We start from the raw sequence: 72089 nt of genomic DNA on the forward strand, positions 1-72089 counted from the left end.
GGCCATGGCTGCAGCTGCAATTCAACCCCTAGCCTGAGAACTTGCATATGCTGCTGGTGTGGCTATAAAAATGAAAAAAAGAGACTGAGGCAAATGAAAATGAGCATAAATTTTCTTTAAAAAAATTACTGGATTACAGTTGACTTAGAAAGTAGTGTTAGCTTTAGGTGTATAGCAAAGTAAATTAGTTACACATATACATGTATCTGTTCCTTTTCAGATTCTTTTCCCATATAGGTTATTAGACAGTATTAAGTAGATGACCCTGTGCTATACAGTAGGTCCTTGTTACCTGTCACTTTAATACACAGCAGTATGTATATGAACATAAAGGATTTTAGAAGCACAAGAATTCTTAAAAAAGTTTGATCATAATGTATATATCTTTATGCAGTTCCCTTTTTATATTCAGCATATCATGGCCATTTTTCAAGAAAGATCAGCTCATTCCTTAATGCATGCTCAGTATTCTATATTATGAATGAACCATCACTTGATCTTCTCCTTGATAGACAACTAGCTCAGAAGTTCTTAACGTTATCACCTTCTGACCAATAGCTTTGCACAACAAAATTCGTGAAGCCTGGGCAACCATCATCATGGCTCAGGTTTAAGATTGACATTAAGATGGTGAAAGGGGAGAGAGAGGAGGGTAGAGAATGACAAATGACCCCTAGACTCCTCAGAGCTATCTTGAGTCTCAGAATCAACACACATAGCAGCTTCTAAGTCAGAGAATTGAATTTGGGAGGACTACACTGTCTCAGGGGAGGCCCCTGTGACTGGTTTTGGGGACCAGAGTTCCCCGACAGTGCTGGTGATTTTAATAGCCCTCATTTCAGTGTACTAGTTCACTACCCTAAACTAAGAGATTCAACTAAAATTCTGTCCAGTAGGAAGGACATGAAAATAGATGCCATAAAAGGAATATACTATTAAAGTCAAATAAGTGGCTGAACCTTTCAAATGTATACTATGCACCATGTACATGATCACAACGAATCTCCATGTCTACCCAATAAAGTCAAAGCTATCATCTCCCCATTCAGAAAAGATAATCAGCACCCTTTCTAGGAAGCTTCTCAATGCTGACCTTGCCCTCCTTGGTACCTATGTCCACCTCTGAGCACAGATGGCCTCTGCAATCTGCCAAATTGTCTGCCAATGGTTAATAGAATTCCGAGAGGGGGGAAGATGGGAATTTAAATCTTAGAGTTCAATTGAAAAGTCGGTTGTCAGATAAAATACAGGATGCCCTGATAAAAACTGATATACCAGAAAAAATCTGAATTTCAGATTAACTGGGCCAGGTGTTTTGTTTGTCTTTTTAGGGCCGCACCTGCAGCATATGGAGGTTCCCAGGCTAGGAGTCGAATCAGAGCTGCAGCTGCTGGCCTACACCACAGCCACAGCAGTGCCAGATCCAAGCCACGTCTGTGACCTACACCACAGCTCACAGCAACACCGGATCCTTAACCCACTGAGCAAGACCAGGGTTCAAACCTGCGTCTTCATGGATCCTAGTCAGATTCGTTTTCCTCTGTCTCATGACAGGAACTCCAAGAGTTTTTGTTTTTAAACCTTCAACTCGGCAATCCTGTTGGGAGGGTCTTTTATCCAGAGGTGTGGAAGGCTGTATTTCAGTTAATTCCCTTGAGACAGAAAGTTTGTGTGTTTGTCCAAAGTGGAAGTGTGGCTTTGGAGAGGGGAAGGTGTATCTTACAACAAACTCCACAGGAGGAGTCTCTGGGATGAGGATATCCAAGTGATTAAGAGAGTGCTCCCAGGAGAAACTTGCGAATGAGCAGAAGAAGCTGGAAAAAGAAAGGGAAAATGGCAAGTAAGGGAATGATTTTGGAAAGAGCCCTGCTTAAGGTGGTTGGTTTGATCCCACAGAGGAATTCTGGTGAGTATAATTACAGTAGAGTTGCTCTTTTTCCTGTGGGCCTGTGCTGAACAGCAAGCCCTGGGTAAGGGCCCACATAGGAGATGCAAACTCTCACTTCTGGGTCCCAAGTCCAGTGAGAGGCTTCAGAGAGAGACACAAATGTGGGCTTCTGGAAGCCAACGCCTACTGAAGTTGCAGAGAGACAGACAGAAATGGTAAAAAGATCCAACTGAATCTGGGGGTGGGGGGGTTCCCCAATAGGGCCTGCTGGAGTCCAACTGCCATCTTGAACCTGGGAAAGGTGGGAACAAATTTAAAGTGATGCTCTAATAAGTATGAGATGTGCACAAGGTGTCACAATTTCTGGGGGAAGCCTATACAAGGGTGAGTAGAAGAGCTCTAGCCTTTATTGCTGCACTTGGTCCTGAGGCCACGAATCATTTTCCTTAGTTTTCTCCCTTTACCCATTCTAGATTACCTGCACTGTTGGCTAGCATTTTTGCTGGACTAGAGCACTTGCCTAGTGGTCCAGACCTTTATCCAAGAGAAGCCTGAGCATCTGATTACCACAGGGGCCATTGCCCTTATGGATCTATATGATCATAGCTCTGTCACTACTTCTTGGACCATCAAAGTCACATATTGCAGGAAAAGGAACTTCTCAGTGCTGGTGTCCCATTTATCCATGCTTTCCTGATGGCCTTGGGGACACAGTATTTACTGAGAAGTGCTAAGAGAGTGGACCACTTCTGTAAACATGGAAGGCTCAGGAGGTCTGCAGAGCCAACAACCCCAGGAGACCCTGTCCAGATGTTCCACCCAGAGTTTCCCCAAACAGGGCCCTGACTTTGAGCACAGCAGACCTGCCTTAGCTGGGCATTAAAACGTCTTTCACTGTTGGGAGTTCCCGTTGTGGCTAAGCGCAGTAACGAACCTGATTAGTATTCATGAGGATGTGGATTTGATCCCTGGCCTTGCACAGTGGGTTAAGGAGCTAGTATTGCTGCCGTTTGTGGTGTAGCTTGCAGATGCAGCTCAGATCCCTCATTGCTGTGGTTGTGGTGTAGTCCAGAGGCTATAGCTCTGATTCGACCCCTAGCCTGGGGACCTCCATCTGCAGCAAGTGTGGCCCTAAAGAGCAAAATAGTCTTTCACTGTTGAGATTAGCTATAGATTTTGTCATACATGGCCTTTATTGTGTTTTGCTATATTCCTTCTGTACCCAATTTAAGTGCTTTTATTTTGAGAGAATGTTATATTTTATAAATGTTTTCTCAATCTGCTGAGCATATGATTCTTATTTCTCATTTATATACTGTATCACATTTATTACTTTCTATACGTTGAAGCATCCTTGCATCCCAGGGATTAAATCCCACTTAGTCATGGTGAATGATCCTCTTAGGGTACTCTTGAATTTGGTTTGCAAAAGTTTTGTTGAGAATTCTTGCATCTATATTCATCAGAGATATTGGTCAGTGCTTTTCTTGTAATGTCCTTCTCTGGCTTTGGTATCAGGGTAATGCTAGCCTCTTAAAATGAATTTGGGAATATTCCCTCCTCTTCATTTTTTCCAAAGAGTTTGAAAAGGATTAGCATTAATTCTTTAGATGTTGGGAATAAATCACCTGTGAAGCCATTTGGTCCTAGGGTTGTGTTGGGGGTTTTTGATTAATGATTCAATCTCCTTATAATTGGTCTGTTTATATTTTCTGTTTCTTCCTTATTTAGGTAGATGGTAAGTTTTAAGAATTCATCCAGTTTTTCTAGATTATCCAGGTTTCCTTTTTGGCATATTGTTCAAAATTGTCTCTCATGATCCTGTGTTGTTTCTGTAGTATTGGTAGTAATATCTCATTTTCCATTTCTGACCTTAGTTATTTGAATCTTCTTTTTATTCATTTATTTATTTACTTATATTTGCTTTTTAAGGCCACACATGTGGCATATGGAAGTCCCCAGGCTAGGGGTCAAGTCAGAGCTACAGTCACCAGCCTACACCACAGCCAGAGCAATACGGGATCTGAGTTGTGTCTGTGACCTACACCACAGCTCACAGCAACGCTAAATCCTTAACTCACTGAATTAAGGCCAGAGATCACACCCACATGTTCATGGCTTGTAGTCTATTCATTTCTGCTGTGCCACAAAGGAAACTCCTTAATTTTTTTTTATTATTCTAGACAAAGGTCGTCAGTTTTGCTTATTTTTGAAATGCCAGTTCTTGATTTCACTGATAATATCTATTATTTGGTCTCTATTTCATTTATTTTTCTCTCATCTTTATTTCCTTCTCAATTTGGGCTTTGTTTGTTCTTATTTTTCTAGTTCCTTGAGGTATAAAGTTCTTTGAGATTTTTTTTCCTTTTTTATTTTTATTGGAGTGTAGTTGATTTACAATGTTGTGTTCATTTCATGTGTACCAAAGTAATTCGGTTATACATGCACTTATATCCATTCTCTTTCAGATTCTTTTTCCCATATAGGTTACTGAATGGAGAGTATCCTGTGCTAATAGTATGTCCTTGTTGATTATCTATTTTAGATGTAACAGTGTGTATATGTTAACCCCAAACTCCTATTTTTTTTATTTTGGCCGCACTTGTAGCATGCAGAAGTTCCCAGGCCAGAGACTGAACCCAAACCATAGTAGTGACAATGCCAATCCTTAATTGCTATGCCATCAGGGAACACCTCAAACTCATTTATCCCTCCTTCCACTTTTCCCCTTTGGTAACCTTGAGTTTGTTTTTGAAGTCTGTGAATATGTTTCTGTTTTGTAAATAAGTTGATTTGTATCATTTTTTAGATTCTACATGTAAGGGTTATCATATGGTAATTGTCTTTCTATGTCTGACTTAACTTCCTATAATATGATAATCTCTAGGTTCATTCATGTTGCTGCAAATGGAATTATTTCATTCTTTCTTATGACTAATATTCCAATGTATATGTGTACGACATATTTAACCTTTCCTCTGTCAATAGACATTTAGATTGCTTCTATATCTTGGCTATTGTAATAGTACTGCAATAACTACTGGGGTGCAGGCATCTTTTTGAATTAGTTTTCTCCAGATATATGCCTAGGAGTGGGATTACTAGATCAAATGACAGTTCTATTTTTAGTTTAAGAAACCTCCATACTGTTTTCCATAGTAGCTGCATCAGTTTACATTCTTATCAGCACTATAGAAAGTTTTCCTTTTTCTCAACAAGTCTCCAGAGAATAAATGCTGGTGACTTGTTGATGAGGGCCATTCTGACTAAAAAACTCACTATAGTTTTGTTTTACATTTCTCTAATATTGGCAATGTGGAGCATCTTTTCACGTGCTTTATTGGCCATATGTTTCTTTGGAGAAGTATCTATTTAGATCTTCTGCCCAGTTTTTGATGAGGTTGTTTGTTTTTTAATATCAAGCTGCATGAGTTGTTTGTAGATTTTGGAGATTAATCCCTTGTCAGTTGCTTCATTTGCAATTATTTTCTCCCATTCTGTGGGTTATTTTTTTATTTTGTTTATGGTTTCTTTTGCTGTGCAAAGGCTTTTAAGTTTAATTAGGTCACATTGTATATTTTGTTTTTATTTTCATTACTTTAGGAGGTGGATCTGAGGATATATTGCTGTGATTTACGTCAAAAAGTATTCTGCTTATGTTTTCCTCTAAACATTTTATAGCATCCCATCTTACATTTAGGTCTTTAGTCCATTTTGACTTTAGAATATTCTCTTATACTATATACAAAAACAATCTCATTCTTTTACATGTAGCCATCCAGTTTTCCCAGAACTGCTTAATGAAGAGACTGTATATTCTTGCCTCCTTTGTCACAGATTGACCATGGGTGCATGGGTTTAATTCTGAGCTTTCTATCCTGTTCCACTGACCTATATTTCTGTTTTCATGCCAGCATATACTGTTTTGATTACTATAACTTTGTTGTATAGTCTAAAGTTGAGGAGTCTGATTTCTATAGCTCCATGTTTCTTTCTCAGGATTGCTTCGGTTATTTTGGGTCTTTAGTGTTTCCATACAAATTTTAAAAAGTTTTCGTTCTAGTTCTATGAAAAATCCCATTGGTAATTTGATAGGGATTGCACTGAATCTGTAGATTGTCTTGGGCAATATAGTCATTTTGACAATATTGATTCTTCCAATCCAAGATCATGGTATATCTTTTCATCTGTTTGTGTCATCTTTGATTTGCATCAGTGTCAAATAGTTTTCAGAGAACAGGTCTTTTGTCTCTTTAGGTAGGTTTACTCCTAGGTATTTTATTCTTTTTGATGTGATGGTAAATGGGATTATTTCCCTAATTTCTTTCTGATCTTTCATTGTTAGTATATACAAATGCAGTCAATTTCTGTGCATTAATTTTGTATTCTGCAACTTTACCAAATTCATTGATGACAGTTTCCTGGTAGCATCTTTAGGATTTTTTTAGGTATACCATGATGTCATCTGTAAACAGTGACAGTTTTATTTCTTCCTTTCCAATTTGGATTTTTTATTTCTTTTTCTTCTGTGATTGCCATGGCTAGGACTTCCAAAACTATGTTTAATAGTAGTGGCGAGAGTGGACATACTTGTCTTGTTCCTGATCTTAGAGGAAATTCTTACTGATTTTCATCATTGAGTATGATGTTAGCCATGAGTTTGTCATATACGGTGTTTATTATGTCAAAGTAGTTTCCCTCCAACCAACTTTCTGGAGAGTTTTAATCATAAATGGGTGTTTAATTTTGTCAAAAGCTTCTTCTGCATCTATTGAGATGATCATATGGTTTTTATTAATTAAAAAAAATTTTTTTGTCTTTTTGTCTTTTCTAGGGTTGCACCTGCAGCATATGGAGGTTCCCAGGCTAGGGGTCTAATCAGAGCTGCAGCTGCCAGCCTATGCCACAGCCACAGCAACGTAGGATCCAAACAGTGTCTGCAACCTACATCACAGTTAACCCACTGAGCAAGGCCAGGGATCAAACCTGCAACCTCATGGTTCCTAGTTGGATTCATTAACCACCACACCACAATGGGAACTCCTATTTTTTAATGTGGTGTATCACACAGATTGATTTGCAGATATTGAAAAATCCTTGCATCCCTGGGATAAATCCCACTTGATCATGGTGTATGATCCTTTTGATGTAATTTGACTTTCTTAATTTAAGCATTCATCAGTGTAAAATTCCCTACATGGAACTACACATTTCCATTTTCATTTGTTTTAAGATTTTCTTAATTTTGCATTTGATTTCTTCTTTGGCCTACGGGTTGTTCAGGAGTATGTTGTTTAATTTTACCATATTTTAATTTTTCAGTTTTCCTCCTGTTGTTGATTTCTAGTCATACCATTTTGGTCAGAAAAGACACCTGGTATAATTGTAACATTTTACTCTTGTAAAATTTCCTGCAACTTATTTCTTTACCTATCACATGATCTGCTTTGGAGAAGGTTTCATATGTGCTAGAGAAGAATGTATATTTTGCTGCCATTTGATGCAATGTTCTATAAATGTCTGTTAGGTCCATTTGGTCTAAAGCATACTTCAGATCCAATGTTTCCTTACTGATTTTCTGCTTAGATGATCTATGCATTGTTTTTTTTTTAATTTTTTAAATTTTTATTTATTTTTTGTCTTTTCTAGGGCTGCACCTGCAGCACATAGAGGTTCCCAGGCTAGACGTCTAATCAGAGCTGCAGCCACTGGCCTACACCACAGCAACATGGGATCTGAGCCACATCTGCAACCTACACCACATCTCACAGCAACACCAGATCCTTAACCCACTGAGTGAGGCCAGAGATCGAACCCACAACCTCATGGTTCCTAGTTGGATTCGTTAACCACTGAGCCATGATGGGAACTCCTATTTATGCATTGTTGAAAGTGGGATATTGAAATCCCTTAATAATTATTGTGTTTCCTCTTTCTTCCTTCATATCTGTTGGCATTTGCTTAATGTATTTAGGTTCTCTGTGTTGGATGCATATATATTTATGACTATTACAGCCTTTTGATGTGTTGGCCCTTTTGTCATTATACAATGACCTTCTTTGTGTCTTAAAATAGTTTGGATTTAAAGTCTCTTTTGTCTGATATAAGTATAGCTACCCCTGCTCTTTTGGTTTCTACTTGCATGGAATACTTTTATCCATCCTTTCACTTTGAGCCTACATATGTCCTTGAAGCTGAAGCGAGTCTCTTTTAGGCAGCGTATATTTGGGTCTTTTTTTCTTTAATCCACCCAGTCACTTTTTGCCTTTTGGTTGGGGAATAATCCATTACATTGAATGTATTTATTGATCGGTAAGGATTTTGTATTGCCATCTTGTTAACTGTTTTCTTCATTTTATTATTTCCTTTGTTCCTTTCTTCCTCTCTTGCTGTCTTCCTTTAGAATTGCTAATTTGCCATAGTCATAATTTGATTCACTTCTCTTTATCTTGTGTATATCTACTACAGATTTTTGTTTTCTGGTTATTCTATGGCTTTCTTGAAATATTTTATAGTTATGAGTCTATTTTATGCTGATAACAACAAAACTATGATTGCATACAAAAACTCTACACTTTTACTCCCCCAAACACATTTTTTAATGTCACAATTTACATCTTTTTTACCATATATATAGTAAAAATTATGTAGCTATATCAATTTTTAACTTTTGTCCTTTAACTTTTTTGAATAGAATTTTTAATATCCTACATATTCTACAACAGACATAGAATGCAAAATTTTATTTGAAAAATTTGTCATCTTTATTTACTGACAACATGACTGAGATTTTATATATTTAAATTATCTTGAGATTTGATAATAGTATTTAGATACATGTAGCCCAGAAATGAAAATACACAAAATAGTTTTAGGAACACATGTATTTTTACCTGTGGGTACAATTATAAAACATGAAAAGATCCACGTATTTTTTTTTTTCTTTTTAGGTTTGCACCTGTGGCATATGGAGGTTTCCAGGCTAGAGGTCAAATCGGAGCTGCAGTTGCCAACCTGCACCACAGCAATGCAGGATCTGAGCTGTGTCTGTGACCTACACCACAGCTCATGGCAACGCTGGATCCTTAGCCCACTGAGCAAGGCCAGGAATCAAATCCGTGTCCTTATGGATACTAGTTGGGTTCGTTAACCACTGAGCCACGATGGGAACTCCTTATTTTAAAATAAAGACTTTGCAAATGAAACCAGTTCATCTTATTTATTTGGCCACACCTGTGGCATGCAGAAGTTCCCAGGCCAGGGATTGAATTTAAGCCACACTAGTAATAATGTTGAATCCTTAACCACTAGGCCACCAGGGAACTCCAGTTCATGTAATTTTTAACCAAGGTATGATGATTCTTTCACATAAAAAATAACAATTGAAGCAGAGATAAGATACTTAGGACATTAGAAAACTATTTTACAAATTGCTCTGAGGATAGAACCATAACTATTCTCTTCCCTTTCTCATGCTTATAATAAAACATAAAACATAGTAAAACATTAATGAACACAATAAATTGAATTCTTACATTTTAAACCATTTTAATATAAAGGATAACAATTCAAATGATGTTTTACATTTATACTTAAGTTTATATTGCACTAAAATTATTTTACATGAAGAACTAGTTGCTATATCATGCCATAATACCTTAGAAACATTCTTTGATGTTTACATCTATATTAATGGATATTTCACAATCCACTTAGGTTTTCTACTACATACCAAATCATCTAAAAAAACAAATCTATAATCTGCTATGAGAATAAAAGATATTCAGTATTAAGTTTCATATAACTGAAAGTTTCAGGTCTCAACATTCTGCTGCAGTATGACCAAGCCTGTCTTATAATAATAACTGAGGTCAGTCTTTGATTACATGATTACAATTAAAAGCTAGGAACAACATTAATAGCAATATCTTAAGTATAGCTGAATTACAATATTGTGTTAATTACAGGTATGCAACAAAGTGATTCAGTTATATATATTTTTTTCAGTTATTTTCCATTATAGGTTATTATAAGATACTGAATATAGTTCCCTATGTTATGTAGTAAATCCTTGTTTATCTGTTTTATGTACAGTAGTCAGTATCTGTTAATCCCATACTCCTATTTTATCCCTCCCCCCCACTTTGCCCCTTTTGTAAACATAAGTTTATTTTCTGTCTGGGAGTCTGTGTCTGTTTTGTACTTAGATTCATTTGTATTATTTTTTAGATTCCACATAAAAGTGATATTACATAGTATTTGTCTTCCCTGGCTGAGTTAAACTTCAAGTACGAGATATTGTTTACATTATTGTTCGAGCAACACCACCACAAAGTAAGTTTTCAAAACTCAGATATCAGGATTGTCTGAAGGGCTTCCAGGAAGGGTGGGAACTTGGGGAAGCCCAACACTCTTTAAGCACCAAAAGTAAAAAATGAAACGCCTGTATGTGGAGCCATTCCTAATACAGGAGGCTTCAGGCCTCAAAAAATGCAAAGAAATCACCTTCCTTTGCATAATTTGTTCTGAATGTATGAATAACTCCTGTATGAGTATCTTCTCTTTCACCTGGAATGATAGGTATACTCTAACCATGTCAAGAAGGTAAGTAAAGATAAACTGCTGCTAAACCTACCATGCATCCAGCGATTAATCTGTGCACAGACCAGAAACCCACAGATATGTAGTAAATGTTTTATAATGCTCATAAACTGGATTGTACCGTAGCGGAAGATGCAGATCGTTGCACCATTCCCTTTATACAATCCAAAGTATCCCTCCTTGGGGGAACAAAATATTTGTAATGGTGATTGTGAACTTGGGATAAAACCTTTACACAATCCACAGAAGGAACTGTTTTGGCACAGCATCTGGCAACACCCCTGGCCAGGAAGAAGCACAGCCAGTAGACGTCCAGGCCTGCAGTGGCCCCTCCGTCACCTGCTGCCTGAGGCATTGCTGGAGGTGTGTGAGCTGTATGAGGGCCACCTCAGGAGGCTGGGTCACCAATTTACAACCCAAGAGCCCTCAACATGGCTAGAGCAGGCAGTGACAAGGCACGGACTGCTGGGCAGGCAGGGCAGAGTCTGTCCATTAACTTTTATACTAGAGTTAAGTGGTTACATATCATAGTTTTAGAGTATTCTGAATCTGATTGGATCCTTACCTTTACCAGCATAATACTTATTTTCATAAGCTTACATCTCAGCACCTTTTTATATTAACTTGAACACCTTTTAGCCTCTCTTATAAAGCAGGTATAGTGGTGATAAACTCCCTTAGCTTTTGGTTGTCACTAAAACTTTATCTCATCTTCATTTCTGAAGGACAACTTTGCTGTGTAAACTACTCTGGGTTGGCAGTTTCTATGTGACCATGTTGGTGCCTTGATCTTAGACTTCCTTGCTTTTAGAACTGTGCAAAATATGTTTATAAGCTACCCAGTTTGTGGTATTTTCTTACAGTAGACTGAATGTACTAAGACAGTGTCCTCAAAAGAGTATGTCAATCAAAATGGAATTGTTTAAATTCTTTTTCTCGGAGTTCCCATCATGGCTTAGCAGTAACAAACACGACTAGGATATGGGTTTGATCCCTGGCCTCACTCAGTGGGTTGAGGATCCGGTGTTGCCATGAGCTGAGCTGTGGTATATGTCACAGATTTGGCTTGGATCCTGTGTTGCTGGGGCTGTAGTGTAGGCCGGCAGCTACAGCTCCGATTTGAACCCTAGCCTGGGAACTTCCATATGCTGCAGGTTCAGCCCTAAAAAGACCAATAAATAAATAATTTTTCTTATGTCTCTCCCACTCTTTTCAAATATTACACACTATGGCTTTGGTGATTGTTTCCATCACTACTTTTATGCACATGTATCTACCTCTTTATAATTTTTTCTAAAATGATCAATATAGTCATAATTGCACCTGTTAAACACTTCCCCGTTGAACAGGACATGGACCAGTTCCAAGGCAGTATATACAGTTATGCCTCAGTATTTTAAAAATGCTGTATAAAACTGGATAATATGGACATCATGATATTCTTTAAAAAAAAAAAACTGAGCACAGCCAAGGTTTCATTATGTAGAAGTTTTTAGTCCTTGTAAGCCTGTTCACTGGAAAAATTACAAAACTGTATAATGATATATGTATCCTGTGAGTGTGTATATATATATATATATCTTATATATATATATACACACACACACATATATGATTCCTAGCAGTGCAATACAATCCTTTCAATTCAAGGAACTGAGATCCAGAGGGCAAAAACTTTATCTAAGGCCAGATTTAAACCATACTGACGCCAGTGATCATAAAATTTCCATGAAACCCTGCCAGCCTTTCAGCTTATGTAGTTAATAAGGAAGAAAGAACTGTTATTTATGTGATTGATAGAGTTCTTGAGAATAATTTTAAAAATTCAGGGCAGTAATTTTTATGTATTTTCATCTTGTCACTCTTTTTCTAAGTATGGTTCTTAAATGTCAGGGACTTTTTTGTTGACAGGATGAAGATTTACTATTTCTTTGTAGAACAGAGAATTGAGCCCTTGGGATTTCAGATCCTTTTTTTTTTTTTCTTCTCTTTCTTTTCCTCCCTCCCTCCCTCCCTTCTTTCTTTCTTTCTTCCTATTTCTCTAAGGCTGCCCATAGACATAATTTGAGTACTTTAGCACAATAGCCAATGACACGGGGATACAAACGAACTCTGAACAATAAGAGAGACCATAAGGAAATCAGTGCTCCATAGTAGAGACAGGGCTAAATTGATAGCATTGCTGTAAGAGAGGATGACAGTCAACTCTGCTTGAACATTGACATAGTGGGTGATGCTTGAGTTGAGAATTGATGGATGAGTATCAAGTATGGAGGACATTCTAATCATAGGGACCAGTGTGTTTAAGTGCTTGGTGTTCTAAAAATAATTGGTACAATCATGCAAATGTCTATTTCCATGCTAGGATTGGCAGGAGTTGCAGTGGGAAGTAGGAAGAAACCAAGTCACAGAAAGCCTGTCCCCTGTTAAAAACTTCGTTTCTCTGCCTCTAGTCTTGTCTCACGTTGCAGTAATCATCTAGATGAGAGATAAGGGCCTAAACCATGGAATGGGACATGATAGATGTAAGAGATTTAAAGACTGAACCAGTGCCAGCTGAAAGTTAGCCAGAGTCTCAGTTCTGTTGAGCCTCAAACTAATTGGCAGCCAAGAGATAGGAAAATTGGTAGTTATCCAATTTCTTGTCTGATTCAAGATATTTCTGAGTTACTTGGTATATCCATAGCTAATACTCTTTTTCAGGGACAATAGCAGGCATTTAAGTACACTGCCAATATTCCTGATTCTAAATTTCTTTTCAGGAATGTATACATGTATGTGTGACTGGGTCACCTTGCTGTGCAGTATAAAATTGACAGAACACTATAAATCAGCTATAATGGAAAAAATAAAAATCATTATAAATAAAAATTTCTTTTCAAAATAGAGCAGTCAAAACTTAGAAGTCTAAAGAAGTTATGGGTTAGGGGTAAAGTTCAAAGCTTGAATCCTGGTCTTTCCTAATGTAAAAGGCTGCTAGGACTTGAGTCATGGTACAATTTATTTCCAGTGCAAAGGCACATGATGGAGCTCTATTTTGACCATACTATATTATAGTGACTGAGTTATACCAAGCTAATCTTTTTGCTTATGTTTCAAAGAATAGTGTAGAGGCATATTAATACCATCTACATCCCTAAAATTCTCTCCTATCTTTATTCTCTGTAACTTCACCAACATGACAGTTTGAACTGTTCACACCAGCAGATTCTTGACCAATCAACTGCAAAAGTCTGAATGAATGACATTCAACTTAAAGATCTAAAAAAAAAAATGGAAATGTGCATATGTATAACTCACTGTTGTAGAGCAGAAATTATCACAACATTGTAAATCAACTATACTTCAATAACTTTTAAATTAAAAATTAAAAACAGTCCACTGGACCTCATAAACAGAAAATGAACTTAACTCCATGAGCTAACCAATACCTTCTTATTTTTTAGGAGCAGGAGAACGGGGCTCAGAAAATGGGTAAATAGAGGCAGCACTGAAAACCCTTCCTAAGAATCAACTGAAGATACAAGTGTCAGTGCTAGGACCTCACATAGCTGCCAATTACACCATCAATAATTTGGAACAAACAGCACCAACAAATAATGGCACTGGAGAATTTGACACTTTAATTAGTGGGTGTAGCTGCATTCAAAGTTTCATATACAAGCACTTGATTAACTGAACCCAGGTCATGTGCCCATGCCCAGCTGCCAAGATGACAAGGAAAAGTTGAATATATTTTTGGACTTCTGTGTTTGTAAGAGGAGGTAAGTTCTATCAGACACCAAGTCTCACACAGGACCCAATAAGAAGGGGTTCATGATGGCTATATATTTATTGCCACATGAATGCTGTATTAAAAACTACCCCAGACTTAGTGGCTTAAAACATCCATTTATTATGCTTGCAAGACTATGGGTCCACTGAGTGGGTCTGCTGAGTTTAGCTGGGCAATTCACTTGGTTCTGGATGGGCTTGCTCTGGTGATTGGCTTGCTGTTGGCTAGTCTAGAATTCTTTTTTTACCATAATATTTATACCCATATGAACTTTATTCTTGAAACAATACATATTTTGGTGGTGCTGTAATGACAACAGCTAATATATATGGGTTTACTGGCTCTTTTCTATGTACTTCATCTTCCAATCAGATTCCCTGGGCACATCGCTAGGTATTACTAGGCCTGGAATTGTCACACTGTCAGTTCGACCACATCCAACCAGCCAAGGTCTAGAGTCAAGAGATGGAAAATTGTGATTCCTCCCATGAAGAGGTAGAATCTAATACTGATTCCCAAAATAGCCTCAATTCTCTACCTCTCATATATCTATGCTTTTTAAAACAAAGTTTTATTGAAGTATGGTTGATTTACAAGGTTGTGATAATTTCTTTTGTACGACAAAGTGATTCCGTCATACGTAGACACATACCCATTCTCTCTGATTCTTTTCCCACATAGAGTTCTCTGTGTTATACAGCTGGTCCCTTTTTGGCCAATCCATATACTTCAGTGAGCATAGGCCAATTCCAAACCTCCAGTCCATCCCTCCCCCTACAACCTGTCCCCTTTGGTAACCATAAGTTTTTCGAAGTCTGTGAGTCTGTTTCTGTTCTGCAAGTAAGTTCATTTGTGTCCTTTTTTGAGATTCCACATATGTGATATCATATGATGTTTGCCTTTCACTATTTAACTTCACTTAGTATGATAATTTCTAGGTCCATCCAAGTTGCTGGAGATGGGCATTATTTCATGCTTTTTCATGGCTAATGTTCCATTGCATGTATATGTATGTATGTATATACACATACACATATATACATGCCACGTCATCTTTATCCATTCTTCTGTTAATGGACATTTAGGTTGCTTCCATGCCTTGTCTATTGCCAATAGTGCTGCAATGAACATTGGGGTGCATGTATCTTTTTGATTTATGGTTTTCTCTGGACAGACGCCCAGAGTGGGATTGCTGGATCATATGTAGTTCTATTTTTAGTTTTTTGAGGAACCTCCACACTTTTCTATAGTAGTTGCATCAATTTACATTCCCACCAACAGTGTAAGAGTGTTCTCTTTTCTCTATATCCTCTCCAGTATTTATTATTCATAGACTTTTTGATGATGGCTATTCTAGTTGGTGTAAGGTGGTACCTCATAGTAGTTTTGACTTGCATTTCTCTAATAATTAGTAATGTTGAGCATTTTTTTTGGCCATCTGTATGTTGTCTTTGAAGAAATTTCTATTTAGACCTTCTGCCCATTATTTTTTAAAATTATTTCCCCAATACAATTTTTTTCCTACTGCACAGCATGGTGACCCAGTTACACATACATGTACACATTCTATTTTCACACATTATCATGCTCCATCATAAGTGACTGGACATAGGTCCCAGTGCTACACAGCAGGATATCACTGATAATCTATTCCAAAGGCAATCGTTTACATTCATTAACCCCAAGATCCCAATACAACCCACTCCATCCCCCTCCCCCTTGGCAACCACAAGTCTATTCTCCAAGTCCATGATTTTCTTTTCTGTGGAAAGGTTCATTTGTGCCATATATTAGAGTCCAGATATGTGACATCACATGGTATTTGTCTTTCTCTTTATGACTTACTTCACTCAGTATGAGAGTCTCTAGTTCCATCCATGTTGCTGCAAATGGCATTATTATGGCCTTTTTAATGGCTGAGTAGCATTCCATTGTGTATGTATGCCACATCTTCCTAATCCAATCATCTGTCAATGGACATTTGAGTTGTTTCCATGTCCTGGCTATTGTGAATAGAGCTGCAATGAACATGCAGGTGCATGATACTATATATAGAAAACCATAAGGACTCAACCCCAAAATTACTTGAACTGATCAACAAATTCAACAAAGTAGCAGGACATAAGATTAACATTCAGAAATCAGTTGCATTTCTGTATACTAACAATGAAATATTAGAAAAGGAATACAAAAATATAATACCTTTTATAATTACACCCCAAAAAATCAAATACCTGGGAATATACCTAAGGAGGTAAAGGACTTATATGTTGAGAACCATAAGATTAATCAAGGAAATTAAATATGTAAAGAAATGGAAAGATATTCCATGCTCCTGGATTGGAAAAATTAATATTGTAAAAATGGCCATACTACCCAAAGCAATCTACAGATTCAATGCAATCCCTATCCAATCCCAGGCCATTTTTCACAGAACTGGAACAAACAATCCAAAAATTTATATGGAACCACAAAAGACCCAGAATTTCCAAAGCAATGCTGAGGAACAAAAGCCAAGCAGGAGGTATAACTCCCAGACTTCAGGCAATATTACAAAGCCACAGTCATCAAGACAGTGGTACTGGTACCAAAACAGAAGTACAGACCAAAGGAACAGAATAGCCCATAAATAAACCCAGACACCTATGGTCAATCTTTGACAAAGGAGGCAAGAACATAAAATGGGAAAAAAAGTCTTTTCAGTAAGTATTGCTGGGAAACCTGGACAGCTGCATGCAAAGCAATGAAACTAGAACACACCCTCACGCCATGCATGAAAATAAACTCAAAATGGCTGAAAGACTTAAAACAAGACACCATCGAACTCCTGGAAGAGAACATAGGCAAAACATTCTCTGACATCAACCTTACACATGTTTTCTAAGGTCAGTCTCCCAAAGCCACAGAAATAAAAGCAAAAATAAACCAGTGGGACCTAATCAAACTGACACACTTTCGCACAGCAAAGGAAACCAAAAAGACAACTTACAGAATAGGAAAAAATAGTTTCAAATGATGCAATTGACAAGGGCTTAATCTCTAGAATATACAAGCAACTTGTACAACTCAACAGCAAAAAAAGCCAACAACCCAATGGAAAAATGGGCAAAAGACCTGAATAGACATTTCTCCAAGGAAGATATACAGATGGCCAACAAGCACTTGAAACAATGCTCAACATCCCTGATTGTTAGAGAAATGCAAATCAAAACTACCATGAGATACCACCTCACACCAGTCAGAATGGCCATCATTAATAAGTCCACAAATAACAAATGCTGGAGAGGGTGTGGAGAATAGGGAACCCTCCAACACTGTTGGTGGGAATGTAAGCTGGTACCACCACCATGGAGATCAGTATGGAGAACCTTAGAAATCTATGCATAGAAATCTATGCATAGAACTATCAATTCCACTCTTGGGCATATATCTGGACAAAACTTTCCTGCTCATTTTTTGATGGGGTTGTTTGCTTTTTTGATATTGAGCTTCAGGAGGTGGAGGCGTTCATATATTTTGGAGATTAATCCTTTGTCAGTTGCATCATTTGCAAATATTTTCTCCCATTCTGTGGGTTGTCTTTTTATTTTTATTTTTTACTTTTAGAATGATGGACAAAATATATTGCCTACCATTCTACCTAGCCACTCATCTTCTTTTCTATTCTCTAACATCAGTAATTATAGGTAAGTATGTATGCATGGTTCCTCTTTCACATAAATGGTTGTGTATTCACATAATTTTGCACTTGAATATTTGCAGTTCATGTAACTTGAAGATTATACCATTTCATAGATGTATACATCTGTAGCATTAATTCCTGAGTAGAATTACTGAGTGTTTTAAAATTTGATAGTGACAAACAGCCTTCCATAAGAAACAGTACTTTTACATACTTTCCCAGCCAGAAATTTATGCAGTTTCTTTTCCAACTCTTTGTCAAAATTCTAATTATTAAACCATTTTATATTATAAATATGATTTTTAAAAAGGTATCTCAGGAAATTAAAAAATTTCAAATGCACAGAAAAGTTGTAAAAACAGTAAAGTATTGCCATATCTACTTCATCACAATTCCCCCAGTTATTAATGTATTTGCTTTGTAAATTTCATGTAAATATCCATTGCTATTATTTTCCGAACCACTTGAAAGCAAGTTGCTAACGTGATGCCCCTTCACTTCTAAATGTAGTGTATATTTCTGGAACACAAGGACCTTTTTTTTTTTTTTTGGCCTTTTGTCTTTTTAGGACTGTACTCACGGCATGTGGAGGTTCCCAGGCTAGGGGTCTAATCCAAGCTACAGCTGCTGGCCACAGCCACAGCAGATCCAAGCCATGTCTGCCACCTACACCACAGCTCATGGCAGGCAACACCAGATCCTTAACCTACTGAGAGAGGCCAGGGATCAAACCCACAACCTCATGGTTCCTAGTTAGATTCATTTCTGCTGCACCACAACTGGAACTCCCAAAGACCCTTTCTTACTCACAAAGCCATAATGTAACCATCCAAACTGAGATATTAACACCAATAGAAAACTACTGTCCATAAGTGACACTGTGCTCTCAGTGTATCACATCAGGAGGCATATGACATTGACCCAGCCCACTACTGTTGATGTTAACCTGGATCACCTGCTCAGGCTGGTGTCTGAATTTACAGCTAGAGAAGTCCACCATTCTCCTCCATTCTCCATGATAAATATTTTGTGGGAAGATCTCTGATAACGGGATATTGGCCTAGTCTCAAGCCTTAGCATCTATTGATGATTCCCACTTAAACTAATCATCATTGTAATGGTTGCCAAATGGTTTGATATTTCCTCATCGTTTCTTCTACATTTATTAGTTGATACTCAACTGTACAGGAAAGCATTTCTTTCTCTCTTGGTATGTACTTACACAATTTTATTCAACAGAGTATAATCAATTACTATCTCCCTCTATTTTAAAAATTGTAGTTGATTTTCAATACTGTGTTTCATGTGTACAGCATAGTGATTCAGTATTTTTGCATATTATACTCCATTATAAATTATTATAACAGGTGTAATCCCCTGTGCTATATAGTATATCCTTGTTGCTTATATATTTTATATACAGTAGTTTGTATCTATTACTCCCATATCCCTAATATGTCCCTCCCTGCTACCATCTCTGCTTTGGTAACCATGTTTTTTTCTATGTCTGAGAGTCTGTTTCTGTTTTGCATATACATTTGTATGTATTGTTTTAGATTTCACATATATATGTATATATCATACAGTTCTCATCTTTGGTTTGTTTCACTAAGCATAATATTTTCTAGGTCCATCCATGCTGCTGCAAATGGCGGAATTTCATTCTTCTTTATGACTAACATTCCATTGCATATATAAATATCACATCTTTTTAATCCAATCATCCATTGATGGGTACCTGGTTTTTTTCTGTGTCTTGGCTATTGTAAATAGTGCTGCTGCAAATACTGGGGTGTGCTATCTTTTAAATATTTTAGTGCTTTCATTTTTTTCTGAATATATACACAGATGTGGAATTGCTAGATCATAGTACTATTTTCAGTTTTTTAAGGAAGTTCCATACTGTTCTCCACAGTGGCTGTACCAATTCACACTCCTATCAATAGTGTAGGATTTATTAATCATAGACTTCTTTATGATAGCCATTCTGACAGGTGTGAAATGACACCTCCCTGTTGTTTTGATTTGCATTTCTCTAACAATTAGCAATGCTGACCATTTTTTCATGTGCCTATAAGCCATCTACCTGTCTGCTTCAGAGATATATCTATTTCGGTCTTCTGCTCATGTTTTGATTGGGTTGTTTGTTGTTGCTGTTTAATACTGAGTCATATAAACTGTATATTTTGTATACTAATCCCTTCTCAGTCATATCATTTGCAAATATTTTCTCTCATTCAATAGATTGTCTTTTCATTTCATCTATGATTTTCTTGGCTGTGCAAAAGCCTTTAAGTTTAATTAGGATCCCATTTGTTTATTTTTGCTTTTATTTATTTTGCTTTAGGAGAATGACATAAATCAGAGCAGTATTTTCTTGGGTCAGAGTGTTCCATCTATGTTCTCTCCTAGGAGTTTTATGGTTTCAGGTCTTATATCTAACACTTAGTCTTTAAACCCTTTTGAGTATATTCTTGTATATGGTATTAGGGAATGCTCTAATCTCACTGTCTTACATGTAGCTGTCCAGTTTTCCTAGCACTACCTAAAAATTTTTTTTTTAATTTTATTGGAGTATAATTGACTTACAAATTTGTGTTAGTTTCAGGTGTAAAGCAAATCAGTTATACATATATCCATTCCTTTTCATATTTTTTGCTCATTTAGGTTATTAAACAGTATTTTAAAAAATTCGATTAGCTGCACCCACGGCTTGTGGAAGTTTCAAGGCCAGGGATCAAAACAGAGCCATAGCAGTGACAGCACCATGTAGTTATGCTGTCGGCCAGAATAGAAGTCCTATAGCATGGTATTGAGTGGATTTTTCTGTGCTATACAGTAGGTCCTTATTAAGCTATTTTATATACACTAGTATATATATGTCAATCCTAACCTCCTAATTTATCCCCCCCCCCCATTTCCCCTTTGGTAACCATAGTTTGGTTTTGAAATCTTTGTGACTGTTTCTATTTTAGAAGTTATTTTGTATCATTTTTATTAGATTCCACATAGTAGTGATCTCATATGATATTTGTCTTTCTTTTACTTCACTTAGTATGATAATTTCTAGGTCCATCCATGTTGTTGCAAATGCCATTATTTCATTCTTTTTTATGGCTGAGTAATATTCTATTGTACCATGTCTTCTTTATCCAATTCCCTGTTTATGGACATTTAGGTTGCTTCCATGTCTTGGCTACTTGTAATAGTGCTGCAAGAACATTGGGGTGCATGTATCTTTTCGAATTATGATTTTTCTCCAGATCTATGCCCAGGAGTGAGATTACTAGATCATACAGTAGTTGTATATTGAGTTTTTTAAGGAATCTCCATACTGTTCTCATAGTGGTTGTATCAGCATATGTTCCCGCCAACTGTAGAGGAGGGTTCCCTTTTCTCCACACCCATTCCAGCATTTATTTTTTGTAGACTTTTTGATGATGATCATTCCAATTTGTTTGAGGTAATTCCTCATTGTAGTTTTGATTTGCATTTCTCTAATAATTAGTGATGTTGAGCATTTTTTCATGTGCTTTTTGGCCATCCGCCTGTCTTCTTTGGAGAAATGTCTGGTTAGATCTTCTGACCATTTTTGATTTTTTTAAATGTAAAGTTGTATGAAATGTTTATATATTTTGGATAGTAATCCTTTGTCAGTCTGCAAAGATTTTCTTGCATTCTGTGGGTTATATTTTGTTAAAAGCTTTCCCACAGCAAAGGAAACTATAAAGTTTAATTAGCTCCTATTCATTTGTGTTTCTTTTTATTTTCATTATTCTAGGAGGTGGAACCAAAAAGATATTGCTGTGATTTATGTCAAAGAGAGTTCTGCCTATGTTTTTGTCTAAGAATTTTATAGTATCTGGGAGTTCCTGTTATGGTTCAGTGGGTTAAGACCCCAACAAAGTGTACCTGAGGATATGGGTCCTATCTCTGGCCTCGCTCTGTGGGTTAAGGATCCAGTGTTGCTGCCAGTGGCAGTGTAGGTTGCAGGTACGGCCTGGATCTGGTGTTGCTATGGCTGTGATGTAGGCCGGCAGCTGCAGCTCTAATTCGACCCCTAGCCTGGGAAATTCCACATGCTGCAGGTGAAGCCTTTAAAAAAAGAATTATCTTATGTTTAGATTTTTAATCCATTTTGAGTTTATTTCTGTGCATGGTGTTAGAAAGTGTACTAATTTCATTACTTTACATGAAGCTGTCCAGTTTTCCTAGCATCACTTATTGAAGAGACTGTTTTTTCTCTATTGTATATTCTTGCCTTCTTTGTTGTAGATTAATTGACCACAGGTGTGTGGATTTATTTCTGGGCTTTCTATCCTATTCCACTGATCTATATTTCTGTGCCAGTGCTATACTGTTTTGAGGACTGTAGCAGTGTTTTTGTTTGTTTTTTTGTTTGTTTGTTTGCTTTTTAGGGCTGTACCTACAGCATATGGAGGTTCCCAGGCTAGGGGTCAAATCAGAGCTGTAGCCACTGGCCTATGCCACAGCCACAGGAATACAAGATCCGAGCTGCATCTGCGACCTACACCACAGCTCATGACAATGCCAGATCCTTAACCCACTGAGTGAGGCCAAGGATCAAACCTACGTCCTCATGGATGCTAGTCAGAATCATTTCTGCTGAGCCACAATGGGAACTCCTGATGACTGTAGCTTTGTAGTTATACTCTGAAGTCAGGGAGCCTGATTCCTCCAGCTCTATTTTTCTTTCTGAAGATTGCTTTGGCTATTTGGGGTCTTTTGTGTTTCCATACAAATTAAATTTTTTTTTCTAGTTCTGTGAAAAATGCCATTGGTAATTTGTTAGGGATTGCCCTGAATTTGTAGATTGCCTTGGTAGTATAGCCATTTTGATGATATTGATCCTTCCAATCCAAGAACATGGTATATCTTTCCATTCATTTTTGTCATTTTCAATTTCTTTCATCAGAGTCATAGTTTTCAGATACAGGTCTTTTATTTCCCTGGATAGGTTTATTCCTAGTTATTCTTTTTGATTTGATGGTAAATGGGATTATTTACTTGATTTCTCTTTCTGATCTTTTGTTGTTAGTGTATAGAAATGCAAGAGATTTCTGTGTATTCATTTTGTATCCTGCAAGTTTACCAAATTAATTGATGAGCTCTAGTAGTTTTCTGATAGCATCTTTAGGATTTTCTATGTATAGTATCTACAAACAGTGACAGTTTATCTTCTTTTCCAATTTGTGTTCGTCTTATTTCTTTTTTCTTCTTGCTGTACCTAGGACTTCCAAAACTATGTTGAGCAAAGGTGGCTAGCACCACTTATTGAAGAGACTCTTTCACCATTGTATGTTCTTGCCTCCTTTGTCATAGATTGATTGACCATAGGTGTTCAGGTTTATTTCTGGGCTCTATTCCATTCCATTGATCTACGTGTCTGTTTTGGTGCCAACACTATATTTTTTTCATTACAATATCTTTGTAGTATAGTCTGAAGTCTGAGGAGTTATACCTCCAACTTTTTTCTTTTTTCTCAAGATTGACTTGGCAGTTATGGGTCTTTTATGGATCAGTAGAAATTTTAAGAGTATTTGCTCTAGTACTGTGAACAATGTCATGGGTTTGTTGTTGTTGTTGTTGTTTTTAATCATTCTGCCTTTTCTAGGGTCGCTCCTGTGGCATATGGAGGTTACCAGGCTAGGGGTCTAACCGGAGCTGTAGCTGCTGGCCTACACCACAGCCACAGCAACACGGGATCCGAGCCACGTCTGCAACCTACACCGCAGCTCATGGCAACGCCAGATTATTAACCCACTGAGCAAGGGCAGGGACCGAACCGGCAACCTCATGGTTCCTAGTCGGATTCGTTAACCACTGCGCCACAACGGGAACACCTGTCATGGGTATTTTGATAGGGATTGCATTAAATCTGTAGATGACTTGGATTGGAAGAATTAATATTGTTAAAATGATCATACTAACGAAGAGTGTGGATATCTTTCCATTTCTTTAAATCATTGAAGGAAATTGAAGATGATTCATACTTGCTGGAGTAGTATAGGTCTTTTTTTTTTTTTCTGCACCCATGGCATATGGAAGTTCCCAGGCCACAGATCAGATCTGAGCCACAGATACAAACTATGCCAAAGCTGCAACAATGCTGGATCCTTAACCCACTGTGCTGGGCTGGGAAATCAAACGTGCACCTAAGCAACACCCTGAGCCACTGTAGAGACAATGCCAAATCTTTAACCCACTGAACCACAGTGAGAACTCCCCTTTCATTTGCTTTTGGTGCAATTTCAAATGGGATTTTTTTAAACTTTATAATATTTTATTATTAGCGTGCAGAAATGAAAAATTTCTTTGAGTCTTAAATCCTATAACTTTGCTGAATTCATTTATTCTAGTAGTTCTTGGGTACAGACTTTAGGTTTCTCTATATAGAGTATTATATCATCTGCAAATAGTTTTACCTCTTCCCTTCCAATTTGGATACCTTTTCTTATCTGATTGCTGTGGCTAGGACTTCCGGTACTACATTAAGTAGAAGCAGTAGACAAATTCTTGAATTTAGAGGGAAGGCTTTCAGCTTTTCATCTCTGTGGGTTTGTCATAAATGAGTAGCCTTTACTATATTGTAATATGTTTTCTCTATATCCACTTTGAGAGTTTTTATCATGAATGAATGTTCAATATTTCTTTCTCTTCACTTAATGAGATAATCATGTGACTTTTATCTTTGTTTTTTTTAATGTGGTGTATCACATTGATTTGTGTATTTTGAACTATCCTTGTGACCCTGGAATAAATACAGCTTGATTGTGGTTTATGATCCATTGTTAAGGATTTTTGCATTCACATTCATAAAAGATATTGGCCTGTAATTTTTTGTAGTATCTTGGCCTGATTTTTATATCAGGATGATGGTGGCATTGTAGAATGAATTTGGGACTGTTACCCCTCTCAATTTTTGAGAATAGTTTGAGAAGCATAGGTACTAGTTCTTCTTTACATGTTGATAGGATTCCACATGAGGCTGTCCAGTCCTGGATTTTTGTTTGCAGAGTTTTTTAAAGTTACAAATTCAATCTCACCTCTGTGATAAGTCTGTTTAAATTGCCTGTTTCTTTTTAACTCAATCTTGGCATGCTGTATGCTTCTAGAAATTTGTACATTTCTTTTAGGTTGTCCAATTTGTTGATGTATAATTGTTCATAGTATTCTCTTGTAATTTTTGGTATCTCTGTTGTATCAGTTGCTATTTCTTTCATTTCTTACTTTATTTGGGTTCTGTCTCTTCTTCTCGAGTCTGGCAGGTTTATCTATTTTATGTTTTCCAAAACCAGCTCTTGCTTTCGTCTTTATTTTTTTGTCTCTTCTAGGGCCGAACCTGTGGCATATGGAGGTTCCCAGGCTAGAGGTCTAATTGGATCTGTAGCTGCTGGCCTATGCCACAACCACAGCAACATGGGATCCAAACCGTGTCTGTGACCTACACCATAGCTCACGGCAATGCTGGATCCTTAACCCACTGAGTGAGACCAGGGATTGAACCCTCAATCTCATGGTTCCTAGTTGGATTCGTTAACCACTGAGCCATGGCAGGAACTCAACTTTCATCTTTTTTATCGTTTTTTTTTTTTTTTGGACACCTAATTTCTTTATTTCCTCTATGAGCTTTTTTATTCCTTTTGCTGACTGTGAACTTGTTCTTATCTAATTCTTTTGGGTGGTAGGTTATACTAGCCTGTATTGCTATGAACTTCCCTCTTAGAACTGCTTTTGTTGCATCCCATTGTTTTGGAAACTTTTATTTCCATTTTTAAAGTCTCAAGGTATTGTCTCATTTCCTCTTTGATTTCTTCACTGATCCAGTAGTTTATAGTAGCATGTTGTATAGTCTGTGTTTGGTCTTTTCCCATTTTTCTTTCTGTAGTTTATCTCTAATTTCATACCATTGTGGTCATAAAAAAATGTTTGGTGTAATTCCTATTTTCTTAAATTTTGTTGAGGCTGTTTTATGACCTAGTATATGATCTATCTTGGAGAATGTTCCATTTACATGCAAAGAATGTGTATTCTGCTTTTTTGGGGATGTAATGTCCTGTAGATAGAAATTAAGTCCAATTGGTCTATCATGTTTAAGACCACCATTGCCTTATTAATTTTCTGTTTGGATAATCTGTCCATTGATGCCAGTGAAGACAAAGTCTCCTACTATTGTTTCATTATTGTAAATTTCCTCCTTTATGTCTGTTAGTATTTACTTTATATATTTAGGTGGTCCTGTATTGGGTGTGTATATGTTAACAAGTGTAATATTCTCATCCTGTATTGATTCCTTTAGTCATTATACAATGTCCTTCTTTTTCTTTTTTTTTTTTTTATTATTTTCCCACTGTACAGCAAGGGGGTCAGGTCATCCTTAGATGTATACATTGCAGTTACAGTTTTTTCCCCCACCCTTTCTTCTGTTGCGACATGAGTATTTAGACATAGTTCTCAATGCTATTCAGCAGGATCTCCTTATAAATCTATTCTAGGTTGTGTCTGATAAGCCCAAGCTCCCGATCCCTCCCACTCCCTCCCCCTCCCATCAGGCAACCACAAGTCTCTTCTCCAAGTCCATGATTTTCTTTTCTGAGGAGATGTTCATTTGTGCTGGATATTAGATTCCAGTTATAAGTGATATCATATGGTATTTGTCTTTGTCTTTCTGGCTCATTTCACTCAGTATGAGATTCTCTAGTTCCATCCATGTTGCTGCAAATGGCATGATGTCATCCTTTTTTATGGCTGAGTAGTATTCCATTGTGTATATATACCACCTCTTCCCAATCCAATCATCTGTCGATGGACATTTGGATTGTTTCCATGTCCTGGCTATTGTGAATAGTGCTGCAATGAACATGCGGGTGCATGTGTCTCTTTTAAGTAGAGCTTTGTCCGGATAGATGCCCAAGAGTGGGATTGCAGGGTCATATGGAAGTTCTATGTATAGATTTCTAAGGTATCTCCAAACTGTTCTCCATAGTGGCTGTACCAGTTGACATTCCCACCAGCAGTGCAGGAGGGTTCCCTTTTCTCCACAGCCCCTCCAGCACTTGTTATTTGTGGATTTATTAATGATGGCCATTCTGACTGGTGTGAGGTGGTATCTCATGGTAGTTTGGATTTGCATTTCTCTTATAATCAGCGATGTTGAGCATTTTTTCATGTGTTTGTTGGCCATCTGTATATCTTCCTTGGAGAAATGTCTATTCAGGTCTTTTGCCCATTTTTCCATTGATTGATTGGCTTTTTTGCTGTTGAGTTGTATAAGTTGCTTGTATATTCTAGAGATTAAGCCCTTGTCAGTTGCATCATTTGAAACTATTTTCTCCCATTCTGTAAGTTGTCTTTTTGTTTTCTTTTTGGTTTCCTTTGCTGTGCAAAAGCTTTTCAGTTTGATGAGGTCCCATCAAACTGGTTTATTTTTGCTCTAATTTCTATTGCTTTGGGAGACTGACCTGAGAAAATATTCATGATGTTGATGTCAGAGAGTGTTTTGCCTATGTTTTCTTCTAGAAGTTTGATGGTGTCCTGTCGTATATTTAAGTCTTTCAGCCATTTGGAGTTTATTTTTGTGCATGGTGTGAGGGTGTGTTCTAGTTTCATTGCTTTGCATACAGCTGTCCAGGTTTCCCAGCAATGCTTGCTGAATAGACTTTCCTTTTCCCATTTGATGTTCCTGCCTCCCTTGTCAAAGATTAATTGACCATAGGTGTCAGGGTTTATTTCCGGATTCTCTATTCTGTTCCATTGGTCTGTCTGTCTGTTTTGATACCAGTACCACACTGTTTTGATGACTGTGGCTTTGTAGTATTTCTTGAAGTCTGGGAGAGTTATGCCTCCTGCTTGGTTTTTGTTTCTCAGGATTGCTTTGGTGATTCTGGGTCTTTTGTGGTTCCATATAAATGTTTGGATTGTTTGTTCTAGTTCTGTGAACAATGTCATGGGTAATTTGATAGGGATTGCATTGAATCTGTAGATTGCTTTGGGTAGGATGGCCATTTTCACAATATTGATTTTTCCAATCCAGGAACATGGAATATCTTTCCATTTCTTTACATCTTCTTTGATTTCTTTGATTAAAGTTTTATAGTTCTCGGCATATAGGTCCTTTACCTCTTTGGTCAGGTGTATTCCGAGGTATTTGATTTTGTGAGGTACAATTTTAAAAGGTATCATTTTTTTGTATTCCTTTTCTAATGTTTCATTGCTGGTATACAGAAATGCAACTGACTTCTGAATGTTAATCTTATATCCTGCCACTTTGCTGAATTTATTAATCAGTTCAAGGAGTTTTGGGGTTGAGTCCTTAGGGTTTTCTAGGTATAGTATCATATCATCTGCATACAGTGACAGTTTGATCTCTTCTCTTCCTATATGGATGCCTTTTATTTCTTTTGTTTGTCTAATTGCTGTAGCTAAGACTTCCAAAACGATGTTGAAGAGCAGTGGTGAGAGTGGGCATCCCTGTCTTGTTCCAGATTTGAGTGAGAAGGCTTTCAGTTTTTCCCCATTGAGGATTATATTTGCTGTGGGTTTATCATAAATGGCTTTGATGATATTCAGGAATGTTCCCTCTATACCCACTTTGGCGAGGGTCTTGATCATGAATGGATGTTGAACTTTGTCAAATGCTTTTTCTGCGTTTATTGAGATGATCATATGATTTTTGACCTTTTTTTTGTTAATGTGGTGTATGATGCTGATTGATTTGCGTATGTTGAACCATCCTTGTGAACCTGGGATGAACCCAACCTGATCATGGTGTATAATTTTTTTGGTATGTTGTTGGATTCGGTTGGCTAAGAGTTTGTTGAGAATTTTTGCATCTATATTCATCAATGATATTGGGCGATAGTTTTCTTTTTTGGTGGTATCTCTGCCTGGTTTTGGAATGAGGGTGATGGTGGCCTCATAGAATGTCTTTGGGAGTATTCCTTCTTCTTCAACCTTTTGAAAGAGTTTAAGGAGGATGGGCAGCAGATCCTCTTTATATGTTTGATAAAATTCACCTGTGAAGCCATCTGGTCCTGGACTTTTATTTGTAGGGAGTGATTTTATGACCTCTTCAATTTCATTTCTAGTGATCGGTCTGTTCAGTTGGTCTGTTTCTGCTTGATTCAGTTTTGGCAAGCTGTAAGATTCTAGAAAATTGTCCATTTCTTCCAGATTGTCAAACTTGTTGCCATACAGTTGTTCATAGTATTCTCTTATGGTTTTTTGTATTTCTGCTGTATCCGTTGTGATTTCTCCTTTTTCATTTCTAATTTTGGTTATTTGGGTTCTTTCTCTCCTCTTTTTAGTGAGTCTGGCCAGGGGTTTGTCAATTTTGTTCACCTTTTCAAAGAACTAGCTCTTGGTTTTATTAATTTTCTCTATTGTTTTTTGAGTCTCTATTTTATTGATTTCTTCTTTGATCTTTATAATTTCCTTCCTTCTGCTGACTTTAGGACTTTTTTGTTCTTCTTTTTCTAATTTGTTTAGGTGGAGGGTTAAGTTGTCAATTTGGGATCTTTCTTCTTTTTTGAGAAAGGCCTGGATTGCTATAAATTTCCCTCTGAGCACTGCTTTCGCAGCATCCCATAGATTTTGAGAGGTTGTGTCTTCATTATCATTTGTTTCAAGGTAGTTTTTAATTTCCTTCTTGATTTCCTCATTGACCCATTGGTTTTTTAGTAGCATGTTGTTTAGTCTCCATGGAGTAGGTTTTTTCTCTTTGCTTTTCCCATGGTTGATTTCTAATTTCACGGCATTGTGGTCAGAGAAGATACTTGAGATAATTTCTACGCTCCTAAATTTATTGAGATTCGCTTTGTGTCCCAATATGTGGTCGATTCTTGAGAATGTTCCATGAGCATTTGAGAAGAATGTGTATTCTGCTTTTTTTGGATGTAGTGTCCTGAAGATATCAATTAAGTCTAACTTTTCTATTGTTTCCTTTAGGATCTCTGTTGCTTTATTGGTTTTCTGTCTAGAGGATCTGTCCATTGATGTGAGGGGGGTATTTAGGTCTCCTACTATGATTGTATTCTCATCAATATCTCCCTTTATGTCTGTTAATATTTGTTGTGTGTATCTGGGTGCTCCTGTATTTGGGGCATATATGTTGACAATAGTAACATCCTCTCCTTGGATGGATCCCTTAATCATTAAATAGTGTCCTTCTTTGTCTTTCTTTATGCCTTTTGTTTTAAAGTCTATTTTGTCTGATATGAGCGTTGCGACTCCTGCTTTTCTGTCATGTCTATTGGCGTGAAATATTTTTCCCCACCCTTTCACTTTCAATCTATATGTATCTTTTGTCCTAAGGTGAGTTTCTTGTAGGCAGCATATTGAAGGTTTTTGCCTTTTTATCCACTCAGCCACTCTGTGTCTTTTGACTGGGGCATTCAGTCCATTGACATTTAAGGTGATAATTGATAGATGATTATTTATTGCCATTTGAACCTCGTGTTCCAGTTGATTCTATGGTTCTCCATTTTTTTTTTTTTTTTGGTTGGATGGTCTCCTGTTATTATCTGCTTGAGTGGTTTTTTTTTTCATTTTTTGCAAATGCAATATTTGGTTTTTGCTTGTGATTGCCCTGTTTTTTAAGTATGTTAACCCCTTCCCATAAATGTGTGTTTTAGCCTGATGGTCCTGTAAGTTCAAACACTTCATTACTATATTAAAATTAAGAAGAGAGACATACATATAAACAAAAAGGGTTATTTACCTCCTGACATCCCTTGCCCACATTTTATGGTTTTGATGGATGACTCTTTTTTATTTTTTTCTTTTTAATTTTATTTTGTTTGAAGCATGTTCATGATTAAATCTGTATGCTGGCTTATTTGAGTGACTGCTCTCTGATTGCAGTTTCCTCAGTCCTAGTTCTTCCTCTTCTTCTTTTTTTTTTTTTTTTTTTCTTTTCTTTTTTCTTCCCTTTCCTTCCTTTCTTTTTGGTTTAGAGAAGCCCTTTCAATATTTCCTTTAACCTGTGTTTTGTGTTGCTGTATTCTTTAAGTTTTTGTTTGTTGGGAAGAATTTTTATTTCCCCTTCTATTTTAAATGATATTCTTGCTGGATAGAGTATTCTAGGTTGCATATTTTTTCCTTTTAGCACTTTAAATATCTCTTGCCATTCCCTCCTGGCCTGTAGTGTTTCTGTAGAGAAATCAGCTGATATTCTTATGGGGGTTCCCTTGTAGGTAACATTCTGTTTTTCTCTTGCTGCCTTGAGGATCCTCTCTTTATCACTAACTTTTGCCATTTTTATTATGATGTGTCTTGGTGTGGGTCTGTTTGGGTTCAGTTTGTTTGGGGCCCTCTGTGCTTCTTGTATCTTGAATCCAGTATCGTTTAGATTTGGGAAGTTTCCAGCAATAATTTCTTCAAATATATTTTCCATTCCCTTATCTTTTTCTACTCCTTCTGGAATTCCTATTATGCGTAGATTGGCCCGCTTTATATTATCCCATAGGTCTCTTATATTGCTTTCCAGTTTTTTGATTCGGTTTTCTGTCTGTTGACCAGATTGAGTGATTTCCATTATTCTATCTTCCATATCACTGATTTGTTCTTCTGCATTATTCATTCTGGTTTTTACTGCCCCTAGTTCAGTTTGCATCTCTGCAAATGAATGTTCTAGTTTTTCTTGGCTCCTCCTTATATTTTCTAGTTCCTTTCTGAGGGTATCTGCATTGCTGTTCATATCTTCTCTTAATTCCTTCAGTATTTTCACTATTTCTCTTTTGAACTCCAGGTCTGTCAGACTGCCGAGATCTGTTTCATTGTTGACTGTTTTAGGTGAGTTCTCCTGTTGGTTTGACTGGGAGTGGTTTCTCAGCTTCTTCATCTTGCTTGTTGTTTTCTTTCTCCTGAGGGAGTTGTACTCTCCGTGATCGGGTAGTGTTTGCCTTGTCACTGCCGTGGAATATTTCCTGAGGGCTGGCATTGTTGGTCAACCTTTTTTGAGGCAGTGTGGCTTTTCTGGAGTGTTGATGGGGCTAACAGTGTTTCTTTGAAGCAAAGGAGGACTTCCTGAGGGCAGACAGGACTGAGAGGTCCACACCGCGATGGTAGCAGATTTCACTTGGCCATGCAGAGCTTGCTCTGGTGTTTTTAGGCTGTGGGGTTCTTGCAGGGGGTTGGCGGTGTTGGGCAGCTGCTTTTTAGGGGTGCATCACCCCCTGGGGGCTGGAGCAGCTATCTGGGGCACTGAGAACCTGAGAGGTTCTTCCCTAGGGCAGCCCAACTCAGAAGGACAGCCTGAGAATGTAGGCGGATCTTTTCACAGTCTGGCTGAGCTTGTTGCAGCTTTTCTGGGCTACAGGGGGTCCTGCCTGGAGCTGGCAGTCCTATGCAGCTGGTCCACTAGAGCATCCCCCGGGGGCTTGGGCGGGTAGCAGGGCCGTTGGAAACCGAAGAGGCTCCTTCCCGGGGCAACCCGACTCAGAAAAACCATCCGAGAATTAGGCCGATCTATTCACAGCCTGGCTAAGCTTGTTCTAGCTTTTCTAGGCCGCAGGCCTTTTCTCGGGGGCTGGTGCTGTTTGGTGCTGCTCTGCGGAAGTGTAGCCCCTCCAAAGGGCAAGCAGGCCTGTGCAGGGACAGCCCCTGCGGTGGTAGGCTTCAGGCAATTGTTGAGGCCAGCCCTCCTGGATGGCAGGCAGCCCCAGGTCCGTGAGAGCGTAGGGCGTGGCGGGGGTGGGGGGAGGGGATGCACTGGGAAGCAGAGTTTTCAGCTAACTAGCGGGCCTGTAAGCTTGCTGTGGCTTGGGGGTATTCTATGGGGACCCACCCCTCAGCACGGGTGCAGACCAGGCTGTTCTCCCAGGTTCCCTCTGATGTGGCTTTCCCCTTCCCCACTCCTGGAGTATTGCTCCCTTCCTCTGCGACAGCTTTGTTTTCTAGTCTCCCAGGCAGTCTCTGCCCCATCAACTGGTTTCTAGACCTCCCAAGCAGTTTCCGCTCTGCCCCGCCCCCTAGCCCGGGGACTAATCTCTGGAGCTGAGGTCTCGGTACCCAGGCGGCGCCCTCCGGCCCTTTCTCGGGGACTAACCTTCTGCGGCAAGGTCTCGGTGCCCAGCCACCCTCCCAGGCGTCCCCCGGCCCTTTCTCAGGAATTAACCTTCTGCGGCGAGGTCTCGGTGCCCAGCCACCCTCCCAGGCGTCCCCCGGCCCTTTCTCAGGAATTAACCTTCTGCGGCGAGGTCTCGGTGTTCAGCCCCCACCCAGGCGTCCCCCGGCCCCCTCTCGGGGACTAACCTTCGGCGGCGAGGTCTCGTGCCCAGCCCCCACCCAGGCGTCCCCCGGCCCCCTCTCGGGGACTAACCTTCAGAGGCGAGGTCTCGGTGCCCAGCCCCCACCCAGGCATCTCAATTTTTGGTGACTCTGCCCGTAGTTCAGATGGTCCGTGGGGTTCTTGATCGGCTTTTCCGTACTCCAACTTACTGCTACACTCTTCTCTGCATCTGGAGATTCCTCCGGTTCGTTTGATCTTTCACCCGGTAGGTGACTTTCCAGGGTGCGGGATCCCTTTCTCCTCCGCAGTTCCCTTTCGGGAGCCCCCGTCTCGCTCGGATTCGCCTTCTCTCACTCTCCTCTTTTCTCCTGTTCTGCCCAATAATGTCACGAATTTCTTGCCGTTATTGGAGTTTAGGTTCCTCTGCCAGCGATTGGTTGCTGTTCTGTGCGAGTCATTTATTCTGTAGATGTGCTTTTTTTGTTGTGTTTGTGGGAGAGGGCGAGCGTGTCTTCCTACTCCTCCGCCATCTTGTCCTCTCCCTCCCTTCTTTTTCTTTATAGCCCTTTTTTTAAAAATCTTTTCTAGAGCCACACCTGCAGAATATGGATGTTCCCAGGCCAGGGGTCTAATCAGAACTGTGGCTGCTGGCCTATGCCAGAACCACAGCAACACAGGATCTGAGCCATGTCAGCGACCTACACCACAGCTCATGGCAACACCAGATCCTTAACCCACTGAGCAAGGCCAGGGATCAAACCTGCAACCTCATGGTTCCTAGTCGGATTCGTTAACCACTGAGCCACAATGGAAACTCCTATAGCCTTTGTTTTAAAGTCTACTTTGTTTGATGTGAGTACTGCTATCCCTACTTTCTTGTTTCCATTTGCATGAAATCTTTTTCTATCTTCTTCCATTTCATTCTGTGTGTCTTTCATTCTGAAGCAAGTCTCTTGTAGATAGCATATTGAAGGGTTTTGTTTTTAATCCTGTTAGCTGTCCTATGTCTTTGGATCAAAGCATTTAGTCCATCGAGATTTAAAATAATTACTGATAGGTATGTTTTTATTGCCATTTTATTACTTGTTTTCCAGGTCTTTTTGTAGTTCTTCTTTGTTCATTTCTTCTTTTTTGCTTCTCCCATTGTGGCTTAATGATTTTCTTTCGTAGTATGCTTGGGTGCCCTTATTTTTTATTTTTATCTATCTACTTTTTTTTTGCCCCATGCCCACAGCATGCAAAAATTCCAGGGCCAAGATTTAACCCTTGCCACAGTGAATACTATGCCAGATCCTTAAGCTGTTGAGCCACCAGGGAACTCCTACTGTAGGTTTTTGATTTGTGGTTACCATGGGGTTCATATGTGACCTGTAATTATACTTACTTTGATAGTCATTCAAATTTAAACACATTCTAAAAATCTACATTTTTACTCTTCTCCCCCTAATTTTTTGTTTCTGTCATATTTTTCACATTTATATTTATCCTTTTACACTTTATTGTGATTATAGTTGCTTTTATAGATTTTTTTCTTTTAATCTATATAGTGGCTTATTTAATCTTGAATCCTTGCTATATATTTGCTTTTCTTACAGGGATTTTCCCCTTCCTATATATCCTTTCCCATTTAAAGATGAGTCTTCAGCAATTCTTTTACAGTGGCCTTACTATTGGTGAATTCTTTGAGTTTTTGCTTGTCTGAGAAGTTCTTTATCTCTCCTTATATTCTCAATGATAATATTGCTGAGTAGAGTACTCCTAGCTTGTAGGTTTTTCCCTTGTAGGACTTTGAATATGTCATGTCACCCCCTCATGGCCTGCAAAGTTTCTGCAGAGAAATCATCTGATAACCTGTGGGAGTTCCCTTGTAGATGACTCTTGTTGCCTTTGAAATCCTCTATTTATCTTAACTTTGCCATTTTAATTATGGTATGTCTTGCTGTGGGTCTGTTTGGGTTCATCTTGTTTGAGACCTTCTGTGATTCCTTTGCTTGAATATCTGTTTCCTTCTTTAGGTTTGGCAAGTTTTAAGCCATAATTCCTTAGAATACATTTTTGATCCTCTTCTCTCTTCTTCTGGAATCCTTATAATGCAAATTATGGCATGTTTTATTTTATACCACAGATCTTGTATGCTTCTTTCTTTTTTGTTATTATTTATTTATTTGCTTTTTAGGGCTGCACCTGTGGCATATGGAGATTCCCAGGCTAGGGGTCTAATTGGAACTACAGCTGCCAGCCTATGCCACAGCCACTATAATGTCAGATCTGAGCCACATCTGCAAACTACACCACAGCTCATGGCAATGCCAGATCCTTAACCCACTGAGCAAGTCCAGGGATCAAACCCACAGCCTCATGGTTCCTAGTTGGATTCGTTTTCACTGTGCCACGATGGGAACTCCCTTTTTTTTTTTTTAAAAAAATTTTGCTTTCTATCTGCCATTCTGATTGAGTGATTTCTATTATTCTGTCTTCAGATCACTTACCCATTCTTCTGTGTCATTTAGTCTTCTATTATTGCTTCTAGAGTCCTTTTTAACCCCAGTTATTGAATTACCTATTTTTGATTAGGTCTTTTTATTTTATAGTTCCTTATTAAAATGATCAGTGATTAGATCAATTATCTTTCTTAACTCGGTTATCAGTTTTATTACTATTTTGCATTCGTAAGTACTCTATCTCTTTCACTATTTTTTTCCCAAGGCTTTTCTCTTTCAATTGGGAGTAGTTCCTCTGCCTTTTTATTTTATCTAATTTTCTTTTGCTATGAATTTAAGTGACACAGTTACCTACTATGGTCTTGAGGGGGTGTTCCTATGTGGGAGTACCCCTATGTAGACTGAGCATATACAGTGCCTTTGGTGGGAGGGCTGGACTTGATGTGGACATTAGTCATGTCTTTCTTTGGGGTATGCCGGCAGCCTTTACCTTGGTAGGGGGTGTAGGTGGTGATGGAGGAGCTGGAGCCTATGCAGGGTGTGAGGTGTGACTTCCTTTCTTCTCAGTGGCAGTTGTGGCCCTATGATGGGAAAGGTCTGCTCCAAAGTTGCTGGAGTGGAATCCCTGAGAGATAGGCTGAAGCTGACTCTGTTCAAGTTTGTGTTTTTTCCTTTCATGCTGGGTCCTTTTCTCCAAAGGAGGCTATAGCTGAAGCCAGTGGGGCTGTATGCTCATGAAAGTCTGATGCCCTGCCTGGGCTGTCTGTGGCTCCATTCAGATGCAGCCTCTGGTCATGTCTTTTCCTCTGTTGTGGCCACCCCAGATTTAGTGTTAGGCTGTGGTGTTGAGCAAGCAGGTCCGGGGTGTTCACTCAGCTTGCACTGGGGAGTATAGCAAGGTAGCTGCTGCTAGGGCAGATCTCTGAATGGAATCTAGTTTTCTCCAGTTTTTCTTTCTGTTCCAACATTTCTCTCAGCAGCCAAGGGGGCTTGTCTCCTCTATGAAGGACCCCAGGACTGAACTGCTGAGTCTGTGGCTTGACCCGCTCACTCTCCAAGGTGAGTGTTCACCTGTGCCATTGCCTTTTTCCTCTTAAGCCCCTGTCAGTGGCACAGATGCTGACATGATTCTCTTCCTACTATACTACCTGATTACAAGTGAATATTTCTTATGACTTTGTATAGAAGTCATCCTGCTAGTTTTCAGTGAGGATAATTCTACATGTACATGTAATTTTTGATGTATTTGTGTGAAGAGGTGAGCTCCACATCCTTTTATTCCACCATCTTGAGGTCCCTCTGTCCTTCTTTATTTTGATGCTCATATTGTCCCATATTTGGCCAATGGGAGCCACCATAAGCTAGATTCTGTGTCCTTTGAGCATCTTCTTTCTGGTACAAGACATCCCAGGCTCATCTTGAACTTTCTCTGATTTAGCCCTGAAATTACCCATTTCTTCAAGAATTCCTGGTTTCTTTAAGTCTGATCAGCAAGCATTTTCTGGAAAGGGCTGGATAGTAAATATTTTAGGCTTTGTGCGCCTGGGAGCTGTGTCATGACTACTTAACTCTGCTGCTAGAGTGTAAAAGCAGCCATAGATAATATATGATTGAATGGGCATGGTTTATGGCCAATAAAACTTTATAAAACCAGGCAGTGGGCCAGACTGGCCTGCTGTTTGCTAACCTCTCTCTTGAGTGAATGATGGCATTTAATTTTGATTGAGATATAATTAAAATATTAGTTTTAGATGTATAATATAGTAAGTTCATATATGTACATTGCAAAATAATTACCACCGTTTAAGTTTAGTTAATATCACCTCACAGTTACAATTTTTGTGTGTGTGATGAGAATTTTTATGACCCACTTGTAGCGACTTTCAAATATACAGTACAGTATTGTTAGCTATAGTCATCATGCTGGACATTATATGCCCGAGACTTACTTATCTTATAATTGGAAGTCAGTACCTTTTGAGGATGATATTCAGAAACCAAGATCTGGAACTTTAGCATACTCATTGCTACTACGATAATCTTGATTCTAGGTTCTTACAAGAAACAGAGACGCATATACACACACAGCTTAATCAATTTATATACTCTAAAAGACATGAGTTCACACTGGAACCTTTAACTACTCCAATTCAACACCTAAGGATTATTTCTAACCTTCTCCCTTTCCATGTTTGAGCAATAATGAGAGCCAGAGAAAGGATTTACAGTCTGTTTGTATTAGCTAATCTTCCGATCATGCCGAGCACCTTCTTGGCTCCATGCCAGCTCTCCAGCCCCATCTTCTTGTTCCCATCACTTCCTCGGCCCCATATTTTGTCTTCAAGGAAAGGAGCTCCATGTAGTTTTCATTTGCATTTATCTTATAAGCGAGGAGGATAATCTTAAGTATTTAAGAGCCATTGCCTTTTGTTTTTTGTGAATTGTATGTTCATATACATTGCCCAGTTTTTCTACTGGATTACTCTCAGTACATACACTTTGTTGATTTTTTTCCACTGGATTCATTGGTCGTTTTATTATTATTACTCTATAGGAACTCTTCTATCTTTTTCATGAAATATTTAATTCCTCAAAATGGAAACTAAACCAGCTTACAGGAAACGAAGACTGGGAAAAATACAAAGAAAAGTAGTGACAAACTATTAGCTTATAATTTCCATCTGAATTGAAAAGGCACTCAAGTTAGTAATTACAAAGCTCATTGAAAATTTTCACCTTGTAATGGATTTCCTCTGCTAACAAAATTCAAAACTACTAGAGGTTAACAGAAAGGTCTTGGCAAGATAGGGAAAGTAATGTTGGTGTGGCTCCTTATATAGCCCTTCAGAAATGTATTTTTATGTAATTTATAAAGCTCTAAATTTATAAGCTCTTGCTGAATTTGCTTGTTTTGCTAGCTAGCTTAGCTCTGGAGGTGTTAAGATGCCCTGTGTACTCTCAATACCCATCAAAAACAATTTTACTGGATTATGACAGACACATCTTGGCTCTATAGCCAGTGGCTACAGTGACCACTTCACAAATCAGGCAATATCTAGTTTACAGTCTTCTGATGATAAGCAGCTTCCTTAGAAACTCATCTGTAATATGGTCATCTAAGGACTAAGGGTAAACATTTCCAGAAACCTCGGAGGGTGGGCACTAAGCATTCCACTCTTCCCCCTGCCACAATCCATAGTACCGGTGTTTCCTGGAGGGCAGCTCTTATGCATGCCTGGTGCTCAGGGGAGCTAGTATTCCTGAGGCCCACAAACCATAACAATTGGAGAACATTCTTGTCAGGCTCCCAGCCCCAGAGCACTGCACAGACAGAAACACACTCTCCGTCTTTCTGTGAAAGAGGCCTATTTGCTTGCTCTGGAGCTTTCACCTGAGGGGCAGACTTCAGGTTTGGCACACGTCTAGAGATTACAGAGGTGCTTTCAGGGAATGTAGGCCAGGGGACACTACCCTTGTGCTTGCCTGCTGCCTCATTACAGCTAGCTCACCTCTATGTTCCAGAAGGAAGCTTATATTCTCATCAATGTGATATACCACATTAACAAAGTAAAGGACAAAAATCATTGTGGCCATCTCAATAGATGCATAAAAAGCTTTTGACAAAATTCAACATATATTTATAAAAACTCTCAAAGTAGGTATAGAAAGACTATGCTTCAACATAATAGAGGTCATATATGATATGCTTACAGCTAGCATCATACTCAATTTTAAAGGAAAGCCTTATAGCTGTTTACTATTAAGAACAAGAATGCCAACTCTTGCCAGTTTTATTCAACTTACAATACTGGAAATCCTAGCTAGCTATAGAAAATAGGCAAGAAAGAGAAATAAGTCACCCAAATTGGAAAGGAAAAAGGAAAATCATCACTATTTCAGATGTCATATTTTATATAGAAAATCCTAAAGGCTCTACCAAAAACCTGTTAGAAATAATATGTTCAGTGATATTATAGGGTATAAAATAAATAGAAAAATATCTGTTGTATATCTTTTTTTTTTTTTTGCCATATCCACAGCATGTGGAAGTTCCTGAGCCAAGAATCGAACCTGCACTGCATTTGCAATCTGTACCATAGCCACGGCAACACTGCTCAATAATATTGTAATGACATTGGGCAGTGATGGTAACTAGAGTTAGCATGGTGATCATTTCATAATATGTTAATATCAAATCATGACACACTTGAAACTAACATAATATTGTACATAAACTATTGCAATAAAAAAGTCCATACTACCTAAAGCAATCTACAGATTCAATACAAGTTCTATCAAAATTCCAATGGCATTTTTCACATATTTAGAATCAACAGTCCTGAAATTTTTAAGGCAGCACAGAAGACCCAGAATAGACAATGCAATCTTGAGAAGAGCAAAGCTGGAAGTATCATGATCTTTGACTTAAAACTATACTACAAAGCTACCATAATCAAAACAGTATTTCATAAAACCATTCACATAGATTAATGAAACAGAATAAAGAGCCTAGAAAGAAACCCACCCTTATATTGTCATTAACTTACAACAAAAAGAATAATATACAATGGAGAAAAGACAGTCTCTCCAATAAATGGCTTTGGGAAAACGGAACTGCCATGCACAAAAGCATGAAACCATACCACTATTTTACACAATACACAAAAATTAACTCAAAAAGTATTAATGACTTGAATGTAAAACCAGAGACCATAAAAGCTCTGGAAGAAAAAATAGGTGGTAAGCTCCTTGACGTTGGTCTTGGCAATGATTATTTGCTATAGTCATCAAAAGAGTATGACAGTAGCACAAAAACAGATGAATCAATGGAACATAATATAAGCATGAGTTTTTCTTCTGTGCTCTAAGGTCAATCAATCTATGACAAAGCAGACAAGAATATACAATGGGAAAAGACAGTATCCCCAATAAGTGCTGCTGGGAAAACTAGACAACTACATGTAAATGAATAACACCATACCACATACAAAAGGTAAAGTGTTTTAAGGACCTAAATGTAAGACAGGAAACCATAAAACTCCTAGAAACATAGGCAGAACACTCTTTGACATAAACTGTAGCCATAAATTTTTGGACCTGTCTCCTAAAGCAAAGGAAACAAAAGCAAAAATAAACAACTAGAATCTAATTAAACTTAAAAGCTTTTGGAGAGCAAAGGAATCCATTGATGAAATAAAAAGACAGCCTGCTCAATGAGAAAAATATTTTCAAGTGATGACCGATATGGGCTTAATACCCAAAATACACAAACAGCTCATGCAAATCAATATAAAAAAAAAAAAAAGTGGGCAGAAGACCAGAATAGACATTTCTCCAAAGAAGACATCCAGATGGCCAACAGGCACTGAAAAAGATGCTCATTATTGTCAATCATCAGGGAAATGCAAATCAAAACCACCAGGAGGTATCACCTTACACCTGTCAGAATGCATATTATCAACAAGAACACAAATAACAAATGTTGGTGAGGATGTGGAGAAAACAGAATACTTTTACACTGCTGGTGGGAATGTAAATTGGTGCAGGTACTGTTGAAAACAATATGGAGTTTTCAACAAAAACAGAACCACCATATGATCCAGGAATTCCACTCTGGGTATTCATCCACAGAAAATAAGAACAGTGTTTGAAAAGATATATGTACCCCCATGTTCACTGCAGCATTATTCACAATAGCCAAGCCATGGAAACAAATGTTCGAGAGATGAATAAATGAAATGTGATATATGTATACAATGGAACATTATTCAGCTGTAATAAAGAATTAAATCTTATCTTTTGTGACAACATGGATGAAACTTGAAGGCATTATACTAGGTGAAATAAGATAGAAAAAGGTAAATACCATATGAACTTAAATATGGTATCAAAAAAAACCAATCAAACAAAAAAAATCCAAGCTCATGGAAACAGAACAGATTAGTGGTTGCCAGAGACAGGGGGCTGGAAAGTGGGTGAAGGGGGTCCAAAGGTACAAATTTTTACCCCCTCAGACACGGCTCAGATCTGTGATTGCTGTGGCCATGGTGTAGGCTGGCAGCTATTGCTCTGATTCACCCGCTGTCTGGGAATTTCCATATGCCGCAGGTGCACCCCTAAAAAGCAAACAAAACAAAAACCAAAAACGAAAAATACTTCCCTTCAGTCATGCCATCCAACTAAGATTTATTTCTCTTCAAGGGCTCTTATGCTTCCCCCACCCTGATTTATCTTTCTGGGAGTGAAATCAATGGCCTGTCTAAAATATTTGTTTTGTAAAAATAATTCTCAGTCTTGATCAACGATAGGAAGTGTCTGGGTGACCTAGGACATCATCCACTACGCCTCAGGAGTGAAGTACTTTTTTTCTACTACTGAGAGCATTTAGCTATCAGTCTTAATGTCTTGCCTTAAGAGAGCGCCTTGCCTGAGGGCACAGGCCCTTCCTAGAATGGTCCACATTTAATGACTGATTATCCTACTCTTTCAAGCCTCCACCCCTTTGGCCCAAGTCTAAACAGCTATAAGGAGGAAGTTCCCTTGTGGTGCAGTGGGTTAAGGATCCACAGTTGGTGCAGCTGTGGCACAGGCTGCAACTGTGGTGTGGGTTTGATCCCTGGTCCAGGAACTTCTACATGCCATGGGTGTGGCCAAAAAAAACCACTCCAAACAAAACAGCAAGGGGTCATCTCAACATCAGAGAGTCCCGTGGAACCAGGCAAGGTCTCTGTATAAATCACAAGGTAGTCTAAATTACCACTCTGACAAATTCTTCTTTCTGTTTATTCCTTCCATGTATATTCACTTTAAGAGCAACATTTAAACTACCTGCATGCTCTTATTTGTCTCAGAGGTGGCTTCCTGAGGATCCAACCTGCAATAGTTAGTGCCAGGAATGATCCAAGTTAATGCTAAGGAAGGATTCTGAGGCTGAATTATCACCAGCCAGTTGGCCATGAGGACCCTACTCCCAGGTTCATGTTCATCCAGAACCTCAGGATCTGGTCTTATTTGGAAATAGGTCGTTGCAAATACAAATTGGTAAGGATTAAGATGAGATCATAGTGGATTAGTGTGGGCCCTAAATCCAATAACTGGTGTCTCTATAATCCAAGAGGACACAGAGGAGAAGGCCCTGGGACGATGAGGTCAGAGATTGGAGTGATGCTACCATAAGCCAAGGAGAACCTGTAGCCACAAGAAGCTGGGAGAGGCAAGGAAGCATTCTTTCCTGGAGCCCCTTCAGAGGGAGTATAGCCCTATTGGCATATGAACTATGGACTTCTAGCCTCCACAATTATGAAAGAATAAATTCCTCTGTTTTAAGCCACTCGGTTTGTGTGCAATTGTTACAGCGGCTCTAGGAAACTAGTACAGACTGCATCACTGACGATGGGCAGAGTACTGATAACCTTTAAAAAATTCAACTGTGTGCCAGGAGTTGACATTGTTAGAATGTTCACTGATGGTGAAGTGTAAGGAAATGAACTAACAGGTGCACTGTATCAGGTATTTGAGAAGTATGGGGAAATACTAATCATATGTACAGTGGAATTACATGGCTCCTGCTAAATGAAATTTAAAACAACAAAAAAGCTATCCAGCAATCCCACTCCTGGGCATATATCCAGATAAAACATTCATTAAAAAAGATACATGCACCGCTATGTTCATAGCTCTATTTACAATAGCCAAGACATGGAAACAACAACCTAAATGTCCATTGATAGATGAATGGATTAAGAATATGTGGTGCATATACATAATGGAATACTACTCAGCCATAACAAGAACAAAATAATGCCATTTGCAGCAACATGGATGCAACCAGAATTTCTCACACTCGAAGTGAAGTCAGAAAGAGAAAGACAAATACCATATGATATCATTTATATGCAAAATCTGAAATATGGCACAAATGAACCTATCTACAGAACAGAAATAGACTCACAGACATGAAGAACAGACTTGTGATTGCCAAAGGGGTGAGGAGAGGGAGAGGAATGGACTGGGAGTTTGGGGTTAGTAAACGCAAACTATTACATTTAGAGTGGATAAGCAATGAGGTCCTGCTGTATGGCACAGGGAACTATATCTAGTCTCTTGGGATAGAAGATAATATGAGGAAAAGAATGTATGTATATGTATGACTGGGTCTCTTTGCTATACAGCAGAAATTGACAGAACATTGTAAATCAACTGTGCTTTAATAAATTTAAAAAAAAAGTTGAGAATGTTTAATCAATAATTAAAGGCTGTGAAAGCCAGAAATTTTCTTGATAGTATCTAAAAAAGGCTCTTTTCTTCTTTACCAGAAAGCAGAGAAAGTGGAGGACCAGACCCTGGACTTAATCATAAATGTAGCAGAACTCAAAGGAAGGTTCAGTTCTCAGCTAGGCAAGTAAGCAATGCCAAGTTTAGGGTCCTGATTGGGACAGAATAGAGTCACTCTCAAATCCACAGATCCCTGAAATCTATGAACTTGCAGAACTTATTCAGTCTTTCCCATTAAAGACTAATGAGGCTCATGATGGCATAGGACCCCAACCCCTCTCCAGATCTACACTCAGACAATTACTAGATTTCAATCACAACATAGTCAAGCTAGAGATGTACTAGGCTAATTAGGGAGAAAAGGGACTCTACTCCACAGGAAGTTTTTGGGGTGAGAAGGACACCCTGTGGAATTCACACGTTTCAATGGGAGAATCACATGCAGACTGCTGGTGATTTTTTTTTTTTTCTAGACAAGATCTTTTATAGCAAACAATCATATGCTGTTTGAAAAACAGCTCTGGCTATTGGGCCTTGTTGTAGATGGGTCATCTGAGCATGGTATATACCAAAGGACAATGCAGCCAACATTAATTGGGTTAAATCAGAACCCACAAATCTTTACATTGGGTGGATGGAGTTGGTACATCCAGGATTAAGCATGGAGTTGGTACATCCAGGATTAAGCATGAGCACCTGGGCAGATGGCCCAGGTCATTCATCACTGTTGCACTTGTGTCCTTCCCTCAGGCCACACCCAGCGCAGCATCAGGGTCCCTTCTGACCAGATGTGGAAGTGAGAGAAAAAAGATGTCAATCCTTTGAAGAGTTCCAGCTGGCCTAAACAGCCTCACAGGATGGCATGGAGGAGACACTGTCTACCAAAGCATTGAGTACAAGCTAATGAGAAGGGCATCTGCACCACTAGGAAGTTCAGTGGTGGCTGCCCTCCCTAGACCAGAGCTAAAGTAGGGGATGCCATTACAAGACTGGCACTGCTGAATGCAAAGTGGATAGTAGATACTGAAACAGTAGAGGCAGTTGATACTGCATAACCAATAGAAACCTAGTGAACACAATCATTATAATCAGAAGCATGGTCAGAATGACAGCCAGGGGGTTGCAGTCTGGCTCAAAGAGATCTGAACCATGAGGGCACCCTGTAGAATGTGACAGGGGTCCACTATGTAGTTGACATCAGGCCAGAAATTTATTGGAGAAAATGCCTATCATCAGAAAAAATGGAGGGAGAACCCATTGAGGTGGAGAGAGCCATTAGGCTGCAATGCATGTCTAATCTCCCGTGAAAAGAAATAAGGTTGCTTGAAAGCTTCTTAGACTGAGTGCGATTCTAAGAAAGTTTGGCAAGGCCATTGCAGCATCCTTGAGCCTCCCAACTTCTGGCTGGTCTTGCCAGAGGGCCAGTATAAGGAAGACCAAGGGCTATTTGTCCCAAATAGTGGGGACAAAATGGCAGCTCCACTAGTGACTTGGCTTTGGGGGAAGTTCACTTCCATGCCTGTGTATTTCAAGCACAAATTAACTTGGCTGTGGAATTCATCAGACAGTAGGGTTGCTTTTAATCATCATCTGGCATCTCTTTAAATCCCAAACAAGGCACTAGATTTAATCAGGCAATAACAAAATGTTGATAAAAATCATAACCCAGGTTATTTTTTTTAAATATTACATAACTTGAGACATTAGAGTGATTCCAGATAAATTAAAGTTGAACAGCACACTTCTTTGGATGAACTCTGTTAATCAAGAGTATTTTATAATTATTGTTTGTTTGATCATCAAGCTCTAAGGGTAAGTTAAAGATTTTAATTTTCTGGGAAATGTATGCCAAAGTACGAAATCAAAAAGACTGCTATAAAAGGCAAAGGATATCTAAAATGATGGATCTACCACAACTGGCCAGTTCATAAATAATATTTGTATGATTTTATAGGCTGTTTGCCAAAAAATATGTCAGTTACTCCCGCTAAGGAAACAGCTCATTCTGAGATATGAAAGTTAGACCTTACCACAGAAAAACCATCAATTTCATCATAAATTTATAGGATTTTAATAAAAACTCATTAATCTAAGTGTATAGACACCAAATATCTCTGGAAGGATAACCTCTAGGGGAGGGTCACGGCAGTCAAGATTATAGAGATTAATAGTGTTCGTTTTTCTGTTAGAGTTTGTTTACTATGTCAATGTACTAATGTTAAAATTATGATCACAATCAAAGCTATAAATCCTACCTGGTATAACTGTCGCTTTAAAATCACATAGTATTTTGATCCTATGATATACTTAATGTAGCAGTATTAGATTTCTATATGAACATATTTATGTGTTACAGGTTCTGTTTTGTTAAAACCCATCCCTAGGAAACCCTTTCTAGGATGATAACCTGACCACAGCCAATGTGGGATAACCCAAGTTTGTGGAAATATGCCAAAACAGTACCAATGACGCCACAAGACCACACCTAAGTAAACCTATGAGGCCACACTGTGGGTCCTGGGGATTTGGGAAAAAGACATTTTCACATTAACTCTAGGGTAAAGTGAGATGTGTTTTTGGACTAGGGAAGGTGAGGAAGCCTGGAGTACTTCTACTGGTGGGGCTGAGACCCACGTGGAGACAAGAGTGAGAGGGAACACCCGACCTCCTCCTGGTGTCAACAGCGGCCTTGTGGAAACACCCCTTTCTCAGCAGCTGGGATCCAGGCCAGCAGCCCCTGCGAATGGGCCTCCAAACTCCAGGGGGCAGGTCTGAGTTCCCGTCCTGCTACTGAGTGACAAGACCGACATCATGGATGTGTAATTATCATGTTGCCTTCCTGAATATGAGAGGAGGACACCCATGGGGGTCACCACTGTGGGGGTCTGTGTCCAGCAGAGTGACAAGTGATGAGCTCATCAGGATCGGTAACAGAAAGAAGTAGCCTGTCATGGCCAGGTGAGGAGGTTAGAACAGAAAAATCTGAGATCATTATTTCAGGGTACATGTGAGTACATTTGCAAATAGCTAGAAGTGTCCCTTTCCCTATTTGACAAGCAAAACAAAATGAAACAAAACAGACCTCTGAGGACTAGACCCATAATGTCCTTTAAAGGGTGTGTGACAATAACTACAAGTTAGGGTCCTTGATGGATGAGCCCCAAGTTCACTAACTTCCTAGGCTAGCTGAGAAAGCTTCAAGACAATCTCCACTGGTCACTTATTTCAGGAGCCCCCATGGACTCAGATCTCATTCCGGGCAGCCCAGAACAAGATGTGTTAGCCTCTTGGGTCTGGGGTCTCCAACCCCAACTAGGAAACAACCCCACCAGGGCTAGATGAGCCATGTCTGCCCATGGGAGCCTGAGTCTCTGACCTTTGCCTACCAAGAACTTAGAGCTTATTCAAAGTACCAGAAGAGACAGATACTGTACTCTTATCAATTGAGGAAAAAATATGCCTATTACTCAGGGGATGTAAAAGCCTCTCCCAGCAGGCATCTTTGTCTAACGAGTTTCATGAGGGCCTTTCTAGAGCAAGAGCTGAGGGATGTAGTGAGCAACCTCTTCCATGTTCCCAGAACAAAGAGAGTGATGAATTTCATTAGCCTGTTTTTTAAATCACATCCCTTGATGAAAGCTGAAGGCAAAACACCAAAATATAACACAGCAAATGTGACTGTGTGTGAGGCCAAGAAAATGTTATCCAAGTACATGAGGGTCCTGTTCACTCTGAGGATGGAATGTAGAATAACAAGAATTGGTCAGATGGGCTGCCTGACCGCCAATCAATTCTTCATACACATCACTTTTCTTAGTCTTTTGGAAAGAGGCAGCAGATGATTTGAAATTAATCTCTACTAAGGGTGTAGAGAAGAACTGTTTTGCTTGTTCAAAGTTTATCCAATCCTTTAAAAAATCAAATGAGCGTGGGGTAAAGTTAATATCCAACAGTACGGTAATTAAGCAGCGTAATCAAGGTCTCTGATTCAGGTGAATCTCCCTCTCTCTTTTGTTTGGCATGGCCTTGGAGAGGCACATAGGAAAAGCCAGAAGTTTGTAATGTCCAAGTCTAAGCTGTTTTTAATCTCCCAAGTTCCAGCCCATTATAAACTGGAATCAACTTCCAACACATTTAGACTTTTAAGTTGTAGGTTCTTTTTGCCAATTCTAGAAACCATGTCTGGCAGTTTCTTTCAACTACTGCAGGCCTGTTTGGCCCAAAATACCCAGATACCAAAGGGAAGATACAGTCCCTGAAACCAAAGGGACAGAAGTCTTTCCCTTTTGTGATCCTGAGGGAATTCCTAAAGCAGAGCTGGTAATTCCACAGATTCTGGCAAATGTTGCAGGCAAGAGTCAGCTCCAATTCGAGGATCCCCTTTGTGATTAGGGTCTGGGGATGAAGAAAGAAAGAGGATAAGACCTGTAGGTTCAGCTGGCTTAGAGTTTAGACTAGAATGGATATTTAGCATGTTTGGTCTCAGCTTCTTAGCTGTGACAGAGATATTGAAAATGTCATTTAGCCAATTTCTCTTTGTGGAACATAGGCTTTTTATGCCTGCTGGAGTTTATCTACTGAACAGATTAACAAGAGACTGCATTATATTTACATGGAGTCATTCATCAGAAATCTAACTCTAAAAACTACTGTATAAAGACTCAATTTAGCCCTCATTACTAAGAGAGACTGCTTAGAAGTTCCCATGAAGACAAGTGTGCATCCAAATTAAGACAGTACTTTAAAAAATTTTTATTTATTATTATTATTATTTTGGTTCTCAGGGCCGCACCCATGGCATACGGAGGTTCCCAGGCTAGGGGTCCAATCAGAACTACAGGGGTCTAATCAGAACTATAGCTGCCGGCCTATGCCACACCACAGCGACATCAGATCTGAGTCACATCTGCGACCTACACCACAGCGCATGGCAACACCATATCCTTAACCCACTCAGCAAGGCCAAGCATTGAACCCCAATGTCATGGTTCCTAGTCGGATTTGTTTCTGCTGCACCATTACGGGAACTCCAAGACAGTATTTTTTAAGATCCCTTTCAGATGACTCATTTGACCAGATAAATTGAAGGCAAAATAATGAAGCCTAGGATCCAAAGTTGATGTTCCTCTATGGAGAAGATGTGATAGGGATGGAGTAGGCACAGGTAGTTGTAGAAGTTCCGAGAGAGGACCATATTTAAAGAGAGAAACTTAGGGGACTTTGGGAGATAACTGTAAGTTAATAAATTGCTCAAGAAAACCATCAGCATAAAGCAGGCTTGCTTCATTAGTGGAGCCTTGAGAATTGCCTCAGGTTGTTGGGTGGGGGATGGGATGAGGCCTGCATTCATATTCAGACTAAGGGCAAGATTTTGAGGTCAACCCTTCTGAGGATTTGAATACACACCTTACCAGATACCAAGGAGGAGATACTACTCCCAGAAAGGAAGAGGTGGTCTTTTCCAGCCCCACTCCCCTTGGATGATAAAAACTGTAGCCCACAGAATGCTCACGGCAGCGCTTCCATGCCTGCCCGCTTGCATCTCTCACAAGCGTCCTATCTTAATAAATCTATTTCTTGCTTATCATTTTGTCTCTTGCTGAATTCCTTCTGCACAGAGACAAGAAGAACCTGAGCCTCAGTGAGTCCAGACACAGGGTGAGTGATTCTAATTTAAAACCTTGGGTTCAAGTCCCAATCTGTGTTCTGGCTAGATTCAGGCCATTAATACTGTCAGTTTCAGATGCCTTTTGACTTTGAGGGAGGTGTGGTTTTTAGATGGTCCACATGGCAGGACTAGCTGTTAATTCTCTAAGTTCTAGGCCTCATAAGATGTGGGGCAGAGGTGGGGCGGGGAAGATGATTGCCAAGAGTGTCTCTCCAATTCTGGCTGGCAGTATACACCTGGAGTGCACACTAAGCCCCAGGGTGCCTGCTGGGGCACACCAGCTGGGAGCAGGTTTAATGCTTTGACCAGGAGATGGCAGTGTCTAATCATACAACAAATCTCACAGACCCCAGAGGATGGAGCCACAAATGGGTAGATTTTGAGAGGGCTCTTTGGGAAGAAATGACCAGGGTGACTGACTTAAGCAGTCTTAGGACATCTGGGGTTCTACATTTGGGTAAAGATACATAGTTTTGGGAGGGGAATGCCAGGTTAAGCTAGCTGACCCAATGAAAGGTTAATTAGCAGAAAGAGGACCCTAAGAAGAGGAGGAGATACTGAAAGGCTAAAGCAGAGTAAAGACAAACCAGAGAAGAGGCAAGAGTTGGACCAATAAGTATAGGTCTCAGAAGAGAACCAATCCCAGGGAGGCCAGAGAAGAGACTGGTTCTGTCAGTGGGGAAGTCATGGAGACTCGCATTTCAAAGCACCAGCGCTTATGGCTCGTTGACTTCCCCTCTCTTCCAAAACAGATTATGCCCCAGACATATACTGAGGTAGCATAGCTGGGAACAGGCGGGCAAGCCACAGATGGTCCCTACTCTCTTGGATCTCTGTTTTCTGGTTAAGGCACCTGACTTCTTTTACCTGCCTTGGGAGGGGTGTTCCCTACAGCAGTTCGCAATCCCCACATATGTGGGTCCCTCTCTTTGGAGGCTGCCATCTTGCCAAAGGCATGATGGTCTCTGGCTAATATGCACTGTTTCGGGGTCTACTAAAATGGAAATGGCAGTAGTCAGGAGAGGGCTGTTACAAAATAAGAGATATTATGTGCTGTACAAGGAAAATAACCTGCTATCCCATAGCAACTTTGCTTCTAAAATATAAACCCAGTGAACTTTGCTGATTTGCCTAGGAACTAAACTACCTAAGAAAATAACTTACTGAAATAGCGGTTTGCAATTAAGAAATAGTAGTTTTAAATACTAAATATACCTTTACTTATTAAAAACACTAATAATTTATGGCATTGGGTTCCAATTATTTTGCTCTATGGTCATACTAATATAATATCAATACTTATTAAAAATGGTGGTTTATATGTATCAAATGGTCTTTATATAACTCCATTTGGGAATTGGTAACTTGCCAGCATGGCGCCATTGATAGTTCTATCATTGATGACCTCATCTGGAGCATATGAGTAAATTACTTGCCCAGGGTAACTCCGCCCTGAGAATTGAACTATCTCTGGATCCCAGAACTCCTGATTTATTCCAGTGAACTTTGTTCATACACCATGATATAGTCTAGTTTATATAAGCAGAAATTGCACCTATGTACTCCTTCAGGCCCTATGGATACTCATATTAAGCAGTAGAAGTTTTGAACATTAATAAATTCTCTGGAGCACTCCTCTGTGAAAAGGTACCTGATGGTGGTCAGGAAATCAAGGTGAATGGACCTGCTCTGTTGCATCCATACAGAACCTTGCTCAGGCAATGGGGCTGAAGAAATTGGTGCTCCATCTTTCCCTACTAGCTTTGTGGTTCTTAACTGGGAACCATTCCAGACACACTACTGCAGAACACAAATCATTCTTGAAGCCTATCCAAAAGATTTCAATGCCCGTTGTGGGCACTGTTTTTCCCTAATGTCAAGATGTAAGACTAATCTCGATTTTCTTAGATATTTGTGTTTCAGAGCCAGATGGATGTCAGGCAAACAAAAAAGCCCCTTGGGGAGGAGCCAGCACTAGACAGGAAGCCAGACCATGTAACAAAATAATCAGTCCTCAGTGCCACAAGGAACTTTTCAGTTGTCATGGAATTAGCGACAAGAAGGGTCTTTGGGGGGTGTCCTGATGGTAACTTTGGAAAGCCCTATGGTGGGTCCAGATCTGGCTAAAACAGGCCATCAAAGGTCTCTAGTTTAGTGCTTTACTTTCATAATAACATGTTCTCAGACAACTCTTAACTTGCCCACCTGTTGAACTCATTTTGATTCCTTAAGCCATTGGCCCAACTTATATCCAGACAATGGGGCAATCCTTATGTGCACCATTATGTTTCATTTAACTAATGAAAGAAAGAGTCTCTTCAGCAAGTTGTGTTGGGAAAGTTAGATAGCCCCTCATAAATTAATGAAGCTAGAATACTCCCTCACACTATACAAAAGAATAAACTCAAAATGGCTTAAAGACTTAAATGTAAGACATGACGCCATAAATCTCCTAGAAGAGAACATAGGCAAAACATTCTCTGATATAAATTGTACCAATATTTTCTTAGATCAGTCTTCTAAGGCAATTTAAAAATAAAAGGTAAAATAAACAAATGGGATCCAATCAAACTTATAAGATTTTGCACAGCAAAGGAAATCATAAATAAAATAAACAAAAAATAACAGACTGGGAGAAAGTATTTGCAAATAATGCAATTGACAAGGGCTTAATTTCCAAAATATATACACAGATCATACAACTCAAAAACAAACAACCCAATCAAAAGGGAGAAAGAGAGCACGAAGACTTAAATAGATATATCTCTGAAGAAGATAGGCACATGAAAAGATCTCAACATTGCTAATTATTAGAGAAATGCAAATCAAAACTATAATTGAGTACCACTTCACACTGGTTAGAATGGCCATCATCAAAAAGTCTACAAACAATAAATGCTGTAGAAGGTGTGGAGAAAAGGCGCTCTCCTACACTGTACGTGAGAACGTAAATTGGTACAGCCACTGTGAAGGTGACTTAAGAAATTAAAAGTAGAATTACCATACAGTCCAGCAATCCTACTCCTGGGTCTATATCCAGAGAAAACCCTAATTCAAAAAGATACATGGTAGTTTTGATTTGCATTTGATTTGCAATAGAAATTAGAGCAAAAATAAACCCATGGGACCAATCAAACTGAAAAGCTTTTGCACAGCAAAGGAAACCAAAAAGAAAACAAAAAGACAACTTACAGAATGGGAGAAAATAGTTTCAAATGATGCAACCGACAAGGGCTTAATCTCTAGAATATATAAACAACTTATACAACCCAACAGCAAAAGAGCCAATCAATCAATGGAAAAATGGGCAAAAGACCTGAATAGACATTTCTCCAAAGAAGATATACAGATGGCCAACAAACACATGAAAAAATGCTCAACATCGCTGATTATAAGAGAAATGCAAATCCAAACTACCATGAGATACCACCTCACACCAGTCAGAATGGCCATCATTAATAAATCCACAAATAACAAGTGCTGGAGGGGCTGTGGAGAAAAGGGAACCCTCCTGCACTGCTGGTGGGAATGTCAACTGGTACAGCCACTATGGAGAACAGTTTGGAGATACCTTAGAAATCTATACATAGAACTTCCATATGACCCCGCAATCCCACTCTTGGGCATCTATCCGGACAAAACTCTACTTAAAAGAGACGCGTGCACCCGCATGTTCATTGCAGCACTATTCACAATAGCCAGGACATGGAAACAACCCAAATGTCCATCGACAGAGGATTGGATTCGGAAGAGGTGGTATATATACACAATGGAATACTACTCAGCCATAAAAAAGGATGACATAATGCCATTTGCAGCAACATGGATGGAGCTAGAGACTCTCATACTGAGTGAAATGAGCCAGAAAGACAAAGGCAAATACCATATGATATCACTTATAACTGGAATCTAATATCCAGCACAAATGAACATCTCCTCAGAAAAGAAAATCATGGACTTGGAGAAGAGACTTGTGGTTGCCTGATGGGAGGGGGAGGGATCGGGAGCTTGGGCTCATCAGACACAACCTAGAATAGATTTACAAGGAGATCCTGCTGAATAGCATTGAGAACTATGTCTAGATACTCATGTTGCAACAGAAGAAAGGGTGGGGGGAAAACTGTAATTGCAATGTATACATGTAAGGATAAACTGACCCCCTTGCTGTACAGTGGGAAAAAAAAAAAAAAAAGATACATGCACCCTAATGTTTATAGAAGCACTATTTACAATAGCCAAGATGTAGAAGTAACCTAAATGTCCATTGACAGATGAATAGATAAAGAAGATATGGTACATATGTACAATGGAATACTACTCAGCCATTAAAAATAATGAAATAATGCCATTTGCAGCCACATGAATGGACCTAGGGATTATAATACTAAGTGAAATAAATCAGAAAATGAAAGACAAGTACCATGTGATATCACTTATATGTGACTCTAAAATACGACACAAAAGAACTTATTTATAAAACCAAACAGATTCACAGACATAGAAAACAAACTTATGGTTACCAAATGGGAAAGGGGGTCAGGGAGGGATAAAATAGGAGTTTGGGATTAGCATGTACAAACCACTATATATAAAATAGATAAACAACAAGGTCCAAATATATTGCACAGGCAACTATATTCAATATTCTATAATAAGCCATAATGGAAAAAAATATGAACAAGACTATGTATAAAAATGTGTAACTGAATCACTTCACTGTACACTAGAAACTAACATAACATTGTAAATCAACTATGTCAATAAAAAATTAAAAATAAAATAAAAGAGGACTCAAATAAATAAAAGCAGAAATAAAAAGGGACATATTACAACCTATAGCAGAAATAGAAAGTATCATAAAAGACTACTATGAAGAATTATATGCCAAAAAATTGGTCAACCTAGAAAAATGAAAAAATTCCTATAAATATACAATCTATCAAGACTGAATCTTGAAGAAACAGAAAATCCAATCAGACCAATAACTACTAAAACGATTGAATCAGTTATCAAAAACATCCCCTCCCAAAAAAAGTCCAGGAACAAATGGTGAACTCTACCAAAGATTTAATTAATAGAATTTATTTTAATAATTTATTATGTACATTATTTATTGCATATTATATAATATTATTTAGTATATTCTTTGCAATATAATTATATTTTATATTATTTATAACATAATAAATAATAAATTATTTTAATGGTATTAATACAATTAATATCAATCTTTATCAAAATATTCCAAAAAACCGAAGGGGAAGTAATGTTTTCCAACTAATTTTATGGGGCTAATTTTACCCCAATACCAAAACCAGATAAGGACACTGCAAGAAAAGAAAATTACAGGCCTCCTTCATGAACATAGATGCAAAAATCCCCAACAACATGTAAGCAAACCTAACTCAACAGTACATTAAAAGAACCTCACACCATGATCAAGTTGGATTTATTTCATAGATTCAAAGATGATTCAACATTTGTAAATCAATCAATGCAATACATATTAACAAAATGAAGGATAAAAATCATATGGTCATCTTAATAGATGCAAAAAAAAGCATTTGAAAAATTCAATATCCATTTATGATTAATAACTCTCAACAAACTAGGTATAGAGGGAATGTACCTAAACATTATAAAGACCATATATGACAACCCATGGCTAACATCATACTCAAAGGTGAAAAGCAAAATGAATTTCCTTTAAGATCAAGAAAGAAGCAAAGATGCCCATTGTTATTTTTATTCAACATAGTATTGAAAAGCCACATAATAGGAAATGGTGATGAAGGGATTTGCACTCTTGCAATCTTAGTCCAGAGCTCCTTGCCAGAGCTATCAGAAAAGAAGTAAAAAGCATCCAAATCAGAATGGGAGAAGTAAAACTGTCTCTAGTTGCATATGGCATGATATTTTATATAAAATCTCTAAATACTTCACAAAAAGACCTGTTAGAACTAATAAACAAATAAAGTTGGGTATAAAGCAGGGTATAAAATCAATATATCAAAAACAGTTGTGTTTCTATACACTGACAATGAACTATCAGAAAAAGAAATTAAGAAAACAACTATTAGGTATAAAATAAAGTAAAAGGAGATATTATACAACATGGGGAATATAGCCAAATTTTATAAGAACTATAAAAAGAGTATAAACTTTTAAATTGTGAATAACTATTTATACACCTGTAACTTAACCAATATTGTACAGCAACTATAAAACCAATAAATATAAAAATCAAAACAAAAAAAGACCAAAAAGGAAACAATCACATGAAAAAGAATGAATAGGAACTCACCCTTCATTCATATTCAAAAAAATATTAGCATATTGAATAGGAATAAATTTAACCAAGGAGGTGAAGTATTTGTACAATTAAAACTGTAAGACACTAATGACATAATCTGAAGAAGACACAAATATATGGAAAGATATCTCATGCTCATGGATTGGAAGAATTAATATTGTTAAAATGTCTATACTATCCAAAGCCTCTACATATTAAATAAAATTCCTATCAAAATTTCAAGGCATTTTTCACAGAAATAGAACAATCCTAAAATTTGTATGGAATCACAGAAGACCCATAATAGCCAAAGCAATATTGAGAATGAAGAACAGATCTGGAGGCATCATGCTCTCTGATTTCAAACTATATTACAAAGCCACAGTAATGAAAACAGTATGGTACTGTCATTAAAACAGACATATAGATCAAAGAAACAGAATAGAGCACCTAGAAATAAACATACTCATATATTATCAGTAGTGAATGACAAAGGAGTCAAGAATATACAATGGGGAAAGGATAGTCTCTTCAATAAATGGCATTGGGAAAACTGATCAACCACACGCAAAAAAAAGAAAGAAAGAAAGAAACCAGACCACTATTTCATTTTACACCATACACAAAAACTAACTGAAAATAGATTAATAACTTGACTGTAAGACCTGACCATAAAACTCGTAGAAGAAAACATAGGCAGTAATCTTGACATTGGTCTTGGCAATGATTTTTTTTTTTTTTTTTTTTTTGATGCCAAGAGCAAAGGCAACAAAAGCAAAACTAAACAAGTGGGACTAGATCAAACTAAAAATTTTGCACAAAGGAAACCATCAAAAAAATGTGAAGGCAACCTAGAGAATGGGGGAAAATACTTGCAATTATATCTGTTAAGGGGTTAATATCCAAAATATACATAAAGAATTAATAAAACTGAACGGCAGAAAAACAATGATTCCATTGAAAAATGGACAAAGGAAGTGAATAGATGCTTTTCCAAAGAAGACATCCAAATGACCAATGGGCATGTGAAAAGGTGTCCAACATCACTAATATTCAAAGAAATGCAAAACTACAATGAGATATATAACCTTACACCTTTTAGAAGGGCTATCATCAAAAGGACAAGAGAAAAAAGTGTTATTGAGGATATGGAGTAGGGGGCTCTCTTGTGCACTGTTGGTGAGACTATAAATGGAAAACTCTATTGAGGCTCCTCAAATATTAAAAATAGAACTACAATATGATCAAGAAATTTGACTACTGTGTATATATGTGAAGAAAATGATATCACTATACAGAAAAGATCTCTTCACTCCCATGTTCATTCTAGCATTATTTACAATAGCCAAGACATGAAAACAACCTAAGTGTCCATTGACAAATGAATGGATAAAGAAGATGTGGTACATATATACAATGGGATACAGCTGGGATATCTTGAACAATGTCAGGGTTAGGGACGCTAACCCCTTGCAGTCAAAAATCTGTGTATGACTTTATAGTTGGAACAGCTATGTATCCATGGATTCAACCAACTTACAGATTATGCAGCACTATAGAATTTATTGAAAAAATCCGCATGTAAGTGAACCAGCACAGTTCAAACCCATGTTGTTCAAAGGTCAATGATTATTCAGCCATAAGAATGATGGAAATTCTTCCTTTTGTGACATGGATGGGCCTGAGGTCATTATACGAAGTGAAATAAGTCAGACAGAAAGACAAATACTCTGTGATCTCCTTTTATACACAGAATGTAAACACACACAAACCAATAGAAACAAAGATCAGATTTGTGGTTGCCAGAGGTGGGGGTAGGGTGGGGCATGGGCAAAATGTGTCAAAGTTGTCAAACAGCATAAACTTTCAGTTATAAGATAAATAATTCCTGGGACCCACAGCATGGTGACTACAGTTAACTCTGCCATACTGTATATTTGAAAGTTCCCGAGGGAGTAGATCTTAAAATTTCTCATAACAAGAAAAAAAAGCATAACTGTGGGTGAGATGATGGATGTTACATAAACTGAGTTTGGTAATCATTTTGCAATATATACATACATCAAATCATTATGTTGTACATCTTAAGTTGATGCAATGTTATACGTCAATTATATCTCAGTGAAATTGGGCTGGGGAGGAACTGGCACCCTGGGCAGCCTTGGGTCTGCCCCCCAGATCTCCTTTCATGAGAAAATTGACCCCAGAGCGCTGAGGAGAGAAGTTACTAACAGCATCTCTGCAGTGTCTTTGGGATTTAACCCAATATTGGAGCAGTTCCCAGTGTGTGAGTTAGTACAGTGAAAATAAAAGGTCCTGCCTCGCCATTTCTGACCTGCCAACTCCTCTGGGGGTAATTTTTGCTCCAGGGCCCCCTTGAGTTGACCAAGGTATCACTGAATGTGTGAAGTAGTGCAGAACCTTCCCTGCCCAAGTCTGCTTTCTCCCCCTTTATTTTTCATAGGTGTCACCGCCTAGTCAGCCTCTTACACTCCTCAATCCATCTCAGCATCTCTTTCCTGGTGGATGAGAACTGATACAATTGGTACCAAGAATGGTCTGAGAAAGCAAGACAGCTCTGGGGGAATGGATCACTCATTATCCAGTTGGCTATGCAAACCTCATCCTGCTGTTATGTGAGATGTGGATACTCTATGGGTGTGGGTGGCTGGGGTGGAAGGGGAGAATAGACAAACTACAGCCCAAGGGCCAAATTCCAACTGCCACCTAGTTGGTTGTTGTTTCCATTTGTATGGAAAAATATTTAGTTTACATTTGGTTTTTAAGAAATATTCGATAGGTTTTTAGGGGCACAGTTTTAGGTATACAGAAAAATTGAGTAGAAATTCTTTCACATCTCCCACCCCAAGTTAGCCCTATTGTTAACATCTTGCATTAACATAGTACATTTGCTAAAATTGATGAGGCAATATTGGTACAATATTATTAACTAAAGGCCAGAGTTTACATTACAGTTCATTCTTTCTGTTATGCGTTCTATGGCTTTTGACTAATGTATAATGACTTGCATCCACCATTAGATTATTCCACAGAATAGTTTCACTGCCCTAAAAAATCCCCTGTGCTTCATTTATTCATCCCCACATCTCTGGTAACCACTGATCTTTTCACTGTCTCCATAGTTTTGTCTTTACAGAGTCATGTAGTTGGAATGATAAAACCACCTATTCATTTTTAAGCTGTATTGGATATGAGTCATGTGCATTTATTTACATACTATTTTCACACTCCAGCAAGAGAGCTGAGTAGTTACTATATAGATTGTTTGGTCTTCGAAGCCAAAAAGTACTTACTACCTAGCCCCTTATAGGGTGTCTGCTGACCCTTGTTCTGTGGCACAAGGTGGCAGACCAATTGTTAAAATTTTCTCCAGGTTGGAGTTCCCATCATGGCACAGCAGAAATGAATCCAATTAGGAACCATGAGGTTGCAGGTTCAATCCCTGGCGTCGCTCAGTGGGTTGAAGATCTGGCGTTGCTGTGAGCTGTGGTGTAGGTTGCAGATGCAGCTCAGATCCCACATTGCTGTGGCTGTGGTGGCAGCTGCAGCTCCAATTAGACCCCTAGCCTGGGAACCTCCATATGCCATAGGTGTGGCCCTAAAAGGACAAAAAAAAATTTTTTTTTTTCTCCAGGTTGACTTAGAGGAATGTTCTAATAGAAAAGAGCACCCTGGCCAGAGTAATCAGCCGTTTGAGAAGCGGGCATGAGCAGGAACGGAAGAAAATGAAAACAAGCAACAGCACTGGCCAGCTGGTACTAAATCACATTGATTCGCTAGAGAGAGAATGAAAAACTGAGGCAGTTAACAAACCACGAAAATCAAGAAAGAATTTGATTTTTATGGTTGGTTAACTGCCAGGGAATTTCTTCAGAAGCTTCCAAAAAGCCCTTATTGCCTGAAATGAAAGAGGAAAAGAAATGGAAGACTAAATTCTAGATTTAATAGAGTTGCTGAGAAGCACATTTGACTGAATGTTCGACGGAGGCAGGTCTCTTATACCAAGGTCAGGGCCTGGTGGGACAAACCCAGGACTGTTAGTATGTGATGTGGAGAGATGTGCTCCTCCTCATACTCCTCTGAACGCTTGGAGACTACAGCTGTGGCTAGCCCACCCTTCCCTTTCCTCTTACCCTGGCACCCGCCCCCACTCTCCACAAGGCAACAGAGGCTCCACCATGAGATCTGCCCCCATTTTTCTCTGGCATCCAGGCTCATAACTGGGATTAAGCATATGGACCTTTCTTGCCCACAGCGTCTTGTTCAGCATCACTATCCAGAGTATTACCGAGTTCCTAATCCACACAACACAGAATCTGCCCAAGGTCTCCCATGACCGTAAAGGAGATATGGGAGTGAGCCATCACCATGGGATTCCCTAGTCATATCAGACACTGCGCCACCCAGAGGCAGCTGGTCTCAGAGAGCTTTGGAAAGGCCCACTGAAGGCAGAGCTGTGGCTCCCGCTTAGATGAGGTACCTTTCTCTAGAATACATTATATACATTATCAAGAGACTTCTAGATGGCACTGTGACTCCAACAGGGAGCACATCTGGACCAGGAGCCAAGAGTAGGAAGCAGAAATAGCTTTACTCATCATTATCCCCTATATCTCACTAGGGATCATTGTGCTTCACATCAGCACAGATCTGGCCTCTACTGTGTTAGACACTCTTGCCAGGTAGTACAGAAATGGTCCCATAACCATAAACTACAGTGGCCACCAAGGCACAGATTTTCTCCTTGGAGTTACTCTCCAAGTGCCCATAGTGGTAGCTGGTTTAATAATATGCACTGCACTGGTTACTTTGCTACCCTGTTCCCCTTCCCTACTCTCTTATGAGTGTTCTTTCTACCTGCCAAATAAATGACTTGCATTCTAGCCTCATAGTCTGCTTTTGGAGACTCTGAACTGCAGCTCATGCCTAAGGAACATAAGAGATATTGCAATAATCCTTGCTCCTGTTTAGGAGTAGTGTTCTAAAATCATTTAGTAGGCTAAAATCATTCAGAATCTAAACAAATCCAATAAACCTATACTCCATGAATCCTGAAACAAGGATCCCAGGATATTCTATATACAATTGCTATATTCTATTTACAGTTGTTATATCCTATGTACAACTGTTTGGCTCTGGAACACAAATGTGCAGAGGTCACACTAACAAAAAATTCAAGTGATGCTTGATGATCCTGCCTCTCCATAAATTATTAAGTTGCTCCAAGAACATAGATGGTACAGAAAGAGCAGAGGAGATTCAGACTCAAGGCATTTGAATTTTATGAAGGCCACGATCAGGGACCAAGAGACCCGTGGCCAAGACTCTTTCTGCTCGCCGAGATGGGGAAGGCAGCACCTAGATTGGAGTAAGAAGAATGTCTAGTCTCTCTCACTTTTTGTGTGTGGCATGGCCAAGGGGGAGACATACTATCTCCCCTGCAACCCTCTCAAGCAGAGACTGAGTGGTGATAAAACGCTAATGAAGCCAGGTAGTTTAAGGGGAATACTGTGAAAAGATTCAAGCAAGGGAACACTATTGAGAAAGGGACCAGTTTGACCATGTTAGAATGGAAAGCAGCAGTGAAGCAGCCATGCGCACAGGCTACTGCCTTAACCAAGTCCATTACTAAATGGCTTAGTTAGTTATTACATGGACAGCTCCACTCAGATTTCCTGTTTCAATGAAAGAGCCAACATCAGCCCTGCCGGCTCCTCTTAAATCTATTCTTCTATTACTAAAGGGCCACTCTCCCTGGAAAAGGTTGAGAAACAGCCCAAGCAGCATTTGAAACATGCCTTCAGAGATGAGTACTTTTGCCTGAAATGATCTTTTGCCATTCTCCCATAGGACAGAGGTCATGGAGGGTCACTGGCCTCAAGAGGGCTCTTGCCCAGAGCTGTAGACCTCCGTCAGTTAGGGTACTTGCAGGAGACTCCATGAAGGGCAGCTGGGGTTCAGTTCTCCTTCTTCGCTGTGTAGCACTGCCTTCCTCCCCCTACTGAACCCCAAAAGTGAATCTGAGTTCCCTGGTTCCTTGTGCATAAGAGAAGTTGAGAGAAGCCCTGCAGCAGGCCAAAGCTGCTGTCTTTCCAGGCAAGATATGGATAAATAGACCTCATGAAAAAACAAAACAAAACAAAATCAATGAACAAAACAAACAAAAACAAACACACAGATAGAATAGAGAGCAGTGGTTACCAGAGGAGAGTGGGTGGTGCGGACCTGGCAAAAAGGGTAAAAGGGATGAACCTTATGGTCAAGGATGGACATGAATCTTTTGGCGGTGAGCATGCTGTAGTGTATACAGAAGTCAAAATATAATATCGTAGACGTGAATACATTTTGGTTTCAAGTGTGAAACTGGTCTTGGGGTCTTAGGCTTCCAGGATGAGGATTTGTAGGATCATTTAAGAGTATTTGGTAAAGAAGGTTGTTGTAGGATCTCATGGTTTGCACGTGACTCCTCAAAGCGAAAATTATCTTATACTGTGGGTCATGGCAAACGGGCATTATCCACAACCAAGCTGGTCTGGACGATGCAGAACGTTTTTTTACCTCAGCTAGACCCAAGTAGCTTCCTTTTTTCTTAAGCACTTGCTCAGATCTCTTGAGACGCAGTATCGCATGGGAGTGGATAAAATTAGGAGCTTTTGTTTCAGGTTGTTAGAGTTCAAATCCCTGCATCACACTTTCCTACTGTGTGACCTTATACAAATGAGTTAACTTCCCAGCACCTTATTTGCCTGTAAGTAGAGATAATAATAGTCTCTATCTCTGTGGGGTGCTGTGAGAATTAGAGGAACTAATGCCTGTGCCTGGCTTTCTGCATATAAAAGACACTGTTCCAAGACTTGAAAAATGAATCACGAATCACAAATTTACTGTCTCATTGTTAAGGCAAGGAAAAGCCCATCAGAAGAAAAGCTGCCCCTTCCTTGCTAAGAAACTGCATGAGTCCAGTGCTAACGGTTGCAGAGCTGGGGTCTTACTTAATGATTCTAGATCTTCTTAGGTTGGGGCAGTTTTCAGGCAAGAGCACCCATTCATTCCCCAGCCATGGCAGGGTGCAGGCTTTACCTCCTTTGCTTGTCACAGGAAACAGTGCAAACGGCCTTGGCCTTGACCATGAAACTTCCCTCCACTGAAGAAGAGGGCAGTTAGAAGCTCTTGCCTGGTATACTGGTGTTAGCATGGAGTCTGCCTATAGCCCGTGGGCTGTGTGAGGGGAGAGGGCGGGGCAGGAGGAACTATGGCTTCTGCTCGCATTAGCTTTTTGGACACCAAAATCTACTCTCCCAAGCACAATGGCATGAAAGTGGGAAGTCAAGGCAGCTCTGGAAAGTTGTACGTGGAAATGACTTGGCGTATGGGGCGTGGCCAGTCTGCCGGCCGCCATCTTGCCTGCTGACAGACTGTCTTCTCTCGTGGAGCTGCTTCTTCAACACCTGACTGACCCCTCACACATGGTGAACACTTTCATCATGCTCTACCTCAGCTCCCAAACCCCGATGCCTGCAGGGGCCTGGCAGGTGATGTAACGAGCGCTTTCTCAGTGAGGAAGACTGGGGGGAGCTGTGGAGACAGGAGTCAGCCAGAGAAAACCTACCCAGAGCCAGGGGGGAGCTGTTATTCCCTGCCGCTGGATTGCTGCCATGTGGGATTTTTCAAAAGAAGCCAGAAAGGCAGATTTTCTGTAAAAATTCCACATAAAAAAAATTTGCGTGGGAGAAAAACCCAGCACATCTGTAGACCAGATCTGACCCACTGACCATCACTATACAACCTCTGTTCTGCAGTTTATAAAGTCACATTCTTCTCTAACTTTCACAAAAAGTGAAAGTCTTTTCATTTTCCAGATGAGAAAATTAAGGCTCTGAACAGTGGTTTCCTCATCATCACTCAGTTGTGGATGAAATAGCTCAAGCTCAAGTCCACCTTTCTTTCCAAATGGATGTTGTACTTTCAATCACCCAGTGTCCTCCTTCCTTTCTAATGGGAGGGCGGACCTCTGGAACCAAGGATAATGTGCTGAAAGTTGGGCACTACTTTCCAAAAAATTTTTGTCTTGTTACTGAGCAGTCAGTACTACTCCAGTTAGAAATGGCTGAAAGGGGTCCTGCAGGAGAGAAGCTTGAGGGCTTCTTTTTGGGGGAAGATTTTTGGAGAATAAGCTCTAGGAAAACAGAGTTTAGATCTCAGTTACCCAGACCTATAAAAATGGCTCGACATGGTTATCCTTTTCAAGGCCTGATCAAGATGTCTCTGCAGATCCTTAGCAAGTAAGAGATGTAAACCTTCACAACAATGTTTAATTTTTCCATGACACATGGGGCAATTAAGTGGAAAGTTCTGCAATTAAGACAGGGAGGCCCAGGGAGTTCCCCTGTAGCACAGTGGGTTAAGGATATGGTGTTGCTGCAGTTGTGGCATGGGTTCAATTCCTGGCCTGGGCACTTCCACGTGCTATGAGTGTGGCCAAAAAAAAGAAAAAGAAAAAAAGAAGGAGTTCCCATCATGGCTCAGTGGTTAATGAATCCAACTAGGAACCATGAGGTTGTGGGTTCAATCCCTGGCCCTCGCTCAGTGGGTTAAGGATCCGGTGTTGCTGTGAGCTGTAGTTTAGGTTGCAGACGTGGCTCAGATCTCGAGTTGCTGTAGCTCTGGTGTAGGCTGGCGGCCACAGCTCCGATTCGACCCCTAGCCTGGGAACCTCCATATGCCGTGGGAGCGGCCCAAGAAATGGCAAAGAGACCAAAAAAAAAAAAAAGAAAAGAAAAAGAAAAAAAAAATCAGGGGTCCCCCGAGTCTGGCATCACTTTCCAAATGGGCCATGAAAAACAGGATTCTAGCATAAAAGAAACAAGCACTGCCCTAAAGATCCTCCATTTTCCTGCTTTTGGCAGTTATTTCCTGTGTGAGTTCAGATGTCCCAAGGGTCGGACACTGGGAGGGTTTAGCCATGCAGGTACCTCTGACGTATAGAGGAGAAAGAAGCAGAAGTATGCCCGGAGAGCCCTCAGACCATCACACAGGTCTGACACCTGTAAGAGGAGAGAAGGGAGCAAAGGTTGGTTAGGAAGAGCCCCATCATGCAGCGCAGTTCTGAGAATGCTGTGACAAGGCAGATGAGGTCCTGGAGCCAGAGTTGCCTGTGAGCCGAAACCTGCTGGTGGTGGGACTGGCTGGCTTTGAACTCCTGATGTGCTCAGTCACTGGCTTGGAGAATCTCAGTCCCATTGACCACTAAGTGAACACTGTATGGATCCAGAAAGCAGAAGCTGAGGTTGCCAGTCAAATACGTTTTCTGCAGCTGGCTTCTTGATGGAACATCAGAGTGGGCACCTCCCTGGCCACCACACCCTCCTTGCTTGGACACAACTCAGCTGCCTCACAATGGAGCTGGAATTGGTTCTCCAGATAAGTGAAGGGGGTGGGTGGAAGCTAACAAATTGTCTTTTTCTTTCCTTCCTGGATTCTTAAACAATATAGTCACAGGACAAGAGTCAGCAGATGATAACCCAAATGCCAGCTTTCCTATTGAGAAGTCAGATGTTGGAGAAAGTGGCTTGTATCAAGGCAGTGGGCTTCTCAAAACTAAGCTCAGACTCTTGGCCATTGCAGCAGCACTGACCACTACTGGACTCTAAGTCACGAGTTGCCTCTAGAAAACAGGCAGAGGCAGGAATAGGGAAGAGCACATGTTTCCTGTGGGAAGCCTGATTCAGAAAAGGAAAGAGGAACAAGCTGGGCTACACCTCCCCAGGCTTCCCTTTCAGGGAGGAGCTAAGGTGTGAGTGCCAAGGGTGCTTTAGCTGCAGGAGCTACTTTGACATGGAAAGATCAGGAACAAGGAAGAAACTCTTCTCCTCTCTCCTTCTGGTTCTAGTTTGAGTTCCCTCCAAACTGAGTGCACGAGGTTTAGTTGCGCTGTCTGGAACAAGAGTGAAGGAATGGGGAGAGAGATGGGGAAAACGCTGTAGACTGCTTTTCCTAAAAGCAGGTTCTAGACAGAGTTTGGGGTACGAGATGTCGCTTAGGGATCAATGTCTGCATGAAAGATAAGGAGAAAGGAAGTGGGACTGGGCAGTCACACTGGATACAAGCCTACCAAAGCCTCGGCCAGCCTGGAAGGGAGCTCTGTGGCAAATATGGGCCATAGCATCATCCTGTGTGGCAATGAAATGGCCATACCTTTGTGCCCTGATCTCACATAGTTGTCAGATGTGGGCTTTCCAGGAAGGGCATGGTCTCAGGGGAGGCAACTCTAGGACTAAGACAGACCCTGAAGGAGCTGGTGTCTGGAGCTGCTAGTCACCCTTTCTAGATCAAGCCAGTGCACCTCTTTGTCTACCATAGGAAGAAAGCCAACACAGTTGGGCAGTTGTTGTTGGTTAACTATGGTTTAATCCACTGGGGACTCTATGGACACCCATAGAGAATATGCCTCAGGATTGTCCCGCTAGTGCGTGGAGGAGGCTAGAACAGTTTCTCCACTGACTTCCATCTGGGTAGCCCTGGGGCATTCAGTCCTTGGTACTTCCAGGCAAGGACCTTTAGTCTCAGAGAAAACCCTCAGGCAGAGCAGCTCAGACCCTTGGGATGGGAGGCTGTCCATTGCAGCCACAGACCAGCTTGGAAGTAACCAAAGGCATGTAGAGCGGAATCAACAAATAGCATCTGCCACACCCTTGGATATGCCTATCAACGCCATCTCTTCTAAGGTGGCTCACTTGTTTTTTTCGTCTTTTGTCATTTTTCTCTTTAGGACCACACCTGTGGCACATAGAGGTTCCCAGGCTAGGAGTCTAATTGGAGCTGTTGCCCCGGGCCTATGCCAGAGCCACAGCAATGCCAGATCTGAGCCTCGTCTATGGCCTACACCACAGCTCACAGCAACTCTGCATCTCAACCCACTAAGCGAGGCCAGGGATCGAACCCGCAACCCCATGGTTCCTAGTCGGATTCATTTCCAATGAGCCACGACGGGAAATCCCATCTGTTCTAAGGTAAAGGGAAGTAGCATTCTGAGTCTCTGCTGCATTTGGGGGTTGTACACAGTGGGTAAACCATTTTGTGATTGGACTGATTCCACAAAATGTGAGCCCTGTTAGTCATTCTAGTAGCAGAGAATGAATAGAGTGTGAATGACGACTGATAGGGATGTGGGTGATGTGAGACCTGGTTCCCATTGAGGGCAGGAGTCTGCAGTTCAGGTTGCATTTACAACAGTCTTTGACTTTCAATAGGTAGGGAGGTAGAGTCTACTCTGTAAGAACAAATGTTTGACTTTGGGAGCAGTTTGGGCATTTTCCTAGTCATCTAGTCGCTCAGTTTTAGCCATTTTGCACCACCCACAAAATCCTGAAAGGAACTGAACCTGTCATACCCTGTCATGTCCTGCAGGCTCCCACCCCTCCCCAACATCTCTGTATGTGGCAAGATCTACCAAAAGGAAAGTTCCACGTGTGATGTCTAAGGACAAATTTCCAGAAGCTGAGCTGCTTATATGGCTCCCCTACTCCCCTACCTTTTTCTATTTATTTTATTTTATTTATTTTTGCTTTTTAGGGCCACGCTTGTGGCACATGGAGGTTTCCAGGATAGGGGTCTGACCAATCAGAACTACAACTGCTGGCCTACACCACAGCTCACAGCAAATGCCAGATCCTTAACCCACTGAGCGAGGCCAGGGTTCAAACCCGCAACCTCATGGTTTCTAGTTGGATTCATTTCCACTGTGCCACAGTGGGAACGCCTACCTTTATTTAATATAAATCGCTAGTGATTGGAATACAAGTCCTTAATGACTACTGGCTTACAACTGATGCCAGAAAGGCTGTTGGCAGGAAGTGTTTTAGACATTTCCTTAGTGTTTAAAAGGGAGCTATTCCTTTCTTGTGACATCAGGACACCATGGATCCAGTGGAGAGCGAAGTGTGAAGAGCTGGCTGGGTGAGGCAGACTGCTTGAAGTATTTCCGTGTTTTGTCTAGAAAGCAATGGCTTCCGGACTATTTTCCAGTGTCCCTCTGCCCTGCAGGATTAATAATGTATCAGCCATCTGTGCTGTCCAGGAAGCTGACTGTTCCTCTCCTGAATGATGAGAACATGGCTCAATTTGTAATTACTATTCCCCCTTTTAGAATATGCACTTCCAGTATTCTGTGTGGTATGAGTCAAGTTAAAATTTGCAACTATTTTTGTTGTTAAGAAATTATAATTACATAATAAAATGAACTTGGAGAAGGCAACAGGTTCTTATCATTATGCCTAAAAAACCCAAGTATGACAGAAAAAAAAATTATTAACACATGTATTCCCAGCCCACTTACCCACCTGACTTGGGAAGGGATTTCTATCAGTATCCACTGAGCTCTCATAACCCACCCAACTCAATCTGCCCAGAAATTCCTGGATCCTGGACCTCATTAGGCAGAAAAGTTAAAGAATAGAATAGAAATATTTAAGCTGGAATTTGAAGCATGCTCTATTTCATCCTCTCCATTTAAGTGACTGGCACAGTCATTTTTCCTTGGCCCTCCTAACCAACCCATCAGCAAGTCCTGTAGAATTTAACTCTAAAATATTTTCAATCAGCTCCATTTTTCCTCTCCACTGACAACCTTCCTCACCTAAGCACCATTATGTCTCCAGAACTGGCCCCTCTGTATCCACTATTGTTCCATGAAAATAATTCTCTTCAAAGCAGCTAGCAGTTTTTTTTTTTTAAAGAAACTTAAATCTATTCATGTTAGCCTTCTATTTAAAACATTTCCTGACTTCTTATTGCTCTTAGAATTAAATCCAAGCTTTTAAGACACTACAAAATCCTATATGATCCAGCTCATACCTGCTTCTTCACTTTACCTCCTTCCACTACCCCTCCCTCCCTGAGTTCCACTGTGGGCTTTGTCTTATATCAGGTGCTCCTGAAAGCAGAGCCTGAAGCAAGGATTTATATGCTCTACTTTATTTTGGAGGAGCTCCCAGGGAGCATGGTGAAGAAAGAAGAGAAAAGACAGGAAAGGGAGTAAAATTTTAAAAAAAAAAAGTGCTTTAACAAGTGGGTTATCACTGTGGGCAGTGGGGCTCAGTCCCACTGGAGACCCTCAAAGAACTACGTGGAATATACTTTGCATTGTCTATTGAGGGGGAAGGAAACTGGGGTATTCACCCTTTCCTCATTCATTGAGGATCACTACTGGGATGTCCCTAGTATGTTTAGCTATCCCTATATTACAGTCAGCCATGTTCCCATGGCAGTGGGATGAAGGGCCATGGCCTGAATGTATTGCAGAGCCCTCTCTCACTCTGGTTCCTAAAGCATGGCTGGTACTTCATTAATTGGGCCATGCTGGCTTTTGATCTTTGTTATTGGTCTAGGAGCTGTGATGAGATATGGGGTCAAAAATTAGGACAAGGAAACCATAAACAAAATGGAAAGACAACCTATGGACTGGGAGAAAAATATTTACAAACAATGTGACCAACAAGGAATTAGTTTCCAAAATATACAAACAGATGATACTGCCCAATATCAAAAAAGAAACAACCCTATCAAAAAATGGACAGAAGAGTTAACATATGATCCTACAATCCCACCCCAGGGCATACATCCAGAGAAAACTATGATCTGAGAAGATACATACACCTTTATGTGCATTACAATAGCCAAGTCATGGAAACAACCTAAGTGTACATGGACAGAGGAATGGATAAAGAAGATGTGGTACATATATATGATGGAATACTACATAATCATAAAAAAGAACAAAATAATGCCATTTGCAGCAACATGGATAGATCTATAAATTATCATACCAAATGAAGCCAGGAAAAGACAAATGCATGCAATATCATTTACATGTGGAATTTGAAAAAAAAGATAAAAATGAACTTATTTATAAAACAGAAATATACCCACAGACATGCTTACCAAAGGGGAAGGTAAGGAGGATGGGATTAACATATACACACTTGTATACATAAAATAGATAACCAACAAGGAACTACCAAATAGCACAGGGGACTATACTCAATATTTTGTAATACCCTATAAAGGAAAAGGATTCTTCTTCAGATCCTTTTCCCTTATAGGTTATCACAGATCAGTATAACTGAATCACTGTGCCAAACACTTGGTACAAACATGACATTGTAAATCAACTATACTTCAATCATTTTTAATTAGAAAAACAAAAACAAAAAAAAAGAAAAATAATGCTGGAAAAAATCAGAAAAAAACTTACTAAATACAAAAAAGCCCTATTAATTGTTATGCCACATAATGATATTTAAATAGTCTCAAATATTTTTATTATTTTATTTATTTATTTATTTATTTATTTATTTATTTATTTATTTATTTTGTGTGTGTGTGTGTGTGTGTGTGTGTGTGTGTGTGTGTGTGTTTAGGGCTGCATCCATGGCATATAGAGGTTCCCAGGTTAGGGGTCTAATCGGAGCTACAGCTGCTGGCCTATACCACAGCCACAGTAGCACCATATCCAAGCTGTGTCTGCAACCTACACCACAGCTCATGGCAATGCCAGATCCTTAACCCACTGAGCGAGGCCAGAGATTGAACCCACAACCTCATGGTTCCTAGTCGGATTCGTTTCCACTGCATCATGGTGGGAAATCCTCTTTTTTTTTTTTTTTTTTTGTGGTAGTCTCAAATGTTTTAAAGGATGAGAATGACTGCATTGTCTTAGAATTCTGCAAATCAGAGTAGTATTCTCCAATGAAATATTGTTCTAATGCCATGTTAGAAAAAATAGAACAAGCATCATCTTACAAGTCATCACCTCAGGTGAGACTGCCATGTTCCCCGGTAGCATGGGGAGCAAGGGGCCATGGGGCGATCTCACCATCCCCGGAGTGCTCAGGGGAGTGTGGGCACTTAGAGTTCTTAAGTCCATCCCTCCAGATAGTCCTATCACGGGAGATTTTTCTGGGACTGTGAGTTCAGCCTTATTTATAATTCTGCTCTTATCTGATCAGGCATCAGACCTGATTTTAAGCACAATCTGCTCTTAAGCCACAGGCCATGACCTCTTTTATATGCTGCCAAGTGGGGCCCTCTAGCTTTCATATTATGACAGAGTTGGTAGTTAGCTGACCCTAACCTGTCATTTTCTCCCTTGAGAGCATCAGTTTCACTTAATAACCAACTCCCTAAACTTATCACCGTCCTGGCGACTCTGACAATTGCATAAGTCGTGCATCCCCTTATACCTATCTCCCAGCCCAACTCACTACAGATATGAGTTTCAGTTACTGTGATGCTACAGCACAGCCATCCCACTTACCACAAGCAACGAGGTCCGAAATCACAGGCAAGATGCTCTGAGTCTTGTGGACTTTCCTTCTAATTTTAACGATTTAGAGACTGAGACTCAAAGTGGCCAGAGTGGTCCTCCAGTTAGCTAATGGCAGAGCTAAGCCTGAAATATATCTCCGGACTGGTGCTGTTCTGGCAGTCCACATATTCTACAAAATTTCTATTTTGGTCAAACAAATCATTTTTTAAAATTGTATTTATTGTTATTAAAATATAGTTGATTTACAATGTTGGGCCAGTTTCTGCTGTACAGTAAAGTGACTCAGTCATGTGTATACACACACACACACACACACACGTTCTTTTTTTAAATATTATTTTTTATCATGGTCTATCCCAGAAGATTGGATATAGTTCCCTATGCTAGACAGCAGGATCTCATTGCTTATCCACTCCAAATGCAATAGTTTGCATCTACTAACCCCAAACTCCCAGTCTATCCCACACCCTCCCCTTCTCCCTTGGCAACCACAAGTCTGTTCTCCATGAAACAGATCATTTCTTGAGGGTATACGGTGGTGGTCTTGATTTTTTGGTGCTCTACCCCTTTACCAGCTGGTGCACGTGTCCCCCCGATGCTCTGAATGTTGGCCAATAAAGTTCGCAGTGTTCTTTCTCCAAAGAATTGGCTCTGGGCAAAAAGAAACCCACGGGAGGCTACACTGTGAGTCCTCCTCTCCCCTACCCCCTCACCTGCACCAGATCTCATCCAACAACTGACTCAGGGCATAAGAGGTCAGCCTCTTTGCCTTGAGGTGTGACTAGTTTTATGGTGCAATTTATGCTTCAGAATTCCCATAGGATCAAACTTAAGGGAGAATCCAGTGAGGTCATATTCTTGCTTAGCTTTTT

General features: G+C 39.6%; 1 pseudogene; it reads right to left on the reverse strand.

Moving 5' to 3' along the window:
- Nucleotides 1-10195: 10195 nt before the first annotated feature.
- LOC100624092 (mitochondrial coenzyme A transporter SLC25A16 pseudogene) lies at nt 10196-39222 on the reverse strand (annotated as a pseudogene).
- Between the last annotated feature and the right edge of the window lie 32867 nt (nt 39223-72089).

The sequence above is a fragment of the Sus scrofa genome, chromosome 8 (assembly GCF_054392235.1).
Source record: "Sus scrofa isolate SSC_HxYL_T2T_F1_AM1 chromosome 8, Sscrofa_HxYL_maternal_Yorkshire_Landrace_v2.0, whole genome shotgun sequence".
NCBI classification, from domain to species: Eukaryota; Metazoa; Chordata; class Mammalia; order Artiodactyla; family Suidae; genus Sus; species Sus scrofa.